Raw genomic sequence first — 71,603 nt, 5'->3', positions numbered from 1 at the left:
CCCATCGAGCGCACACAACTGGGAGGCGGTGAAGGGGATCTTCGACTCCTCCGTCATCTTCGATAGCGTCGACAACGGCCTCAACTCCAAGGAGGATTCGGCGCGCTTCAAGGTTTGGGTTTGGATGGCCCACATCGGCTCCCTCGCGCGGTGTGGCTTGCTCGACCTCGAGGAGCCGCTGGAGATGGACTCCCCTCTCCTCCACTTCCCCGAGCTTGGCATTCTTGCCGACAGGCCGGTGCGTTCGGGGCCGTTGAAGACGCTCTCCTACAACATCATCCTCCACCTCGACCGCGTCCTCGACTACTCCATCTCACCGTCTTCTAGCCCAGAGAGCCACATGTCGTACCACAAAGACGTCAGCGGCTTGCCGTCTGAGACGTCGTCCACGCCGGAGTTTCCTATTACCTGGGGCTACAGGTGGTACCTTGGGTACGAGGCCGGCACGTTTCCACCTTCTCGAGCCTCTGCACACTCTAGGATTAGCTTTCCTGATGGACGAGGGGGAGGAGGAGCTGGCGGAGCTGGGGGGCTGCCGGTGCGGGTGCGCGCGGTGGCGGCGAGGCCCGGCAAGGAAGAAGCTCTCGATGGGACCAGCAAGAGAATCAACAAAGGTACGGGCAGCAGTTCGGTGGGCCCGGGGGCTTAGATGTGGGCCACCATCAGTGGACGGAGGCTGCCTTGGGGACCGGAGGTGCAGAGGCGCGGGACTAGGAGCATCAGTTTGCGCATTTCCTGGAGCCAATGGGAGCTGCGCAACTATCTTCGGACAGCCCTACGGTGGATCCGCTTCAGCTGATGGACGCAGACATGCTGCCGAGTCAACTCGGTCCTGTGATGGGGAGCCCGAAAGGGAAAGAAGCAGCCGAACCAGGCGGCGCTGTGGATGCCATGCGGGGGAAGGGTCGCAGTTCGAGGAAGCGCAAGCGGAGAAAAGGGCTTTGGTGGAGGTCATGGGCACACATGGGAACGGTTCAGACCATTCCGATTTTGCTGACCAGTCAAAGGTGGATGGGGCGGAAGACGAGCTTTTCGGGCCGCACTCACCCAGGGAGTTGTTTGGCCAAGATGGGGTCTTGGACAACCTGGCCCAACACCCTGCTAGGCCGATAGAAAGGGACCAAGACACTGAAAAGGCCGTGGAGGATCAGGGGCTCGACCCGCTGCAGGAGTTCATCGTCTCCCACTCTGCCCTAGTTACCTCTGCGCTGCTCCCCTCCCCTCTTGAGGCGACGGTGGCAGCAAACTCCGGTAGATTCAAGCCAGGGTCCGAGACGGCGAAGAAGAGCACTAGGCTAGCTACCAAGCCAACGGCGGGCCTATCCACCATGGAGAAGATCAACTTCGTCCTCCTCAAGAAGCGCGGCGCCCCAACCATTGAAGCTCAACCGCAAGGTGCTGAACTGCAGAGGTTGGCCGACTTGTACACCAAGCCCCTGCCGCGCAACTTCCTCAAGGCGGCGACTGCCCTGGTGGAAGCCGGCTCCGCTAGCAAGGCTTTGGCGATCTTGGAAGAGGGGCAGGTGACATCTGCCTGAAGTTGGACATGTTCTAGGTGTGTGTTTTCATAGTTTCCATGTTAGTGCTTCCTTTTTTCTTCAGTTCGTGTCCTGGCTGGGTCATGGAGTTGTCGGTGCTTGTGTTGTGTTTGAGAGGGTGATACGTCTCCAACGTATCTATAATTTCTGATGTTCCATGCTTGTTTTATGACAATACCTACATGTTTTGTTCACACTTTATATCGTTTTGATGCGTTTTCCGGAACTAACCTATTGACGAGATGCCGAAGGTCCAGTTGCTGGTTTCTGTTGTTTTTGGTTCCAGAAAGGCTGTTCGGGCAATATTCTCGGAATTCGACGAAACGAAGACCCAACATCTTATTTTTCCCGGAACCTTCCAGAAAGTCAAAGGGGGACCAGAGGGGAGCCCTGGGGGGCCCACACATGTGGCCGGCGCGGCCCAGGCCCTGGCCGTGCCCCCCTATTGTGTGGCGCCTCCGTAACCCTTCCGACTCCGCCTCTTCGCCTATAAGAAGCCCCCTGACCTAAATCTTCGATACGGAAAAGCCACGGTACGAGAAACCTTCCAGAGCCGCCGCCATCGCGAAGCCAAGATCTGGGGGACAGGAGTCTCTGTTCCGGCACGCCGCCGGGACGGGGAAGTGCCCCCGGAAGGCATCTCCATCGACACCACCGCTATCTTCATCACCGCTACTGTCTCCCATGAGGAGGGAGTAGTTCTCCATCGAGGCTAAGGGCTGTACCGGTAGCTATGTGGTTAATCTCTCTCCTATGTACTTCAATACAATGATCTCATGAGCTGCCTTACATGATTGAGATTTATATGAGTTTTGTATCACTATTAGTCTATGTGCTACTCTTGTGATGTTATTAAAGTAGTCTATTCCTCCTTCACGGTGTAATGGTGACAGTGTGTGCATCGTGTAGTACTTGGCGTAGGTTATGATCATAATCTCTTGTAGGTTATGAAGTTAATTATTACTATGATAGTATTGATGTGATTTATTCCCCCTTCATAGTGTAAAGGTGACAGTGTGTATGCTATGTTAGTACTCGGTTTAAATTGCAAAGATCTATTATGCTCTAAGGTTACTTAAATATGAATGTCGATTGTTGTGGCGCTTGTTAACTTCGGCTTGAGGGAGCTCTTGTAGCCCTACACAACGAATGGTGTTCATTATCAAACAAACGTATATGTAGCACAAAGGAAGAGAACTTATTTATTTATGTGATCAATGTTGAGAGTGTCCACTAGTGAAAGTATGATCCCTAGGCCTTGTTTCCAAATACTGCAATCATTGCTTGTTTACTGTTTTACTGCATCTTTACTTCCTGCAATATTACTACCATCAACTGCACGCCAGCAAGCACTTTTCTGGCGCCGTTACTACTGCTCATATTCATTCATACCACTTGTATTTCACTATCTCTTCGCCGAACTAGTGCACCTATACATCTGACAAGTGTATTAGGTGTGTTGGGGACACAAGAGACTTCTTGTATCGTGATTGCAGGGTTGCTTGAGAGGGATATCTTTGACCTCTTCCTCCCTGAGTTCGATAAACCTTGGGTGATCCACTTAAGGGAAACTTGCTGCTGTTCTACAAACCTCTGCTCTTGGAGGCCCAACACTGTCTACAAGAATAGAAGCACCCGTAGACATCAGAGGGCTGGTCCTGTCAGCTGCTCTGCTGTTTGCAAGGTTTTTATGGATCTAGCTGTTATGGATTGGAATATTAGAGGGGCCAATAGCTTGGCCAAGAGGAGGGCAATTCAGTTGTTCTTCGCTGATAAAAGTTGCAATGTCGTGTGCCTGCAAGAGACTAAGATCGCTGTCATGACTAAGGATCTGGTCATTGAGATGCTTGAACCCAAATTTGGAGACAACTTCATTTGTCTCCCTGCTGATGGTACCAACGGAGGGGTTCTGATTGCATGTACTGATGACTTTCAGATTGCTGCTGAGCCTCTGACCGCAGCAGCGCTACACTCAATTACTGGTAATATTGTGCAGCGTTCCGACAACACAAGTTGGGCGATTACAGGGGTATATGGACCACAAGAAGAGGACTCCAAGAATGAGTTCATGCAGGAGCTCCGTATGATTCAACCTCTTGTTCAGGACAGGTGGATGGTTCTGGGAGACTTCAACCTTATCTGCACAGTAGCTGACAAGAGTAATACCAATGTCAACCTGAGGCTGATGGGACAATTCAGAGCTGTGATACAAGACCTGGAGCTCATCAAGTATCCCCTGATTGGGAGAAGATTCACTTGGTCCAACGAGCGGCAAAATACTACAATGACAATGATTGATAGGGTTTTTGTCTCCAAAGATTGGGATATAGTGTTACCCCATTTTCAGCTTGCACCGGCCTCTTCCAATGTATCTGATCATTGCCCACTCATTCTTAGCAAGATGCAGCGACGACCTTTCAAGGGGTTCAGATTTGATGCAAGCTGGCTACATTTTGAGGATTTTCTCCCTGTCGTTCAGAAAGCTTGGGAGAAGCCTGTCCACTCAAGAGATGCTATCAGAGCTTTGCACATCAAGCTTGCTAGGGTTGCCAAGGCTCTCAAGAAATGGAGCAGAGAAAAGGAGAACTGGGCAAAAGTGTCCTCGAGGCTGGCCAGTGACATTATTTTTCAGCTTGACTTGGCACAAGAGAGTCGGAACTGACCGTGGAGGAGAGGGAGTTCAGAGCCTTGCTGAAGAATAGGTTGTTGGGCATTGCGGCTATCGACAGAATCCATTGGCGAAAAAAATCTAGAATAACTTGGATCAAAGAAGGAGACGCGAACACTATGTTCTTCCACATGAGGGCAAATGATAGGAGGAGGAAAAACCACGTTCCAATTCCGAGAACTGATGATGGAGATGTCACTGATCATGAGGCAGTTGATGCAAAGGACTACAGACCGGTCAGCCTTATGCATAGTGTTGCCAAGATCCTCTACAAGCTGTTGGCCAACAGGTTAGCGCCCGAGCTGCATTAGTTAGTGTCGAGCGGACAAAGTGCCTTCATCAAAAAAAAGATCGATACAAGATAATTTCCTATATGTTAAGAATGTCGTAAAGGAGGCGCACTCGAGGAAGTCCCCTATGCTGTTCCTTAAGCTAGATATTGCTAAAGCCTCTGACTCTCTGAATTGGGGCTATGTTCTGCAAGTGTTGAAGCATATGGGTTTTGGTCAGAGATGGAGAGATATCATCGCTTTGCTCCTGGAAGCCTCCTCTTCCAGAATTTTGCTAAATGGCTACCCGGGCAATCCTTTCTTCCACCGTCGTGGGCTGAGGCAGGGAGATCCCCTCTCCCCTATGTTGTTCATCCTGGCTATGGAACCTCTGTAGAGGCTGCTCGAAAAGGCGACTGAGCATCATGTGATCTCCCCTCTGAGAGAGCTGCTAGGATGAGGGCCAGACGATGCAACTTTGTTTCTCAACCCCCGCAAAGGCTGACATCACTGCTCTTCACCACATCTTGCAGCTGTTTGGGGATGTATCCGGTCTGAGGACAAGCTCTCAGAAATGTGTAGCGTACCCCATTGCTTGCGATGGTTTGGATGTTGATGATATTCTTCAAGACTTTGGTGGAACCAAAGGGGAGCTGCCTTGTAGTTATCTTGGGCTGCCTCTAGGTCCGCGAAAACCCAGGCGTATCGATGTACATCCCTTTTTTGATAGAGCCGTCGGGAGGCTTAAAGGGTGGAAAGGGAAAATGATGACTAAAAAAGGGAGATTGAAACTTGTCAATAGTGTGGTGACGGCCACAGCCACCTACTTCCTCACTATTTTTCCAGCTGAGAAGTGGATGATAAAGAAGTTTGACAGGGTGCGCAGAAATTTCCTTTGGAACCCGGATGAAGAGGCTAGAGGTGGCAAATGTTTGGTGAATTGGAAGCGTATCTGTGCTCCAACAATGTATGGTGGTCTAGGTATAAAAGACCTGGAAGGTTTTAGTAGAGCCTTCAGATTGCCATGGGAGTGGTATAGATGGGATGCACAAGATCGACCTTGGAAGGAAACACCAACGCCCCGTGACCTTGCCGACAAGGCTCTGTTCGCAGCTGTACCTCTATTTCCATTGGGAATGGGAAAACTATGAAGTTCTGGGCAGATAACTGGTTGTTTGGTCAGGCTCCTGCTGCCTTGGCACCTTTGCTCATAAAGTTGGCGGCAAGGAAAACCTGACAGCGAAGGAGGCTTTGGCGAATGATTGATGTATAAGGGGTATGCAGAGAATCAACTCTGAGGAACACATGGATCAGTTTGTGCAGTTTTGGTCTCATATTCAGTCCTTTACACTTTCTAATGCCAGAGACACGATCTCCTGGAACTTAACCACTGATGGTTCCTACTCGGCCAGCTCTGCTTATGCCATCCAATTCTGTACCAGGGTGCCAATGCGTGAGCTCAACAAAGTTTGGTCCATCAGAGTCCAAGGAAAAGTAAAGTTCTTCTTTTGGTTTTTCTTTCAAAACAGAGTATGGACTGCTGATCGTCTTTATGCGAGAGGCTGGCCTCATGACAACAATTGCAGTCGATGTGATCAGGAGATGGAGTCGGCATCTCACCTTGCCTTCCGATGTCCTTTTGCTAGAGAGTTTTGGCTCCAGTTCCATAGCGACTTCGCGGTCATGGTGCAGAGAGCGACTGATGCCACTGATGTGTGCTCATGGTGGGATATTTCACGACAAAGTGGCACCAAAAATCAGAGAATGCATGAGCTCTCGCTTGCGATACATATTATCTGGCACATCTGGAAGGAAAGGGGCAGGAGAATTTTCCAGAACAAAGTGGCAACGGCTCCTGGAGTGGCGGCCTTGGTCCGGGCTGACATTGAATTGCTGAGTTTGGCAATGTAGCTACCTAGTTTTGCTGGAGTGTTTCTCTTTCTCTTTGATCTTGGCACCTTTGTGTCACCATTTGTAATGGTTTTCCCTCTAATATAATGCAAAAGCAGAGCGCCTGCTGTTCACGTTTAAAAAAAATACATGGTACTATGGTAGATTGGTTGTGTCACTTTCTTTTTTTTGTGTAAATTCCTTATATGCCACTTAGGACCTATTTGCACTAGTATTTACATGTAAATTACTAGTCCACCAAAATGTAAAATATGACGTAATTTTTGTGATTTTTGCGCCATTCTGACTCATACATAGCGTTTCTTATATCATTTTTCTTTTTGCTATGGGTCAATATGAACATAATTATTTGTATTCCAAACATATATTCTGAAAGAACTGTGTGCAAAATAACGTATTATGCACGTTGAGTGCCGAATATTATTTCTAGTAAATTACATGTATATACATCAATGTTGACGAAAACGCTTATCAGTGTTGACTCGGTCAGCTAGTGATTAGCGATTAATAAGCAAATTGTCCGATAAATGAGTTATCAGCTAATCGGTGACCCACCGAGTAGCGATTAATTGGCCGACTAATCGCTGAATCGGCCAAATTTTTGAACAGTGATTATACATTGTAATTGATATGTAATATTTTGAGTTTTGGTGAAATAGAAAACAGTTGAATTTCCACTTGTCATTTTTTGTTTGGAAGAAATATGAACTTATCGCGAATTGTGATAAACAGTTGACTGCCGAATAGACTCTTCCAAAAGATGGCTCATCTGGCTACAACGGCACAACCAGATAAAAGAAGAACTGGCTGATCTCACTTGAATTAAACACAAGAGATGAAGATAACGCCAACCTAATGCATGTACGTGTGTGGTTTTTTTCATTCCACTCGAAGGTCGAAGCAAACAACACCTTAATGAAAACAACAACAAAATTACCTCGAAGACGAATCGGTCAAGGAGCAATCGCAGGGCAGGGAAGAAGACGAGGACAGGGAGCACAGCGTAGTCACCGTACGCCGGGTAGGCCTCCGCCTCCCAGTCCACCAGCGGCAAAGAAGAATAGGATCTCCTCATGAAGAGCCCCACCAGGGTTGCCATTGCAGCCTTCATGAGGAGATCCCAGAACCCCAAGATGGTTGTTATATCCATAGGGTACGAGATGGAATTAAACTGAGCAATTAGTGTACACTCTTTCTTGGTGTTAAGAGAGGAGACGGAGCACGGAATTTCCAACAATGGCATAGCTCGTGGCATAGTAGGTTATAGTTTTCGCCATCCTACATTGAGGGGTAGTAATTAGGAGAGATGGTGCATTGTTTGTGAACAGCTTTCGACATCCTACATTGAGGGGTAGTAATTAGGAGAGATGGTGCATTGTTTGTGAACTCTGAAGTACCATAGCCCCACTTAATAAGTCAAACCAAAGGAGAGGGAAGAAAGAGAGCGTTAGGAAAGAAAAATAGTACTCCAGTTTAGTAGGTTTTGGTTTGGTGGATGTCTACATACATGCTTACATATAAAATACGTACCGGAGAAGCCCTACTCAAGGTTGACAGCGAAGGTGTCGAAGAGAAGCAGCAGTACCATCATCGTCAGATCTGCAACAAGACTTGGAAGAAGGGCAGATTCGGTCGTTATCTTGGCTAGCGATAATGCATTAATGCTCTTTCTTGGTGCCTTCAGCAAGGCGTGTAACTTTGCATGCTGAACATACGTGATAGACCGCCTGAAATTTCTTTAACGATTAAATACGTGATAGACAAGAACCAAGGCATCCTGCATCGCCGCATGATGGGTAGATTCCGGAGGTCCTTATCCCACCTCAAGCTTAAGGAAATCTATCTAAATGGGCGTAGATTCACGCGGTCGAACGAGTGAACGCAACCAACGCTGGAGAAATTGGACAGGATCTTTTCGACTGTGGATTGGGAAGAGCTTTTCCCTGATGCCTTCCTGTCAGCCATGTCCAGTGGTCCCTCTGATCACTGCCCTCTGGTGCTGAGCTTAGTCCCTGACCTTCACCGAGGCCGTAGATTCCAGTTTCAATCCTTCTGGCCAAAGATGGATGGCTTCCTGGATGTGGTCCGGGAAGTGTGGACGGCCCAGGCCACAATCCCCAACCCCTTCAAGACCTTGGATAACAAGCTCCGGGCCACGACCAAGCGACTTTCGAGCTGGAGTACTAAATTCATCAGAAGTGTCAAGACACAGATTTTGTTGGCATCGGAGCTAATCCTTCGCTTCGATGTTGCGATGGAATCCCGCCAGCTGTCACCTGATGAAAGAGCTCTCCGTCGTTTTCTCAAGAAGAAACTTCTCGGGCTAGCCTCTTTGGAAAGAACAATTGTGAGGCAGCGCTCTCGCATCCTATGGCTTCAGGAAGGGGATGCTTGCACTCGTTTCTTCCATCTACATGCGAGCCATAGGAGACGGAAGAACTTCATTGGACACCTGTTCGTGGATGACGTGCGAGTGGTAGAGCATGTGGATAAGGTTGAGGCCGTAGACTCCTTCTTTGACAACCTGATTGGATCGACAACGGACAGGAGTTTCTCCCTCGACCTGGAGTACCTCGGACTCCCAACCTTTAACCTCCAGCACATTGACGGAGTTTTCACCGAGGAAGAGGTGTGGACAACTCTCAAAAACATGCCTATGGACAAGTGCCCTGGCCCGGATGGCTTCTTTGCTCGCTTCTTCACGGTTTGCTGGGAGATCATTAAAGTAGACATTATGTCAGCCTTCAACTCCATGTCCCGCCTAGACTGCCGTGGCTTTGGTGTAGTTAACGATGCCCTCGTCACTCTGATCCCTAAGAAAGAAGGGGCGGAAAGGGTCCAAGACTTCAGATCCATTAGCCTTATCCATGGATTTGCCAAGCTTGTGGCTAAAGTGCTGGCCAACCGGGTAGCCCCTGTTCTTCCCCAGATGGTTGGAGTGCATCAAAGTGCCTTTGTGCGTGGAAGGTGCCTACATGATAACTTCATGATGGTCCAAGGAACGACCCGCTTCATAGTAGCTCAGTTCCTGTTGTGCTGATAAAGCTGGATATAACAAAAGCCTTCGATACGGTGGAATGGCCTTTTCTTATGGAGGTCCTGAGGAGGCTCGGATTCGGGGAAAGGATACTAGCTTGCATTTGCACCCTTTTATCCACGGCCTCAACTCGCGTCCTCCTGAACGGTTGCCCTGGATCTAGGATTGCCAACAGGCGTGGACTGAGACAAGGAGATCCTCTATCTCCCCAGCTCTTCATTCTGGTTATGGAGACCCTTCACCTGCTGATCGAGAAGGCCACGTCGATAGGACTGCTCACCCCGCTGGCAGAGTCTGGATTGCGCCACCGCACCTCCATTTATGCAGATGATGTGGTCGTATTCCCGCGCCCCATTGTGCTGGATCTCAAGGTCTTTGCCGTGATCATTCAGGACTTTGGCGATGCCTCGGGTCTCCGCACCAACATGGATAAATGCTCAGCAAATCTCATTAGATGTTCCAACACAGACGAAAAGATCATTGACCGCGAGCTCAGATGCCCGGTGGTCCCCTTTCCTCTCCGCTACCTTGGGCTCCCCCTGACGTTGAGGAAACCGACGGCAGCACAGCTCCAATATCTAGTGGATAAGGTAGCTAACAAGCTACCAAGTTGGAGGGCCTCCCTTTTGGACAGAGGTGGACGTCTGGAGCTGGTTCGAGCGACGCTCTCGGCAATCCCCATTTTCTCAATGATGTCCCTCGACATCCCAGTGAAGACACTCACAGCTATCTAGAATATTATAAGGGGGTTCCTATGGAAAGGCCGTAAGGATGTTAAAGGTGGCCACTTCTTGGTGGCGTGGGACAAAGTGTGTGCCCCAAAGAACTGGGGAGGGCTGGGCATTCCTAACCTCCAGTACATGAACATCGCCCTGAGGGCCATATGGTTATGGCTTCAACGAGTTGATGACTCGAAGCCATGGAAAGAGCTGAACATTCAAGTGCCACATGTGGTGAGCCAACTCTTTGAAGGGGCAACCTACTCGGTGTTAGGAGGGGCGTCCACGTTTTTCTGGACAGATCGGTGGCTCTCTGAGGGTCGGCTGACGGACATAGCCCCAAACCTCGTGAAGGCGATCCCAAAACGTCTTGTGCGACTGCGCAAGGTCCGAGAAGGACTGACCGGCGCCTGGTTAGATGACATTCCACCTGACCTAGATGCATCAGCGATCCGGGAACTCTTTGAAGTGGCAGATCGTTTGGAGGATGTAGCCCTTGTGGAGGGCGTAGAGGACAGCTTCAGGTGGGGCTTGCCGCGCGCTCAGGTTACCGCGCGATGTTCGGGAGGGTAGAGATGCCAGGAGCGCTCCAGATCTGGCGATCGAGGGCCCCACCAAACTGCAGGGTCTTTTTATGGCTTGCGGCCAGAAACAGATGCTGGACTGCAGACAGGCTTAGCAGGCGAGGTCTTCCCCATCTGGCCTCATGCCCTTTCTGTGATCAGAGTGATGAGACCTTGAACCACCTGCTGATGGGATGTGTGCTGGCGCGAGAGGTCTGGGCGACGTGTCTAAGCTAATTGGGGAAGCTGCACTGGATGCCACACGTGGACACAGATTTTGTTGCTTGGCTACAGGGCAAGCGTGGAGGACCTGGGGGTGACCGTGACCTCTGGACAGGTGTGACGCTTATCTGTTGGTGCCTCTGGCGACACCGAAATGACATTGTCTTCGATGGAGTCGCACCTTCCAAGTCCAGGGTGCTCTCGAGGATCTCTGATGAGGTGGAGCTGTGGAGACTAGCCGTGATCTTTAGGGGATCCCTTGTGCCTTAAGACAATGATGGCAAGTTTCAGAGATTTTGTTGGGCAGCTGGAGCTGAAGGATCTATACTTGCATGGTCAGCGGTTTACCTGGAGCAATGGACGTGAGACTCCGACCATGACAAGGATTGATAGGGCTTTGGGCTCGGTGGATTGGACCTCATGTTCCCGGATGCTTGTTTGCAGGCCTTGGCGGCGTCTTTCTCAGATCATGCGCCGCTGCATCTATCTTTGAATAATGGGCTGAGGCCCAAGAGGAGATTCAGGTTTGAGGTGTTTTGGACCAAACTTCCGGGGTTCATGGAGGCGGTGGAGGAGGCTTGGATGTGTGATCCAGCGGTTGTGGATCCATTCAAGCGGCTGGACGTCCTGTTCAGAAACGCTGCCAGGTCTCTGCAGGCGTGGGGACAACGCACGGTGGGTAACATTAAGATGCAACTTGCCATTGCCAATCTGATCATCTTGAGGTTTGACGGTGCTCAGGAGCGGAGACAGCTTGAGCCACAGGAAAGATGGCTGGTCAGTACCTTGAAGCTGTCGGTCTTGGGCCTCTCATCGCTCGAGCGAACTATGGCGAGGCAGCGTTCTAGGGTTCGTTGGCTTAAGGATGGGGATGCAAACTCTAAGCTATTCCATGCGGTGGCCAATGGGAGACGGGCAAAGAATTTTATCCCTGCAGTGCGTGTGGGGGATCAGATAGTCACTGACCAAGCCGACAAGGAAGAGGCTTTCTTTCAAGCGTATTTTCAGCTCTTGGGACGGAGTTCGGTCAGGGAGCACACTATCGATATGGATCGAGTGGGGATACCGAGAGTGGAGTTGCAAGACTTGGATGATTTGTTTACTGAGGCTGAGGTGTGGAAGGTTGTGCAGGAGTTGCCACCGGATCGTGCCCCGGGGCCGGATGGCTTCATTGGTCTGTTCTACCAAAAGGCTTGGAGTATCATTAAGCATGATGTGCTAGCTGCTGTTTTTAAGTTGGCCGTTGGTGATGGGAGAGGGTTCGACAAGCTCAATGCGTCCTTGATCACCCTCATTCCGAAAAGGTCGGATGCCATTGAGATTGGGGATTTCAGACCGATAAGCTTGGTGCGCAGCTTTGGGAAGCTGTTTTCAAAGCTGATCGCTAATAGACTGCGAGGGAAGCTGGGGTCCTTGGTGAGTGCCAACCAGTTAGCGTTTGTGCGAGGGAGATGTCTCCATGACAATTTCATCCTTGTCAGGCAGGTGGCGAGAAGGATCAATGCTAGGAAAGTGAAAGGGGTTTTTCTCAAATTGGACATTTCCAGAGCTTTTGACTCCTTGTCCTGGGCGTTTCTGTTCCAAGTGCTTCAGCGGATGGGCTTCGGTGATAGATGCATGGGCTGGATAGGGCTGCTCTTGCGCACGGCCACGGTTCGTGTTATGGTGAATGGAGTGCCAGGGAGGAAATTCAGGGTTGTTCGTGGCCTTCGGCAGGGTGATCCCACTTCGCCTCAACTCTTTGTTATAGCAATGGAGGTTCTCACCATGTGCCTTGTAGCGGTAGTTGAGGCAGGTCTTTTGGCCAACCTGCCGGGGTGTGAGCCAAAGCAAAGGATATCGATCTTTGCTGACGATGTGGCTTTGTTTTTTAAGCCCGAGGTGCAAGATTTGGTCACGGTAAGGGAAATTTTGAGGGTTTTTGGTGAAGCTTCGGGTCTCAAAGTGAATTACGCCAAGACAACGGCAGTGGTGATCAGAGGGGAGCAGGAGGATGGCTGGGTTGTGCGACGCATTCTCCGGTGTGAGATTGGGGACTTCCCCTGTAAGTACCTGGGGCTGCAACTCTCCACGGGCAACCTCAGAAGGGCGCATTGGCAGCCAATGCTCGATCAGGTTCTTGCCTCTCTTCCGGCGTGGCAAAGGGGATTGTTGGCGAGGTCTGGGCGTCTGGTTTTGATCAAGGCGGTGGTAACGGCGAGGCCGATGCATCAGCTGCTAGTTATGAACGCTCCGACCTGGCTGTTTGAGGAGATCGATAAGTGGATGCGGGCATTCTTTTGGGCTGGGAAGGATAAAGTGAATGGTGGGCAGTGTCTAGTTTCTTAGCAACAAGTCTGTAAACCTGTGGAGTATGGTGGCTTAGGCATCTTGAATTTGCGACTCCAGGGATTGGCTTTGAGAGCTCGTTGGGAGTGGCTGCGCCGTACGGATCAGGGGCGGCCATGGCAGGGCTTGCCGATGATGACGGACGTGGAGGCTGACAGGGTTTTTAACAGCTTGGTGGAGATCAAGGTTGGGGATGGAGCTAAAACCCTCTTTTGGACTGATAGATGGTGGAATGGGCGGGCGATTAGTGAAATCGCGCCGCTCGTGGTTGCATCAGTCAGTTTGGCGAAGAAAAATGGAGAACAGTGAGGGAGGCCCTGCAGGATCATGCTTGGGTGGGAGACGTTCCGACGAGCATCGGCGCGGAAGGTGTTGGCCAGTGTGTCCGAATTTGGCAAGCAGTCAATGTGATCAACTTGGATGATGCGCAAGAGGATGTGATCGCCTGGCCTTGGTCGGCGAGTGGAGTATACACTGCCAGCTCCACTTACAGAATGTTGTGTGTTGGTAGTGTGAAGTGGGAGGGAGCCACTTATGTCTGGAAGAGCAGTGCACCACTCAAGTGCAAGATTTTTGCGTGGCTTGCGTTACAGGGTAAGCTGTGGACTTCGGATAGGAGAGTACGCCATGGGCTACAGGACGTCGTCTCGACCTGCTACACCTGCCTGCAAGAGGTGGATACGGTTAGGCATGTTTTGGTGGGGTGTGTCTATGCCAGACAGGTGTGGCATCGCTGTTTTCTGCTTATGGGCATGGAGGTGCCAACGCCTAGAGAGACCGACAACTTACTGGATTGGTGGGCACTTGCCAGGAAGAGATTTAGGAGGAAGGAGAAGAAGGGCTTCGACTCTTTCATCATCCTGATTGCCTGGCGCATATGGAAACAACGAAACGCAAGGGTTTTTGATAATGTGGCCAGACAGTTCTCCGAGGTACAATTGGTGGAGCAGATCTTCGAGGAGTGGGATCTTTGGGCAAAGGCAGGTCTTGGTGGGTGTAATCTATTCGTGAGAGTAGTGCATTAGAGGTTGTGTGTCGGTGGTGTGGTGGTGTTCTGGTCACCGCTGTCCGCAGCTGGTGACCTTTCTGTAAACCTTGTTCTGCCTTCTATAAAACAAAGGTACGCAATTGCGTACTCTCGAAAAAAGACAATGTATGAGGTTATCCTACCATCCAGAGAATCATAATTGATATAATTTTGGTGCCTAAATTTATTCCTACTTGTTATGCTAACCAGTTCATCCTCAGCATTCTCATATTCTTTACACAATTTGTTTGCCCTACGGTGTTTATCCTGGCACCGATGACTCACCGGATGCCCTACATGACTCCGAGTTTCTCAATATTTGTGAAGAGACACTACTGATGGACATTAATTGCATTATGTTGGTTGGTGCCTGAAGACTCTGAATGATAGCATAACATCATACATTGATCAACCAAAAGATAATCAGAGAGGCTGCCGCAATGACACTAGGATTCATGCAATTTTGGTGCCTGAATTTTTTCCTAACTGATATGCTAACCAGTTCGTCCTCGATAATTTTATACTTCTCTACACAATCTGTTTGCCCTACAATGTTTAGGAAAAAAACCTGGCACCCGATGACTCATCACTACTATAACTAAAGGACATGGCAGGCAACATTTTCGTAAGATGATAAATGCATTCTCTCCTTTTTTTTTTGAAAGGAATACAGTAGGGGAAGCCCTATAGTGATTTTTTAAAAAACAATAAGAACCCAAATCTGCGGGGAACTTGAACCTGAGTTGTACATCCACTTCCCTAACTATAAGGAATGCATTCTTATTGCCAATCTCAACAGTAACACCTACAACAAGCAGCTTCCAAGTTTTTCCCATGAAGAAATATAACACTTTAGCAGAAGCACATCAGGGCTTTCCCAGCAGCTCACGCACCGTTTGTGCAAGCCCAGGCTCACTCTTGATGCCCTCAACCCATCTCGCATTGATCCGCACAATTTCAAGGCTCTCCTTCAGCGTCCTCTCAAATCCAGGTGTTGTCCGGGTCGCAAAGAACTTGGAAATCTCTTCTGCCTTTTCATTGGAGGAAAACTGACAAGAAACAAGTAAGTGCACATCAGCTATGGAAATAATACCTGCAAAATTGGGTAGGATGGATTGCAGAAATAGGCAGAGTTGGCCATAGAACTGAGGTTAAACGTACCAATGGGACAATGGCTCTAACAAAAACTCCGACTAGTGAGCTCGCCGAAAATGTTTTCGAGATACGCTCCCAATTTTCCTGCACACAGCCAAAATGGGACACGTGTTAGCACTGTGTTTTCAAATATTTCAGTATACTAACACATTTCCCAAGGTATCAAATGAAGCAACCCTCAAAAAATAAATGGTGGGGTGGTGCCACAAATTCACTCTACTTAAATAAGATAAATGAAATTTTTATAAAAGGATCGAGATCACAAAAGAAATTCATAAATACAGTTCACTTCTTTACTTAAAAATATGTAGCCTGATAGTTCTTGCTGACAAATACAAAAGCACCTAGGTCCTCTTTGTAATACAGAAATCTCAAATGAAGTTCGTAGGAAAACACGTCCAATGATTGGACATAATCTCAATTGAACTTTGTAGAAAGAGAAAAATCCAGTGATTAGATTTTCCATTTTCTCCAGAGTATGTACAAAATCGATGTTCCAAACATGGCCCAGAAATTATGATTTCATGCGCACATAAACAGGTTATCCGTCACAGGTAAAAAAAAATGCGTAGTTTATACTTTCTGTATATTTTCCCTGTTACCACACTTGTACAGGTGTATATGCTGGCCCTTGGCCTCATGGAAATACCAGATGCATATTTGCTAACATGGTGTCAGAGCCCTAGGGTTTATATTCGCGATGGGAAAAAAAATTGGACGGTGCAACTCGTCCTATCTCGATTGATTCATCCGTCTCCCTCTCGACTTCTCAATCGATTCATTGGTCTCTTTGTCTCTTCACTGTCGAACAAGCTCCTGCTGCAGGTTGCTTCTCCATTGATCTCGTTTTCTCTCCAGATCAGAATGTTTCCCATCTCCCAAATTAAAGGCCGTCGTTATCATAAGGCCGGTCTCTGCCTCCACCTCACATCCGCCCCTTGTCACCACCCAGCTCGTTGTTGAACAATGGACATGTTTCTGGCCCAAGAGGCACAAGCCCATGTGGGTGCTGACCTATAAAAAGAGGGAGCTGGAGGAGAGCTAACCCTAAGAGAGAAGAAACCACACCAGCCGCCAGGGACCAAAGATGAGGTGAGCTGCTGCTCCAACATGGTATCAGAGCAAGGTGACAGTGGGGCTGAAGGGAAGCCGGTTCCGGCAGGGAACAACAGTGGTTCTGCACGGTGGAGGAGACGAGGTGGTGATGCGTGCAAGGGGAAGGAGAACGACAAGCTGGAATGTGGCTCTTGATGCGTGCAGCTGCTCGTCAAGGAGTGAAGCAGGGGTGGTGGTTTCTCAAGTTGTGTGTGCCTACTGCTGGTGAAAGGAGGTTGCTGGTAAGCGTGCCCTGAAGCTATTTGTTGTTTTTGCTGGATGAAGGTGAGAGTGCAGATGGGTGAGTCCAAAGGCCTTGCGGAGGCTCTCGAGCAGCTCACACAGTTTCTCTCAAAAGGGGGTGGCTCTGAGGCCATGGTTCCTCGACAAGAAGTGGTTCAGAAGATTGACCTGTCACCCACGAACATCAAGCTAGAGGGGGTTACCAACTATTTGAGTTGGTCTCGGAGGGCAATGTTGGCTGTGGATCAGAAAGATCTTGATGGGTACTTATTGGGGACTGTCAAAGGACCAGGAGACAAGACTAGTGCTCAAAGAAACAGGAGAAAAGACTAGTGTTGAGGGAAAGAAGTGGAAAACCGTCAACTCTCTGCTTATTGGGTGGCTGTTGAACTCGGTGCCCTCCATTGGGCGTTCCGTGGAGGGGCTATCCACATGTGCTGAAATATGGAAGACCTTGTCCACCAAGTGCTGTGGTAAAGGCAATGTCATGCTCATTGCTCAGATTGATGTGAAGATTCACCATCTCCGCTAGGGGGACATGACAGTGATGGCATATGTGGCAGAGTTGCAAGCCTTATGGGCTGATCAGGATAACTGTGACACTCTCGAACTCTATGATGCAGCCTCCATCGAGTCAGGGCACAAGTGGATAGCACGCAGGAGTGTGCTTAAGTTTTTGGAAGGGTAAATAAGTGCTTTGATGGCAGAAAGGCATCTGTGCTGCACCACACCTCCTTGCCCACTCTTGACGAGGCCATTGCAGCAATGGCTCAAGAGGAGGTGCGGCTCTCTCTGGAACCAGCAGATGAGAAAGTTGTGTCAGCTCCAACGTTTACCGTGACCGAGCACAGGGAGTGGAAAGAGACTAGGGACTGTTTCATTTGAGGGGAGACTGGTCACCTGAAGTGGAACTGCCCCACTCATGGTAGAGGCATGGGATATAACAGAGGGGGAAGTATCAGGATGGCAGAGATAGATACTCATGACATCAAACTGCTAAAGGTAGAGGAGGACACACCGGAAACTTCGGTGGTCAGAGTGCACACATGGCGACTGAAGTGGACAATGGGACATCAAAGGATGCAAAAGTGGATGGTGCTGCCTATGGAAACTTTGCTGACTTGGTCTCCACGGGTGAAGGTAATGCTGAAAAGGCATCCCTTGCTACTAATGAGAATGATACAGAATGGATTCTACACTCTGGCGCATCTAAGCATGTTGCGGGTAAATTCGATGTGTTTGAGTCTTACATTAAGCATCCTCCTACTCACAAAGGCACCATTCAAACTGTTGATGGTACAAAACAACCTGTTGTTGGAGAGGGCAGAGTAAAGTGCACTTCAAACATCTCTTTGTTATCTGTTTTACACATCCCAACGTTTCCTGTTAATTTAATTTGCTCTCTCTGAGTGCTCTCATTGATGACATAGACTGTAGTGTGACTCTTAACAAGTTTGGTGTCGTGATTCAGGAGCGGGAGACGAGGCCGATGGTTGGGACTGGCACCAGGCGTAAGGGGCTCTGGTATGTGGAAAAGGGGGTGCAGCCAGAGTTGGTGTATGCTGCAACCATGGAGGACAAGGAAAAACAGGCTATGACCCATCACTGTAGGATGGGGCATATGTCTTTCAATAAGATGAGTAGAATATTTCCTGACATTACATGTGGAATAAGCAAGGGCAAGTTAACATGTGATGCTTGCGAATATGCTAAACATACAAGAGCCTCATATGTGAGTAAGGGGCTTAGGAGCATATCTCCTTTTATGCTTATTCATTCAGATGTATGGACTTCCCTAGTGGTGTCAGTGAATGGAATGAAGTACTTTGTTACCTTTATTGACTGGACTTGGGTTTATTTGATGCGCCACAAGGATGAGGTGTTTCACTGTTTTCAGAACTTCCATGCATATGTAGAGAATCAATTTCAGGTACAGGTGCAGGTGCTCAGGACTGACAATGGCACGGAGTATTTGAACACCACCTTTGGGGCCTTCTTGTCTGAACAAGGTATTCGTCATCAAACGACTTGCCCAGATACCCCTCCCCAAAACGGTGTGGTAGAGCAGAAAAACAAACACGTTTTGGAAGTAGCTCGCTCGCTGATGTACACAATGAATGTGCCCAAGTTCCTGTGGAGTGAAGCAGTCATGACATCCATTTTTTTATTAACAGGAGGATACTCGGTATTAAATTCCCATGCGAGTTGTTGTTTGGGAAAAATAAGTTTGTTGTCCCTCCGAAATTATTTGGCAGTACATGCTTTGTTCGGGATCATAGACCATCGATTGGGAAGTTAGACCCACGAGCAGTAAAATGTGTTTTTGTTGGTTATTCCTCTAGTCAGCAGGGGTATAAATGTTGGTGTCCCTCTGCGAAACGCATATTTGTAAGTATGGATGTCACCTGAGCAAACTGATCTAAGCTTGTTGTTTGCAGAACTTGACCAACTTCACTCCCTGCAAGATGGTCATGAGGGGGAGAAGGTAGTGTCTCACACTAAGGACGATTCTGTGGGTACTAAACCTGATGGTGATGTGCAGGTTCAGGTCCAACCAGTAGTGGATACAATTCCGTTTGATTCTCCCCAGGTTCCTGTTCCTGTTCATGATCGGTGGCCGCAGAATCTCCAAGTGTACACTTGACGGCAGCCACATGTGTAGGGGGAGCAGGAAGGTAGTGATGTGAGCGCATCTGACATAGGGACATCAGCCACATGTGCAGGGGAGCAACAAGGCAGTGCTAGCAGCTCATCTGACACAGTGAATCTGCCAATTGCATTACGAAAGGAGACACGTGAAACAACCATAAAGGGTGAAGTGGCAAGGAAAGCTCTTTGCGAAATGCATGCTCTACAAACTGTTTCTGATGAACATGACATTAGCAAACTTGTTTATTACGAGGCTTCGTCTCCTTCCTATAGAGCATTTGTAGCCTCTCTACAAACCGTGACAATTCCAAACGATTCAGCAAAGCAAGATCCAAAGTGGCGCGAAGCGATGATAGAAGAATTGGAAGCACTGAAGAAAAACAAGACATGGGTGCTAACCACACTGCCAGCAGGAAAAAGGCAGTAAGTTGTAAGTGGATCTATACTGTGAAGCAGAATCCTGAAGGGAAGGTAGAAAGGTATAAGGCCAGATGGGTCGCTAGAGGGTTTAGTCAAACTTATGGAATTGACTACGATGGAATTGACTAAAGCAAGAAACAGATCAACGACAGAAGCTGAATACAGAGCTTTATCTAAAGGGGCGTGTGAGATGCTTTGGGTGAAGCATCTCCTGAGCAAGTTGAAGCTTCTGAGAAAGGGGCCCTTGAGAGCTTGGTGTGACAATCAGTCAGTCATAAGTATTGCAAATAATCCAGTCCAACATGATAGGATAAAACATGTGGAAATTGATCGCTTCTTCATTAAGGAGAAACTTGATGCTGGGATCATCAGCCTTACTCATGTCAGTTATGGGAAGCAGATTGTTGATTGCTTGACAAAGGGCCTGGGAACAAGGGAATGCAACTTGGCATGTGACAAGATGAGATTGATAGATATCTACCATCAAGATGAGGGGGAGTGTTGAACATTGGACATGTTTCTGGCCCAAGAAGCCCAAGCCCATGTGGGTGCTGACCTATAAAAGGAGGGAGCTGGAGGAGAGCTAACCCTAAGAGAGAAGAAACCACACCAGCCGCCAGGGACCAAAGATGAGGTGAGCTGCTGCTCCAACACTCGTCCATTCAATGAGGTCCGTGAGGCCCACCAAAGAGGCCCACTGCTAGGTCCCCTGCTCCCTGGACGCTTGCCAGGGTCCTTCCCGGCCTCGAGAGCGCCTGCCCTGGTCACATGTCGTCTCTAGCGTTGTCCCATTGCGTGTTAATTCTAGCTGGGGCCGTTTTACGTTAGGCCGGCGCCACCTCCCCTGCGAATCCGCCTCCCAGCCCTGACCTGACCCCATGGCGCTGCTCCTTGCCACCATGACCTCACGGCGCTCAACTCTCACACGCACGGCTTGTTCTACAGGCCGCTCTGCGATTAGCTTGCTGTGTATTGCAGCCGCTCCTGCTCAGTCATGTGCTGCTGTTTGCTGTCCGCATCTGGTGTTGAGCATGCTACTTGTCATGTCTGTTGCTTGCTCTGGATCCCCTTGCTGCTTGCTTGTCATGCCTGTGGTTGCTGTTGCTGTTGCATTGTTGTGCTACCTGCTTGTCACGGTTTTGCTTCCTGCTTTGAGTACTGCTAGCGTTCGCTGGTGCTTCGAGTTCGCTTTTCGTAGAAAAAATTAAAATGGCATCGTCGTCGGGCATGGTCTCTCGATCTACATCCAGAAATTTTTTACAGTGTTCGTCTCGGACATGTGCCTTCCTTCGGTGCTTCCTCACAGTGGCCGCTCTAAGTTGACTCATCTTGAGGCTTTCGTACACAGTGGTGGACACTCTACGCCGACTCCCCTAGCGATTATGTGCGGTAGTGTCCGCTAAACATTTAGTGAATTGTGTGGGAATGCCATCGGTGTTTTTCAAAAAATTCTGGAACATTGTGGTGATCGAGTTACAAAGGAAGTACTTGTATTGAAGGGAGGTGAAATACCAGAAGGATGGAATAATACAATGGTAGTCCTCATCCCGAAAACAAGAAGGCCAAAGAATCTCAAAGAGTTAAGACCTATAAGCCTTTGTAATGTGGTTTATAAGGTGGTGTCTAAGGTAATCACCAACAGATTGAAACTCATATTACCTAACATAATTTCACACAATCAAAGTGCATTTGTACCGGGACGTATTATCTCAGACAATATTCTGCTAGCATATGAATTTACTCATTTTTTGCAGAATAAAATAAGTGGAAGCACAGGATATGCTGCACTTAAACTTGATATGAGCAAGGCGTATGATCGAATTGAGTGGAATTTCCTAGAAGGTATGTTAAACAAACTGGGTTTCAGAAGAAGTTGGATTAATCTAATTATGAAATGTGTCTCTACAGTGAAATACCAAATCAGAGTCAACAATGAATCAACTGAAGTTATAGTACCACAAAGAGGGTTGAGGCAAGGAGACCCTCTCTCCCCCTACCTTTTCCTTATATGCGCAGAAGGTTTTTCAGCAATGCTTCATCAAGCGGAACAAAAAGGAAGATTGAGAGGTATTAAAATCTGCAATAATGCTCCCAGTGTTAATCACTTACTATTTGCTGATGACTCCCTTTTACTTATTGAAGCCAATGAAGCAAATGCAAAAGAAGTCAAAAGGATCCTAGACACCTATGAGAAATGTTCGGGCCAGATGATTAATAGAGACAAGTCCTCCGTTTTATTCAGCAAAAATACAAAGGAACAGAACAAGAACAGGGTAAAGGCAATCTTAAGTATGAACAAAGAAGGACACTCAGGAAGGTACTTAGGCTTACCTGTCTATATTGGAAAATCTAAAATTAAAACATTTGCATATCTAAAAGAAAAAATCTGGAAATGCATACAAGGATGGAAGGAGAAGTTACTTTCCATAGCTGGCAAGGAAATCCTAATTAAAGCAGTAGCACAAGCAGTGCCAGTCTATGCAATGGCATGTTTTGATTTAACCAAAAGTTTTTGTGATCAATTGAGCTCCATGATATGCAGGTATTGGTGGAGCCAGGTAGAAAAAGAAAATGGCATGCATTGGGTCAGCTGGGAAAGGATGACTCTACCCAAAAATTGTGGTGGTTTGGGATTCAGAAATATACATCATTTTAACTTAGCTATGCTTGCAAGGCAAGCATGGAGACTGCTCAATAATCCGGAGGCATTATGCACAAAAGTTCTAGCAGCAAAATATTTTCCAGATGGGAAGATACTCCAAGCAAAACCAAGAAAAGGTATGTCATATACTTGGATGAGTATACTGAAAGGAGTGGACTTACTTAATAAAGGCATAGTATGGAGAGTGGGGAATGGCACAAAAATAAACATCTGGCGGGATCCTTGGATACCAAGAGGCATAACAAGGAGAGTAATATCTAGGAAAAGGAAGAATGTAATCACCAAAGTAGAGGAGCTCATAAATCCACTTACAGGCACATGGGATATACAAATGTTGAACCAAACATTTGAGGAAAGAGGATGTACAAGCTATACTCCAAATTCCAGTTTTCAACGAGTTTGAAGATTTCCCAGCATGGCATTACGACAAAAAAGGGGTATTCTCAGCAAAATCAGCATACAGAGTAGCAAGGGAAATGGAAGCTCAAGATTCTATCCACGGCAACCCAGCGTCATCTCAAAGTGATAAAGAGAACAAGGCCTTAATATGGAAGAAATTGTGGTCACTTCCCCTTCCTAGTAAAATCTTATACTTCTTATGGAGGTTAGCCACTAACACTCTTCCATTGCGTATGAATCAAAGAAGAAGAGGGATGGATGTAGACACAAGATGTCCACTATGTTTTAGATTTGATGAAGACGGAGGCCACATTTTCCTCAAATGTAAATTGGTGAAACAATTATGGAGGCAGCTTCAACTTGAAGATGTAAGGGAAGAACTAAATAAGTGCAGATATCAAATTTCAGTACTGGAAACAGAATAAGTGCAGAGATCAAATTTCAGTACTGGAAACAGTTTTCAGTTTACAGGAGGAAAAGAAGTTAACAATATGCTGTGCATTATGGCTGTGGTGGAATGAAAGGAATAAAGCAAATGCCGGAGATAAAATCAGACCTCTTCAACAAACAGTTTCTTCAGTAATGATCCACACAATGGATTATAGGAAACTGATCCAAGAGAAGCAGTCAAGCAAGAAAACAGAGCCAGGTAAATGGAAACTACCCTTGCATAATTATGTAAAAATAAATATAGATGGGGCTTTCCACAAAAATCCAGATACAGGAGGCTGGGGCTTTATCGTTAGAAACGAATGTGGCTTTCCAGTAGCAACTGGGGAAGGTCACAGTATAGGAATACAATCAGCCCTACATGCTGAAGCTTTTGCTATGCTGCAGGCAATAAAAATTACTTCTCAAATGGGATGCAACAAAGTGCAATTAGAAATGGATGCAACAGAGCTGAAGAAAGCAGTCACAACTCAGGACTATGATCTATCACAAATAGGACCCCTTTTCAAAGAAATAAAATCCCTTCTAGGCTTGGCTTATGATTCTGGCTGGGCATAAAAAACCGAGACCGAAGACCGAACCCGAAAAAACCGGGACCGAAACCGAAATAGGCTGAAAATTCGGTCTTCGGTTACTGATCGGTCTTGAGACGGAGCTAACCGAAATTTGCTCGGGCTGTTCGGTCATTGCGAGAAGGAGACCGATGCAACCGAAGTGACCGACCTTTTCATCCTCGCGCGTAGAATCAGTCCTGTGCGCAGCCCGTGGAGGCCCAGTTCTGGATTCTTTTCCTAATTCGCCTCCTCACTTCTTTTCTCCTTCACCTAGCCAACAGCCAGAGGCAAGATGACATGCCCTATCTCCACGCCGCCTCCACATCTCCAGGCCTGCTCACCGGCAGCTGCAAGCGCTGCTGCATCTCCTACCTCGGGCGCCCGCAGCCCTACAAGGCCACAATACACAGCGCCGCCGCTGCACCAACACGTCGCCAGATGCCAGTCGCCCCGCGGTCTGATAGACTGCTCTGTAGACTGTTGTAAACTATAGTTGTTTCCCCATACGAATACAACTTGCAATTTGATTTGGCTGATGGATCGAATAAGGTTGAGCTGCTGCGACACTCGATTTATTTAGCTCCTGTGTGATTCAGTTGATTTTAACTACCATGTACTGTAAGTAATAGGCATGTGTACGAATTGTAGATCACCATATTGCATTATTCATTGTCTTCTACTGGTTAGCAGATTGCTGAAACGAGTGTCCTGTGTTGATGAGGACTATTATGTCAGTTTAATTTTGGTGGTCACTTTGTATCCCAGGGTTGTGTATTTCCTATTGAGATGTACTGTCCGCACAGATAAATGAAGAGTGAATAAGATATTTCTTTGCTGCTTTTTTTTGTAGATGACAAGAATCCAAGGATGACCTGAACCAATATGTACATGAGGATGAGCTGAACCAATTTTTCATATACTTCTGCTGTTTGGTACTGCAAATGAAATACTTGTTAAGTTTTTGTGCCGTAAATGCCTGAAATGATAATCATGTTGTGTTGTCATTTCTTATATACTTTTGCTGCCATTTTCTCTTTTTGGTCTATATGGTCATGACCGAAGACCGAACCGAAAAGACCGAATACAAAAAGACCGGAAAGACCGAAGGTAATACGGGTAGCTTTTCTGGATGACCGAAATTCTAGAAGACCGAAAAGACCGGACCGAGCAAACCGAACAGACCGAACGCCCGGGCTGACTTATGATGATGTAAAATTATTAGTATGTAAAAGAACTTGTAACAATGTAGCTCATGTACTAGCAAATCAGGGTGCTATGTTAGAGGATAGCAACCAAAATGTATGGATTGCAGAACTTCCACATTTTGTAACTGAACTTTGTGCTGGCGAGTTGGCCAGTTTATCTGTTTAATGGAATATAGTAGTGTTCCTTCTCAAAAAAAAAAAAAATAGTGAGTTGTGTGAGGTCCATATGCACCCATCACATGGGTATTCTTTCCAGAGGGAGGAGCCGTTGGAAGGCGACCCGCTGGCCATCTCTTTGGGCGACTCACCACGCGTTGAAGTTTCGCCGCCGTTTGGAGGTAAGTTCTACTGTCTTGCTGACGAAGGTGGCGACTACTGGGAGAGTCCCTCTCGGTCGACGTCCGGGGCTTACCGGCGGCGATCGCCGGAGGTTGTGCATGTCCCATCTTCGAGGTATGTCAAGCGTATGCAGAATCGGGCTCTCCAGCGTCAGGTGGCGATGGAGCTTTTCCCATCCCCCGATTTGGGATCATCTGCTCCGGCAAGGAGTCTTTTTGTGTCGCGACCGTCTTTGTCGTCGCCGAAGGAGTTGAAGCTCCCTGTCCTAGCGCCGGCAGTCTTCTACCTCCATGATTTTAACGCTCGTGAATGGGTTAATGTGGTCAGGAGTAAGAATGTTCGTCTCAAGGAAGCTAATCACATCACTGGCCAAGAGCGCCAGCGATCATCGCAGAAAGCCTTGCGTCGTTCGCCGTGTGGCACCAGATCCGGATCTGAGTGTTTTCAAAATTTTGGGCCAGTTAGAAAAAAGGCCTTCTTGGGGATGCATGACCCTTTTTTCTTTCAGCAGGTTCCGTTAATTACGCCTAAGGTTTTAAGGCCTGCACATGTTAATCGAGGATTGCCAGAGCCAATCCCTCGTTCTTCTCATCTTGTTCTTTCGTCTTCTCGATCTAAGGCGGCTAGGGTTCTACCGGGCATGGCTGGAAGTGATCCACTTCCACCACGTGGAGGACCTCCTTCCTCCAATCCTTCTCTCCCAGGACGTCAGGTCGTCCCTTCCAGGAGCACGCCAAGGCGTGTCGAGGGCCGTGGTGACGCTGGAAAGATCTGATGTTGCTGGTGGTGTCGGCGGATCGCTGGGCAACGGAGTGGTTGCTAATCTGGCTCGGTCTTCGCACTTTGAGACTAGAGGTAGCTCCAACCAGGGTGGACACACTGGAGAGGTGCGGGGTCAGTGTTTTACTGGTTAGGGTTTTGGAGGTTTTGATGAAGGGTATTATGAAGGAAACAATGGCTATGGAAATGGCTACGGATCTTCAAACAGGGGAAATTTTAGGCAGCATCCATACAATAACTATCGGCAGCAATGGAACCGGGATACAACAATTTTTGTGGCGGTAGATTCAATGGGGATACAAAAATTTCCGTAGCACGGGATTTCTACAACCGGTACGGATGGTGTACTGATCGTCGCTTGACATGCTGAGGCAAAGGCGCTGCATGTTCTTCTTTTTTAGATGGTTAATTTTTGTTGAGACTCTTTGTGATCCATGATTTGTAATAAGGGAGATGGGCTTTGCCTATAATTCTGTTTCACTTTTAATAAAATCGGCCGTATGGATGCAGAGGCTGGGGATGCCCCATTTCGAAAGAAAAAAATGGTTTGTCGTCTTTGTCACTTTCTTTATGGCCTTAAGCAAGCACCTCTTGCTTGGTTGGAGCGCTTCACCACTGTGGTCACTGCTACCGACTATTTGGCAAGTGATCATGGTCCTGCGGTCTTTGTTTGCCTTTCGCCCCTTGGACTGACACTTCTTTATGTTGATGACATGATCATCAGTACATTGCCTTTATTTAAGGATGGTCTGAGTTACTAGCTCCTCATGTGTGATCCTGGTCCTCTTAGTTACTTTCCTGGGATTGAGGTTTCTTCTACCTCTGATGGCTTCTTGGTCTCCCAAAAAAAGTACATCTAGGATCTTTTTGCCCCTGCCACTCTTACTGATGAGCGTATTGTTGATATTCTGATTGAGCACAATGTCCACTTGTGAGCTTCTAGTGGCGAGCCTCTTTCTAGCCCGGCTCACTATCTTCATCTTGTTGGGTGTTTTGTCTACCTAATTGTCACTTGTCTAGATATTTCTTATCCACTTCACATTCTGAGTAAGTCTGTTTCTGTTTCAACTCAGGTTCACCCTCCTTTGTGTTCTATGATATCTTCCCGGGACTATCTCTCAATGCCTTCTCTTTCCATGCTCTAGTTTGTTACAACTTTTGGCTTATTCGAATACTACTTGGGCTAGTGAACCTTTGGATCGTTGGTCCCTTTCTACGTACCATGTTTTTCTTTGTGGTTCTCTTATTGCCTATTGCCTAGAAGACAACTAACTGCAGCGTTCGAATGTAGACGCTAAGTTGCGAGTTATGGCTCTTTTTGATATCATAGGTGATTTGGCTACAGTGGTTTCTTGAGGATTTTGGTGTTTTTGTAACTAGACCGACTCCTTTTCTCAGACATTACATGTGCCATCAGTATGGGTGTGTGTATAAGGAGTTTCATGCATGCATAAGTGCATAAGTGCATAACACAAGTACGTGTATATATACTGGCCTTTGGCCTCATGAAAATACAAGTTGCAGATTTCCTAACAGTACCTTCAACCAGGTCCATGCAATTTCACGTGCCTCTATTTGAACACCACTAATGGCAATATATGCATCCTGATTGCGGACCTGACAAACAAGAGAGAAATAAAGATCTGAGTACAACTTGCAAGTAGTTGACACAGAAATACAACAAGCTTGTAAAAACCTTACACTATAATCCTGGAAGAAAGTAATGATTTTTGCACTTACCTCATTCGTGAAAATCAAGTTCAGCGACTCAAGGACGATACCCTTATCTCGGCAAGAAGACAATATGCCTACAAACGATTAAAACAAAGTGCTTTCAGAACAACCAAAAATATCTGCTAGTTTAACATGGTTGAAGGCCAACACACCTAAGACATGTAACCTTTCTTCCCCCTCAGCTGACTCCCTGTAGACTTTTCGAAGAGCATTATAGCCTGATCTGTTTGAGCTACTAACATTCTGCATCACAGCAAGGTATGCAGCCTGCAGAACAAAGGATGTTAGAAATGGAAGCAGTAATCATAGGAGCACCATGTAAAGTAATAGCAAAAGGTAGGACCTTTCTAGTATCCGGAGGAAGAAGAGAAGTGTTGTGGTCATGTATGAATATATTAAAGCGCCTAACTCCTTCGTTAATGGTCTTACCATGTCCAAGTTGGACAAGTGCAAACAAGAGAAGTGGTCTCAGCATTACATCCAGGTGGCTCTCACCATTCTTGGGATCCCAGCCTAACTTTCTGAAAGATTAGAGTACAAGGACACTTATCATATGTCAGAAAAAAGAAAAATACAAATTTGTGCAAACATAGAGTACTAATACAAAAACAATCATATGATTGTGCATGTATTGCAACAAAGAAGATATGTTCAAGCAACAGGAGCAAGTAGAGATTTATTTTTCTTTTCCTTTTTCCAAAAAAAAAATACAATAGAGATGTTATCTTATAACATTAAGAGACTCGTTTATATATGGCATGGCTGAGCATACTCTGCAGGTGACAAAAGAATCTTGATCAAAAGTTGTTTGATGTCACCAGCCAAGCCAGGAGTAGCGTCAACTGATATTTTTGCAATACTTGTAGTTACCTGCCAGGCCAAAGAAAAAGATATAGGTGATTTATCTTCAAGAAAGATTGAACATCATGGAATCAATTGGATCTACAAGAGTTACATACTGAGTTTACGTGTGAAAGAACACTAAAATCAGCTTCCCCACGATAACAGTACAGTAAACGTAACAATGAAGCAAATGTTTGCTGGCGGGCCATGGAAAGCGCATGTGAGTCGTCAACAATGCCTGCAATGCTAATGTTATAACACCCGCCACCAAAATATTGCAAGCAAACTCAACATGCCACACATTGCGTTTACCAATGTTATCCATTAGTGAGAGCTTCTTGGTCTCCAATGCATTTTGAAGTGCAGCTGCAAGTTCGTCATCATATTTAACTCTGTAAAATCCTGTTCCATTTATATTCAACTTAGTCCAAAAGTTTCCACCCTTCTTTCGGTCACCACATTGTGAAGCAATGACCAGCTTATCACGTTTAAGTTTTAATAAGAACTTCTTCGGTGAATCATATGCACCACAGCTTGAAGTTATAGGGACAATCCACATGCCAGGGCCAGATGATCCATCTAATAAAAACTGGGCCTGCAACAAAAAAGGAATCAGCTAATTCGTAGATAGTAATACTATAACATGGATCTATCAGTCGATAAGCTCAGCTTTAGTATTTCATTTATTCTATTTTCCTTTACAAATATGAAATGGAGTTAAGGTTTCAACATCGATATAATGCAAAATTGCAATGTCAGAGAACCATCTTAATAAATAATGATCATATGCCGTGTAAACATGAATGGGGCACAGACTAGGATGTTATTATGATGCGGCCACATCTGTGGCAACTAACAAAACCTCTTTTGAAATAATCTCTTTTGACAAAACCTATGGGATTGACTATGACGAGACATTTGCACCTGTTGCTAAGATGTGTACAGCAAGAACACTTATTTCTTGTGCTGCTAACCTTGTTGGCCATTGCATCAGCTGGATGTGCATTCTTTGCATCAAGATCTTCAGAGAGAGGTTTATATAGATTGAAGAAGACTTTGTATGGTCTCAAGCAATCACAGGGGGTATGGTTTGACAGATTTCAGAGAGTCGAATGCAGTATGGGTTACAAACAGTGTAATGGGGATCATACGGTGTTCTATAGGCATTCATAGTGTCATATTACCATTCTCTACGTGGACAATATTGTTATCACGGGAGGTGATAATGTCGAGATACGTCGGCGGAAGGTGAGGTTGAGACGTTGAGCAAACAATTTGAGGTTAAGTATCTGGGCCAAGTCAAGTATTTTTTGGGCTGAGATCACAAGACCTCCTAAGGGAATAGTTATCTCTCAATGAAAATATGTATTGGATCAGCTCAACGAGACCGGTATGCTTGTGTGTGGAGCTGCTTCAACTCCTATTGAGCAAAATAATTAACTGTGTGCCCACTCAGGAGATTCAGTTGATAGAGAGAGCTACCAGCGGCTCATAGGTCGTCTCATCTATTTGTGCCACACGAGACACGACATATCCGGCACACTGAGTGTGGTCATCCGCTGCATGCGTGGCCCAAGAAGTGTGCATTCAGAGGCAACACGCCAGATTTTGTGGTATCTAAAATGGAGTCTTGGAAGAGGTTTATGGTTCAAGGCAAATTAACACTTGAATGTAGAGGGGACTAGTTGCCTTGATGATAGAAGGTCAACATCTGGCTTTTATGTCTTTCTTGGGGGAAACCTAATATCTTGGAGAAGCAAGAAGCAACCGGTGGTCTCCCGATCTACCACAGAAGCAGAATATAGAGCGATGTCTGTTTGAATCAGATAATATAGATAAAAAGCCTCCTATCAGAGTTAAAGCTACTAAGTAGAGGACCATTGAAGCTTTGATGTGATAACAAGTCACAATAAACATTGCAAATAATCCAATTTAGCATGACTGAATGAAGTGCGTGTAGATAGATTGATTTTTCATCAAAGAGATATTTGATGAGGGAACATTGAAGCTAAGCCAATTATCCTTCCACATAACAATTAATTAAATGTCTAACAAAGGGTTTAGAGGTCAGGGTTAGGGATAGATATTTATCACTGTGTGTGTTAGTGTTAGGAATATGCAACTTGTATTCCATAGGTGCCAAAGGCCACAATATATAGTACATGTACATGTGTGAAATATGCAGAGAACCCCCTAACTACTAGGGAAAATACATTATACAAATATCTCTCTAACACCCCCGTCAAACTCATGGTGGATCCACAACACCGAGTTTGGAGAGTACAAAGCTATGTTGCGCTCTAGTCTGGGCCTTCGTAAAGAAGTCCGCCAACTGCAACTCTGAAGGCACATACTGAAGCGCAATAATCTGATCCTGCACACTGGCACGGACAAAAGAAGCATCAACACCATTATGCTTGGTAAGCTCATGCTTCACAGTGTCAGGTGCAATACTGATAGCACCTGACAAGAGAGTCGTGGGCACCTCAGCAGTTAGAAGAGCCATAGCTCGCAACTCAGCCTTTGCACTCGAATAGGAAACTGCGGTCTGCTTCTTCGTCCTTCAGGCAATGGGAGAACCACCAAGAAAAACACAGTAGGCAGACAGGGATCGGCGATCCGAAGGATCACTCGCCCACGTAGCATCGGAGTAGGATAGGAGCTGTAACGAGGAAAGAAGAGGCAAAGAGAGATCGTTCCACGTAAATCGCGTAGAACACGAAGAAGGTGACTATAGTGGATCGAAGTGGGAGCAAAGACAAACTGACTCAGAATATGAACATGATAAGAAATATTTGGGCAAGTAACAACCAGATAGACGAGACTCCCGACAAGATGTCGATAACGAGTCGGATCAAAGAGAGGATCACCATCAGAGGCACAAAGAGAAATATTGAGCTCCTTAGGAGTCTCAACAGTACGGTCATCAGTAAGAGCGGCACGATCAAGAAGATTCTGAATATAACATTCTTGGGAGATAAAGAAACCATCAGAGGTGGTGGACGAAACCTCAATCACAATAAAATAACGAAGTGGACCAAGATCCGACATAAGGAACTGCTCACTGAGACGTGCCTTCACAAAGGCAATATACTCAAGGTCGTCAGCAGTGATGATCATGTCATCAACATACAGAAGAAGAGTGCGACCACGTGGAGAAGAGTGAACAAACAACGCTGGATCATGTGCACTGGGAGAGAAGCCAGCAGCAGTGACCACAGAAGCAAAGCACTCAAACCATGCACGAGGGGCTTGCTTAAGGCCATAGAGAGCGACAAAGACGGCAGACCAGGCCATCTATGACGAAATACCCAGGTGGAGGTTGCATATAAACCTCCTCACACAACTCACCATTAAGAAAGGCATTCTTAACATCAAGCTGAGACACGGACCAATGGCCAAGACCAATGGCGAGCAGAGGCCAGGGCAAGAAGAGTCCGAACAGTGGTCATGTGAGCGACAGGAGCAAAAGTCTCATCATAGTCACGACCATACTCCTGCTGAAGCCCGCGAGCAATAAGAAGAGCTATATAACGCTCAAGAGTACCATCAGAGCGGGTCTTAACCTTATAGACCCACTTACAGGTGATAGGACGAACATGGGAAGGAAGAGGAACGAGCTCCCACGTACCAGTGCACTCAAACGCAACAATTTCCTCAGCCATGGCAAAGCCGCCATTCAGGATGAACAACAGCCTTACGATAAGTCGTCGGCTCCAGGATAGCCGATACACTATAGCTAGCAGGATTATAGTAATCAGGAGAAGGACGAGGCCGAGTACGAACAGAATAAGTCGGCTGAGACGGTGCACCAGAAGTAGAGGGTCCATCACATGACTCGGTCACAACACGTGGACGACGAGTATAGTGAAAAGGAAAAGTAGGATGAGAAAGAGCAACAGGAGGAGATCCTGGTGAGGAGGGTGAAGACGAAGAAGGCGTCAAACGAGACGAAGGAGACAGAGGCGTCGGAGGAGACAGAGATGGGGCCGTCAGAGAAGATGAGGGAGAAGAAGGCATCGGAGACACTGGAGGTGACGACACAAGGGGAGAAAGAGAAGATACATGAGGAACCAGGGGAGGAGAATCAGGAAAAACAAGAAAAGAGAGATCCTCCAATAGAGGTCGAGGAGGTCGAACGCGGATAGAAAGGACGAGATTCATCAAAAGTAACATCCCGAGAAATGCGCATCCAACGAGCCACCGGATCCCAACAACGATGTCCCTTATGCTCATCACTATATCCAAGAAAAACACACCCAACAGACTGAGCGGATAGTTTGGTGTGTTCGAACATAGCAAAAGCAACCAAACAGACGAAGAAGACTGAAGGGAGAGCAATCATGGAGTCACTCGAGAGGAATGCCAGCCTGAGGCTAAATGTTAATGAGATAGGCCGAGGTAGGGATAGCCTCGGCCTAGAAATGAGGCAGAAGAGAGGAAGCGATCATCATCGCACGAGCAGTCTCAAGAAGATGACGATGCTTACGCTGAGCAACGCCATTCTGATATGCGCACTGGGACAAGAGAACTGAGCGAGAGTGCCCCTCCTCAGCAAGAACACCACGCAAATGCTTGGAGATATACTCACGAACAGAATCAGCACGAAACGCATGAATAGGTCTAGAGAACTGAGTGTGAACCATGGCAACAAAGCGCTTATAAATAGAGAGAACCTCACTACGAGAAGACAAAGTAAATCCAGGTATAACGAGAGAAATCATCTATACAAATAATATAGTATCGATGACCCCTTTTCGAGGCGAAGGGAGCTGGACCCCAAACATCTGAATGAACAAGATCAAAAGGACGAGCGTACATAGAGTCACTATGAGGATATGGTAGCTGAATCTGCTTACCAAGCCGACAACCCATACAATCCAAAGAGGCATTGCCGAAGACAGACCCCAAAACACCACGATGAACTAGAAATGAGAGACGAGAACCACATAAATGGCCAAGACGATGGTGCCAATGCTGAAAAGAGCTGGTGGATGCGACAACAGGGGCAGAAAGACTGGCGGTAGAGGCAGCGGTGTTGGATAAAGTCCCTGTACTGTTGTCTCTGTGGAGAGGCTGCTGCACATGGTCCTGTGGAGGACTGGCTGCAGCATACATGGTCCTTGTGAAGAACTGTTGTTAGGATAGGAAAGTATCTTTGACTGCCTTTAGAGGCATCAAGGACTGGCAGTTAGCAGCACCCTTGACTGCTTTTAGGGGCACCAAGGACTGGCAGTTAGACTAGCATCTTAGCATATTCGTGGCTGGCTAGCAGCTATATATCTGTATCCCCAACCCTCAGGTTGGTTATGGCATTGTGTGAGAAATAAACCAACGAAAATTGCCCCAACTCTCCTAGTGTCATCCTCTTCCTCATGAAAGTGAGGCTAGAGATACTAACAAGCGGAAGGAAGATGAAGCCAATCAAGCTCCTAGAGGCCATCAGGGTGTCGGGGGCCAGCACCAAGTACAGTGCCCGTGCAACGATCCTGGACGGAACAGGAATCAAAGTTGAGAGTGACCCTACAACGAGAGTCAACAATCTAACTACCAGAGAAGAGTTGCATGGTGAGTTGAGGAATATGAGCAACAGAAGGAACATGAAAAGCGGAACTACTAAGAGTGCCTCGACTAGCAATTGGGAGGGCTCAGCGGAATCGATGGTGCGAACAGAGCACAAAGCGGAAGAATCATATGTCATATGAAAAGATGTTCCAGTATCAAGAATCCAAGAGGATGTACCTGAATGAGAAGAAGGTGATCTCTCAATGCCAAAAAAGTCAGTCGCGAAACCAGCAAACCTGTCGGCGAAGAGTCTCAAGTAGCAAGCAGGCATCAGAGGTGCTCAATCTCACGCGCACTAAGAGACGCAACTGAAGAGGTCGAGGCTTCAGCCGAGGAAGAGCGGGTGTAATGTCCCGTGAAAGCCGCATGAAAAGTCGATGTAGAGCGGTCACAAACTCGTGCACAGGCCACGAGAGGCGTGGATGTAGAGCGGCGAGGCGACGCAGACAAAGTCGACGAAGAGCATCCACAACCACGTGGAGAAGCCACGAGAGGCGTCGATGTAGAGCAGCGAAGCGAGGCAGACAAAGGTGACGGAGAGCGGCCACAACCACATGTAGAAGCCGCGAGAGGTGTCGATGTAGAGCAGTCACCATCGTGTCTGAAAACAGACCTAGAAACCGGAGGAGGACCAAGTACCGATGAAAGGCACACAACACTGTCGAAAGATGAAAGGCGTGAGGAGACCATGCTGAAACAACGTTTCCTTTTTTTGAGTTTTTTTGGAGATCTGGATCGGGTCAGCTCTTGTCGATCAAACCAGGGAGGCCCGACCGGACAAACCACGACGGAAAACACGAGGACGACGGAATCAGGAGGATGGCAGCAACTCCAGCAACCGGCGCACGCGGCCGAACGGGACGGCCGGCCCTGGTGGCGGCCTGCAGTAGCGGGCAGAGAAGAGGACGACAGTGGCGGCCGGAGAAGACGAGGGCGACGGCGGCGGCCTAAGGAGACGAGGACGCTGGCGGTGGCCGGAGGAGAAGAGGATGGCGGCTGGCCATACGGCGGCAACCAACAACGGGAGAGAGCTTCAAGAATTGGGAGAAAAGATTTAAAAAAAAAACGATCTGTACGTGTTGCACAAGTGTCGCGTCCGGAAGAGCTAACCCTGCTCTGATACCATATTCGGAATATGCAGCTTGCACAAGTGTCGCGTCCGGAAGAGCTAACCCTGCTCTGATACCATATTCGGAATATGCAGCTTGTATTTCGCGGGAACCAAAAGCCACAATATATACTACATCCCTAACTACTGGAAAAATACAAATATCTCTCTAACAGTTAGATCCTAGCCCATGATCCATTTATATTAGTACTTGTATGTGTAGCAACAGAGAGAATAGTGAACTGACGAGAGAATAGTGAACTGACGGTTCCAAAGAAAACCGTCAGATCGACAGGTTCTTCTACGAGATTAATCGAATTTGTTCTGATACCATTCATGCTTACACTCTGTACCCCACAATATTTGATCATTTATTGGGGCTGCTGCTCAAATAAACGAATATGTAAAGGGACAGATCAATGGTCGTACGGGCAGGCACAGACGCCAATGCCTGAAAGCACTCTTTATAATATTTGAAAAAGTAGAAAAAAGATGATACATCAAGAATTTAATGTAGAGTATGGGAAGCTGAGCAGACCCCCGCCCTGGTCATTAGTAATTTCTGGATCTGCCCCTGCCCAAGGGGCACTAGAATACTTCCAATTATGTCCATCGTTGAGTACCGTATTATCAGAGGACCAATTATAACAGTCAGTTATATGTTCACCATGGCTGAGGGAGGGGGACACCAACACTGCCTTCTTCCACCAACACGCCTACCGCCGGCAAAAGAACGTAATCCATAGTCTCCAGGTTGATGGCACGGTTGTCTCGGACCATGCGGCCATGGCGGAAGCTTCTTTCACGCACTTCGAGAACCTGCTCGGCACCTCGGTGGACCGTCAGCGCTCGTTGGATCTGGATTTTCTGGGCACCCACTCAGAGGACCTCTCCGAGCTTGAGGAAGCATTCACTGGGAAGTGGTGAGGCGCCTGCCGCTCGGCAAGGCGCTGGGACCCGGCGGGTTCATGGCTGAGTTCCTACAAAGGTGTTGAGGAGTAGTCAAGGGGGATTTCATGGCGGCTTTCGACAAGCTGTTCGCAATGTGTGGGCGCGGGTTTCAGGGCCTGAACCAGGCGTTGTTGACCCTGCTGCCCAAGTGTCCGGACGCGGCGGCACTGGGTGATTACCGGCCGATCAGTCTGATCCACATCTTTGCCAAATTGGTGGCAAAAATGTTGGCAACTCGTGTGGCCCCTCGGATGGAGTCGCTGGTGGATTGTAACCAATGCGCATTCATCCGCAAGCGTTGCATCCATGGCAACTTCATGTTGGTTCAGCAGATAGCTAGATTCCTCCATCGGGGGAAGGAACCGCGGGTGATGTTCAAACTGGACATAGCACGCACCTTTGACTCCGTATCATGGGGGTTCCTCATGGAGGTCCTCCGCAAGACAAGGTTCAGCCCAAGGTTCCGTCAGCTGGTGTCCATTCTGCTGTCTACGACGAGTACCAGGGTGTTGCTCAACGGCGAGCCAGCCCCCCCCCCCCCCCCCCAATGTGGCATAGGAGGGGCCTGAGACAGGTTGATCCCTTGTCGCCATCACTGTTCATGTTAATCATGAACTCGCTTAACAGGGTGTTGGCCAAGGCTATTGAGTTGGGTATCCTGGCGCGACGGGACTTGGTGACGTTGATCTCGTTCTACGCAGACGACAGACGACGTGGTAATCTTCTGCCGCCATCCAGATGAGATGGAACTGTGCGCTGTCCGCAGCATTCTCGAGCTCTTTGGTCTGGCATCAGGGTTACACACCAACTTCGCCAAGTGCTCGGTATCCTCAATCGCCTGCTCGGAGGGTGAGGCCATTGGCGCTGTTGGGTTATGGTGTGCCAGCTAGCGCCCTTTCTGATGAAGTACCTAAGGATCCCGTTGTCCATCGGGAAGCTGGCGGCTGTGGCGTTCCAGCTGGTAAACCGGCTAGCTGACAAACTTCCAACCTGGAGAGCATCGATGCCTAGGGCTGGGCGTTTGGCGCTGATACGCTCGGTACTCACGGCGATACCGCTGCACCAGCTGATGGTGCTTAACCTCAACAAGAAGGTGCTTAACAAGGTTAACAAGATCCTGCAAAGCTTCCTGTGGGTTGGACGACCTAATGCCAATGGCAGCCACTGCCATGTCAATTGATCCAGGGTATGCTGCCCGCTACGGTTCGAAGGCCTGGGGATCCCGGACCTCGCCCGCACTGCTATCAGTCTCAGGGTACGCTGGTTGTGGAGGATGCGTACTCAACCCCTGCGACCTTGGCGCAGGCTCAGTGTGCAGTTCTTGAAGCTGGAGCAGGATGTCTTTGTGGCCTCCACCTCTATGGTGGTCGGCAATGGGGAATCCGCCCTCTTTTGGGAGGACAAATGGCTAGACGGCAAAGCCTAAGGTTTACGTGTTCATCCCTAAGCGCTCAGACGGGCGCTGGTAGAGCGCACCTGGATCCCGAACATAGTTGGCGCGCCGAGCTTTCTAGCCCTCTGGCAGTACGTGCAATTGTGGGGCAGGCTCAGGGGAATGCAGCTATCGGTGGACCAGGACAGGCTGATCTGGCGCTCGACGACGGATGCACAGTATTGTCCCGTTCCTGTTATGACGCCCTCTTCCAAGAGCAATCCTCTCAGGATCGTGTAGGCTAAACTGGAAATCCTGGGTGCCACCCAGGGTGAAGTTCTTCATATGGCTGTCCTGCCTTGACAGGTGTTGGACAAGTGAGAGGCTGGCGCGGCGTGGATTACCGCATGCGCCCAGATGCTCGATCGATCGGTCCATGGAGACTATGACGCACCTTCTCACTGGGTGCTCCTTCTCCAGGACGGTCCAGTACGAGGTCCTTTCGTGGATCCGATCCACCTCAGGCCCTCCGACGGTTGAGGGTCACTTCGCGGAGTGGTGCTCGCTGCTGGTGCGGACTGCCCCTCGCCAGTTGCGAAAGGGCACTTCGTCGATAATCATGCTTACCGCATGGCGGATATGGAAACACCGGAACGCGGCGGTCTTCGACAAAACACCCTTCGGTGACATCCTTGTTCAACGACGTAGGCCGAGGCGCGACAATGGGCGAACGCCGGAGCCCGGGATGTTCGCCAACTGCCCCCCTAGACTAGTTTTTCTTTTGGGTCGAGTTCTATGGCGTGGTGTTGTCTCTTCGGGGACTTGACATATAACCTTCTTATCTGTCAATGCATCGAAACGCAAGGCTTTTGCGTTTTCGCGAAAAAGTTATATGTTCACGAAACGGTAAGAAACAAAAACTAGGTTTGGTCAAGCTTTATCATTACTAGTGAGTGGATGAGTTTTTAAAGAAGCAACTCTAAACGGCACGACTATACCTTAACCAAATAATAAAAAGGAAATTTAAACAAAACAAATGTGTATTTGACCATTCTCTTGACGATAAATGCATGCTAAATAGGAAGGGTAGTATTTAAGATAGCTTATTACCTGATCAAGTTCCATGTTAATCCCTTTAAGTTTTGCATTAATAACAGGGTACCCTTTTTGCTTCGTCCATGTAGACATCAAATCCTTGACAGGTTCACCAGTTTCCTTTTCAAGAACAGCCCACAGGTCCTCGGTTTTAGCATTTGAGTATGCATATTTCTTTATATATGAAGCCAGTGCTTTCTGAAAGAATACAGCTTCATAACTTTAGTATATGAGGATCTAAGTAATGCAATTGATAAAGAATTGAGTTTCAGCATATTATGCAATGGGAATTTGATAGATTCATGATATGATCAACAAAAGAGTCAAATGTAGCTAAATTTTACTCCATCCATTTGTTTTTCCTGTGGGTGTGATGCATACTACAAACTACATAAGATGACCGCCACATCTCACATATGACCTCAAACAATAAAAGTTGTCTCTGTATGCTCATTTACCAAAATGACCACCTTTACTCATGTGACCAGTGAAGTATATATGGCCCCTATATGGTGTTTGCATGTAAACAAGTACAGGACAATTTAGGAAGGAATGGCTACTTTCCTCTAGAACATGCCTTTCAAAAACAACAGTATCCCTACAAACTGTTTACAAAAACATTATATACCAACTAGAACTAGTACGACTCAAGACTCAAGAGCATACAAACATTTAATATATTGGATAAGCCATGGAGACATCTAGTGTTCTCGTTAGATGAATAGCGGAAATTCCATCAGCATCAAGTATCAATTTTATCCACGAAAAACAAAAGAAACAGCTTGAGACTGATCCAGTCTGCTGTTAAGCAACATGACGAAGAAAAGAATTCTCATAGAGTTTCACGCAGAGGCAGTATTAGACCTGAAAACGATCTGCGCCAAGGTAACTTTGTAGCATGCGAATAAGAGAAGCACCCTTGTCATAGGTAATAGCATCAAAAATCTGATTAACTTCACTGGCATGGTGTATTTCAACCTGATCATCCATGAAAACGAAAGTCAAAAGTGTGAAATGCATCACAAGTCAGCATGAGAAGTCAAAATGTTAACACCACAAGCTGAATATGAGTTGATGCATCGACTGAAATTAATCTTCAAAGTAATATGTCAGACTAGATTTAAGCATCAATCTCAATATCAAAAATTGCTAGGTGCAAAGGTGGGTAGATATGCACCCTTTGCATGTACAGCTATGAGATTCGTGTGGTCAAACACACCAGCCTGTATGGGTATGGCTAAGCCATGTAAATCTGATACAGATGAAGCCTGGTGATCAGGGGGATACGTGAGCACCCCTTCTCTGCTCGACACGTGTCTAACGACGTTAGCACTGTACACGCATCGACGCGGTCCAGCGCGTCGAGTGGAAGGGCGGAGAGACGCGGGGAAGGTGCACGGCGACGCGCGGCCAGGGAGACACTGGCGCGACCTCGGATGCGCAAGGTGGAGGCCGGCGAGGTAGTGGCCGTTAGTGAGTAGCAGAATCCAACGGTGGTGGACCAAATCCAACGGTGATAACCGGGTGCTCACGTATCCCCCTGATCACCAAATCCACTCTTAAAGCTGATATAATCTCCACATTAGTTCACATGGAACACATTAACTTTTGACAGACCTTAAGTCAGTGCTCTGTCAGAAGTTGTAAGGGGGAGTAGCAGAAAAAGGTGAAACCAGAGACTAGAAAAAAGGAAAGGAAGTATGCGTGAAAAAATGGCACTAGAATCCGAGGGGGGCAGGGATGCCAGGATCTCCCACATAAATCTATCCTAATAACTAGCATGTGTACATCTAATATACTGTCGATGCGGTGCCCTTCGCCGTGTGGGGTCCATCCATCGTGACTTTAGTTCATACCAGTAAGCATGCCGGTAAGTGCACAACACCCTCACTAACAGTCAAAGCTACTCAAAGATTTCTTTGGATAACACGCATCTTAGAGGTAGGACGAACGGTCCAGGCTCGTAGGCTAGCTTCCCTCCTTTGTAGAAAATCCACACCCTTTCAATACACTTTACGAGTTAAGCATGATAATCTGTCCATAACAAAAAAAAAAGTATGCAACGTCGTCACAATATAGTGCATGACATCTACTGTGTTTGAGGAAGTAGTACACAACTTATCCAACCACCAGACCAGGCTATGTCACAGAGTAAACAATGAAATTACCTCAATAGGATGAGACTCCTCTAATGAATCCAATTTGAGAGCATTGGTTGTGCTATCGAGAAACTGAGTCCAGATATCCCATTGCGGGAAAAAGGAATCTACTGCTAGATGGCTCACCTGTGAAAAGAGAAAGCCTATTCATTGAGCATATGTTGGTAACCTGGTATTTAATTGTCAGACTTTGAGTAATTTAATTGCTTTACCCATGTAGCAAATCCCTCATTTAACCACAAGTGAGTCCACCATTCCATGGTTACAAGATTGCCGAACCATTGATGAGCCAATTCATGTGCCACAGTAATTGCAACCTAAAATAATACATGCTGATAAACGAATGGATATTTACACATCAAAGGTTTAATTATAAAAAAAGCATTATAATTATAGATGATCACAGGATAGGGTAGTTTTATTGTGAAAACGATTTATGTATGTAACAGCGCATAGTTAAGTAGTTAACAGCAAATGATAAGCATATATAATTGAATAAGTTTCTCAGCTATGATAGTTACATCCTGTTTGCTGGAGGCTGATGAAGACTTGTCATCAAAAAGCAAAGCCACGTCCCGGAAAGTGACTAATCCATAGTTCTCCATGGCTCCAGCAGCAAAATCAGGGATAGCAACCATGTCCAACTTGGGAAGTGGATAAGGAGTGCCAAAGTAACTGAGTAATGGACGAAATAAACTTTCTCTTAATGATACTGTTTCAGAAACAACCATGGCTTGGCAGACTATTTCATCAACACAAATCATGTCTCTTCATTAGAGTGTGGAAGCAAGTCTAGATTGCGGTCTTACTCTTTATAGAGATCCAACGATTTCACTCCAACATCTAGTGCAAACTTCCCTTGACTACTCTTACCAATTTGAGTGTACACACGAATTCTCGTGCCTGAATAAAATTAAACAAACAAATGATATGAAAGGACTCATTCAACTATTTGAATGGATAATGTCAGAGTAGTGAGAGAAACAGAGATGATACCTTGTGATGTCACACCCTCTACATACTCAAACAAACCAACAACTATGGCCACTAAATAAGTAGACATAAGTGGCGATTCCTGGTAACGGACAGTCTTGATAGGACCAGCAACTAACGTGTTAGCTATAGGCATATTGGATAGTGCTACCAGCTCAGATGGAACTTCAAGTGTTAGCTTAAACTTAGCCTGGAGAAAAGAAATAGCAATACAAAGTGTTAGATAACATATATCTTCCCTTACGGATGGTCTATGCGCACATATTTGGGAGGAATATAAAGTCATGTGTTGACCAAGCAGAATATGATTGACATATGTACACAAGCAGACCAAAAATGTCACTTATAACAGTACCAAAATAGTAGATCAAAAAGTTAGGTGGCAAAAATCTAATCACTGAACACTCCATCTTGCTATCATAGTTACCTTGAATGCAGGCTCGTCCCAGCAGGGGAAGCACCGCCGTGCATCTACAGGCTCAAACTGCGTCACCGCCATGTTTCTTGCCTTCCCCTTATACTGGTACTGGCTGCAATCAAATGGAATCACAAAAACGTAAATAGCAGGAAAGAAATTCATACCAATGATGTGCACAAATTGCTCGATTAGATCTTCAGTTAGAAAAAAAAAATCATAATAGTAGAACACCTTCATATTGAACTCCACAACCTGCTAATTATTTCTGAAATTCGTGACAAATGCATTTTCTCAGTAAATTTGTCAAAACATTCCAATAAAGAAGTCGGGCATACCTTCTGTAGAAGCCCCTCATCTCGTCGTTGAGAGTTCCGTTAAAGTCCATCTTCAGCACGCCCTCGCCTAGAGGCAGCGGCTTGGCAAACCCGAGCACCACTACATCGTCCTCCTTGAAAAAGACAACCTCCGTGGGCGCCAGAGCCTGAGAGAATTGGGCGCGGTGGCACCAGGCAAGCATGATGAAATTGCTTGTGGCGCGAGGGATTAACAGGGCAAAGCTTTATGTTTCTTATTACCTGGAACCGGATGGAGGCACGGTCGACCGAGAGGTCGGCGGCGTTGAGCACGAGGAAGCGGGTGGACGCGGAGACGGCGACGGCGATGGCCACCGAGCCGGAGAAGGTGAAGGCGACGAGGTCGGGGCGGAGGTGGAGCTCGTAGCGGCGCGGTGCGGCGAAGCGCGGCAGCCGCGCCTGGCCGCGGAACTGGCCCGCCGAGCCGCCAGCCGGCACCGGGGCGGAAGACGCCTTGAGATTCGTGCCCTGCGTGCGTGCATCGCGCTTGTGTTTAGCGGAGGGAAGAGAAACGATGGGCGAGCAAACAAACTTTTGACGTGTTTGTTTACACATTTTTGGACCCATTTAAATTGTTTATCAAATTTTGAGTTGCTAACCCCACATGTCATGTGGTTATTTAGGATCTACTCCCTCCCTTTCAATAATATAAAATGTTTTAGCTTTTTGTTAGGTATCTAGTTTACTTTTAGTGTCATCCATTCCAGCCCCGCATATACCCTTGCATCCATCGCCTATGGGATCGCTGTCCCGGCCACCCGCGGCCACCTTGCCACACCACCTCCTCAAATCTCGGCATTCTTTGTTTACCAATGTTCTCGCCATCCCCTCTAATCCCCTTTCCCAACACCCCTTTTTTCTCAATAGTTGGCGAGCCCTGCCCTCACACCCCTAAGTTCATTGCTCTCTCGCGGCTCACTCAATCTGAGATTATGTCTTCTCCGTCATTTGCTCCCAGAGTTCACGGTGGCGTTGTTGTCTCGTTTGGTAGGGTCGCGGTAGTGTTTGCAGAGGTGAGACGGAGGGAGTTGGATCAATATGAGAGAAAGGAGGGGAAATAAGAAATCTCTCTCAATGGGGAATGGAACCATTCATCGTGGGAAGACCGAAGAGATAAGGTTGATCATAGTGGGGAGTAACATGGACGCGAATTTTTGACAAATGGGCGCTATGCATCTCATAAATTCCAAAGTTCGTGGTAATTTTAAATATTGAAAAAGAATTCTGAATATCCTGGAAACAGATTAAGATTAAGTATTATACTCGTATAAAAATGTTTGGGCTCGAAATGATTCTCGTGGTATCCTAGGGAAAAAAAAGACAAATTTATGACGAATATAGCGTGAATAGTATATGGACATAGGGCTTGTTCGATTTTTTCATTTTTTGCCCATAATGCTATGGGAATCATTTCGAGCCCAAATATTTTGTAAAAGTACAATACTTGATCATCTTTGATTCCCAAAAAAAAACAGATTTTGTCCTTTATTCAATTATTATTTATTTTTAGAACATTGCATGCATGTATTTTTCGGAGTAACATAGACTAGTAACATGCATAATTCTACCTCTCAAGTGGGTAACATAGAAATGATTACCTATTACTTTGTCGACTTATTCTTCCTTGTGATGCGTTGTCTGATTGTAGCATTTGTTACCACAACCCTCTTTATTCATTTAATGGTGTCAAGTCATTAAAATGGCAAGTTGATACTGCATGTACTGTGTTATTATAAGTGAGGCAGTCAGTATTGTGGCACAAATAGATGGATAGGAATTTCTTGTGGTTCTGAAAAACACGGAGTTCCTTGTATACTAGTTGGTTTATTAATTTGAGTTCATTGTCGTTGCTCTAGAAATGCGGTATATAGGATCGACGCCTTGTACCTGGTGTTCCCTCGTCTCGTTCAAGGGGCTGGTTTGGGATCCTTTGATTTTTTTTTTTTGCTTTGGTTTTTTCACCTTTTCGTCGTTTTGGTTTTATTTTTTAGTCTGGTTCATTGTACTAGTTCGTTTATTAATTCGAGTTCATTGTTGTTACTCTAGAAATGTGGTGTATAGGATCGACGCCTTGTACCCGGTGTTCCCTCGTCTTGTTCATGGGGCTGCCTTGGGATCGTTTGATGGGTTTTTCCTTCATTTTTTTTCACTTTTTTGTCGTTTCTGGTTTATTTTTTAGTCTGGTTTCTCTCAACTTCGGTTTCCTCCAGTTTTATCTATTGCTGGTTTTTGTTGGCTTTTTAGTTCTGTTTTCTGTGCGGCTTTTCTGTTAGAATATTCAAAGTTTTTAAATTTCGAAAAGATGTTTAGATTTCAAGAAAGTTCATATTTGAAAATGTTGGAATTTTGATTTTTTCAGACTTTTGAATTTTGTATAGATATTGAATATGTTTGGAATTTTGAATTTAAAGGAAGTTATTGTTGTTTGGATTTAATTTTGTTCAGATTTTGAATTTCGTTCAGCTTTTCGAAAAAAATTAGATATTGAATTTGGTCGGAGTTTGAATTTAACGGATGCGGCGAGCAAGATAAGATTCCCCGGACGCGGCTTTGATTATTGTTCGACCTTTTATCTTTTTTTTAGATTTTGAATTTGTTTATACTTTGATATTGTTCAAAAATTTGACATGAATCGCGAAACCAGCAGTAGTACAGTTTTGTAGAAAAAAATTACGGAAACCAGCCAGCGAAGAGATAAGTAACCTAATGGGCTGGCCCATGTTGAGATGGCTTCAGGGGCGCGCACAAACGGCGCCGCCTCGAGCGGAAAAACCTATTTCCCGCGCAGCTGCGGGCGGATTAACGCCCGCACGAGCGGGCCGCGGCCAATCTGGTGTGGCCTTTTCTTTTTTGTTTTTCTTCGGTTCTTTCTAGTTTGGTCAGTTTTCTGCTGGTTTTCTTTTTTCTTTCTTTTTATGTTGTTTTTTCCTTTTTTGGTTTTATTTTTTATTTTTCCTTTTCCTACTTTTTCCCTGTTTTTAAACATATTTTTAAAATTCAAGCAAAATTCAAATTTGAGTAAATTTCAAATTGAAGCAAATTTTAAGTTGGAGCAATTTCCAAATTCGAGCACTTTTAAAATTCTAGAAAATTTCAAATTCGAGCAATTTTCAAATTTGAGCAAATTAGAAATTTGTACATTTTTGTAATCCAACCTTTTTTAGATATGATTTTTTCAAAATCTGAAAAGTTTCAAATCTGGAAAGTATTATAAAGTTGAAATTAATAGGAAAAACTGCATATAACCTCTATGGGCGAGTGGGGCGACCCAATAAGAGCGATCTAGGAGGAGTCGCTGCGTGTGTGCATTAATCACGCACGCATGTGAGCAGGGTATAGGCGCGCCCGCCTCCAGCGGATCGCCTAAAATAAATTCCACTAAATAACACTGCAACCTAAAAAAAGTCTACCAAACAGGTGGGCATTCGGCCCGGACTAGTGAAGTTGGGCTTCTACGGTAGCCTATCTCACTTGCAGCCTAATAGAAGAAGGGTGTCCAAGGCACCCACCCATGCACATGGTGAAATTCTGGATTCGAGGATCTTACGACCTAATTTATTTGATTAATGGATCAACAACCAAACCACCCATTTTATGAAAAAGAAGGAGCGTGGTCTTTCTTATTCAAATTCAAAGCGCTTCGTAATTTTCAACCAGTTCTGTGCTTCAATATAATTTTCCGGAGTAAGCCCTATAGCTTGTTTCCAATACTCAACAACTTGATCAAACCAAGCTTCCGTAATTTCCGAATCACCCTGTAGAATGGCCTGTTCTCCACGGTCGGAGCATCCGCGGTGCACGGAACTAGAAGCGCTCGTGTGCAAAGATGCGATTGCTCTAGCAAAGGATGTCAAAGCGCATTGAGCTAGAACGTCATCAAGAGTCTGGAGGAGGGAACAATGGGTAGCTATGCCCATATTGCTTGGGAGATCGCCGAGGCACGAAATGATTTCTCCTAGCTCTCAGTTTGCTACGAGGGACGAGAAACAAAGAAAGAAGTTCATAAATTGGCTATGAGTGTTGTTTACGATGGTCAAGGTCGCAATCGCAACGTTTAGTTTTTAAATCTGCCTGACTGATACCGTATCCTTACGACAATTGATGTTTAATGAGGGCGATGGTTCTTAAGAAGAAAAAAATGCACTGATGCACATTGGTGTTACCGCCCGACCGAAAACAAAAGGTTGAGGTCAATGTCTTGTAGGTAGCGCTAGCCTAGCCCTAGCTGTAGCAGAGAAGTATTACTCTATCACATCGTATCGTCGACTCCGTCGTGCATAGCAAGTTGACAATAGAGTAGTATAGATGGATATATTATCTCGTGGGGGATACATTCTCGAAAAAGAAGAAAATAAATCTCGTGGGGGATACCTCGCCGTGGGAAGCCATCTTCCCGCCGCCATCGCCGGCGGCTGCGTGCATGGCCACGGTCGCAACGACGGCGAGGAGCACCACCGCCACCGGCAGCGCGGTGACGCCGGCGCCGGATCGAGCCATGTACGTGTGCCGCACACGCGAGCTCCTGTGTGTCCCTACCCGCCACTCGCTAGTGAGTGTGGGAGCCTTTCTTCGTACAGACGGAGCGAGTGAGTGTCGTGGAGTTGAGGCGGGGTATATTTGTAGCGGAGGAGCGGAGGACTGTCAGGTTGGTGCCTGAAGACTCTGAATAATAGCATAACCCCATATAGGTTTGGCCGTTTGACAATGAGATACATCAAAGAGACTGGTGCAAACCTGCAATGTCACCAAAACTCAAGCTGACTGCCCATAGCTTATAACATGATGCGCATAACTTTTCATGCAAGTTAAACTTTGCAAAGTTTATTCAATAACGTAAAAATAATACAAACATTTACGACACCAAATGCATATAATATGAAAATATATTCATAACAATTCTAATATTATTAATTTGATATTATATATATTCATATTTTTATCAATATACATGGTTAACTTTTATGAAATTTGACGTTAACCAATTTTTATATGCAACATATTTTGGGCAGCAGGAGTAGGCCGCTCACGCGCACCTTTGCCAGGAAAAATTCCGGTGGTGGTGGGCCCAGCAATTTTATCCTTTCCTGTTGGATACTTCAAAGAATTGCCACGTGTCATCCGATTGAAAAACGGACGCTGCTGTCGTCACCTTAAATCCATATAAAAAATCTCAAAGAAATTTAATATCAATTCCTTGGGACAGATTACCCCAGACCCTAGATGGTCGCGTTGTCGAATAGCTAGGCAATGCTTTCAGGCGATATCGTCGAGGCATGATTCTGTTTTCAGCTTGGGGTGTAAATGATCAGATGCTTAAACTGCCCAAGGCCATTGTGGAGCTGAACACGCCATAAACTATTTGAAGCTTCCTCTGACTGACTAGGAGGCTGACTGTGTGTCACATCATCAGTTGCTTAAAACATGAGATACTGCAGACAATCAGAGATAATATCCTATGTTCCAAAATTACCAAAAGTGAACCGCCGGCAACAAAGTAGCTCAGCTAGGCGCCTATCTAAATTTGGCCGTAGCAGAATTGAGTAGGCACAGTACCGACGTGTGTCGGGTCTGGTTGACAGCGATTGTAAGAACCTGGACACTTTGCAGCTAAGTGCAAAAACCCCATTATAAAGAAAAAGAGTCAAGCCATTTCGATGCTTCAGTTTCTTCCTAATTTCTTCTCATATTCTTTGTACAATCTGTTTGCCCTAGAATGTTTTGGCTAAAAACTAGCACCAGATGACTAGCTACTGCAATCAAAGAGCATGGCAGGCAACATTTTCTGCAGATGATAAGGCAGGAATGCATTCTTATTGCCAACCCCAACAGTAACACCTGCAAGCAGCTCCTAAGTTTTCGCAGGAAGTTGCATGATCAGAAATATAACACTCTAGCAGCCAGCAGCAGCAGCAGTGCATCAGGGCTTTCCCAGCAGTTCTCGTACCGTCTGCGCAAGCCCGGGCTCGCTCTTGATGCCCTCAACCCATCTCGCACTGATCCGCATGTTTTCAAGGCTCTGCTTCAGCGTCCTCTCGAATCCCGGCGTCGTGCGGGTCGCAAAGAACTTGGAAACCTCAGCTGCCTTCTCATTGGAGGCGAACTGGCAAGAAATAAGGAAGTGCGCATTAGCTATGGCCTCATGGAAATAATACCTTCAAAATTGGGGAGTATGGACTGCAGACATAGGCAGACATAGTAATAATAGAGCTGTGTTAGATGTACCAATGTGACAATGCCTTTAAAAATATCCCCCACGAGTGAGCTCACTGAAACTGTCTTCAAGATACGCTCCCAGTTTTCCTGCAGACCGACAAATAAGGACACACATTAGCACTGCGTTTTCAGATATGTCAGTACAACTAACATGGACAGTCAATCATTTCCCAAGGTGTCAGATGAAGGAATCACAAAAAATAGATGGTGGGATGGTGCCTCAAGTTGACTCTACTTTAAAAAGATATAGATAGAAAATATGTAAGAAGAGATCGGGATCAATAAAAAAATTCACAAATACAGTTTACTTGTTTACTTATAAAATATGCTACTTGAATAGTTCTTGTTGACAAATAAAAAGCACCCTGGGTCCTCTATGTAATGCAGACATCTCAAATGAAGTTGGTAGGAAAACACATCCAATGGTTTTATGGTTTGATATAATCTCAAATGAAGTTTGTCGAAAGAGAACATCCAGTGACTAGATATTCCATTTGGTTCAGAATTCATACAAAGACCCGATGTTCCAAACAGGGCCCAAAAATCATGAATTTACGTGCAGATGAACGGGTTATCTGTCACTGTTAAAAGAGATTGTACCTTCAACCAGTTCCAAGCAATTTCACGTGCCTCTATTTGAAGACCTCGAACTACAAGGTATGCATCCTGACTGCGGACCTGACAAGAGAGAGAGGCATAGAGATCTGAGTACAACTTGCAAGTAGATAACACATAAGTACAAGCTCATATAGACCTTATACACTATAATCATGGAAAAAAAAGTTTTCAAATTTACCTCATTAGTAAAAATCAAATTCAGTGATTCAAGGACAATGCCTTTATCCCGGCAAGAAGATAATATGCCTATAAACAATAAGAAAGTGCTTTCAGAACAACCAAAAACATGAGCAAAGCTCTGTTAATTTAAAATGGTCAAAGGCTACACACCTAAGACACGTAACCTTTCTTCCCCTTCAGCCGACTCCTTGTAGAGTTTTCGAAGAGCATCATAACCTGATCTATTTGAGCTACTAACATTCTGCATCACAGCGAGGTATGCAACCTGCAGAACAACGGAAGTAAGAAATGGAAGCAGTAACCGTAGGAGCAACATGTGAAGTAATAGCAAAAGGTAGGACCTTTCTAGTATCCGGAGGAAGAAGAGAAGTGTTGCGGTCACGTATGAAGATGTTAAAGCGCCTATCTCCTTCGTTAATGGTCTTACCATGTCCAAGTTGGACAAGTGCAAGCAAGAGCATTGGTCTGAGCATTACATCCAGGTGGCTCTCACCATTCTTAGGATCCCAGCCTAACTTTCTGAAAGATTAGAGCACTTGTCATATAGTCAAGAAAGAGAAACATAAAAATTTGTGCAAATATACAGTAATAAGACAAAAAAAAATCAAATGTTTTTTGCATGCATTGGCCACAGAGAAAGGCATGTTCAACAGCTTGAACAAGTAGAGATTTGTTTTTTATATTTTCTTCTCCTTTTTGAGAAACAAAAGAGATGATATTTTATGGACGTAACACGGTAAGAAACTCATAAGAAATTATATATGACATGGTTGAGCATACTCTGCAGGTGACAAAAGAATCTTGATCAGAAGTTGCTTGATATCACCAGCCAAGCCAGGAGTAGCATCCACCGATATTTTAGAAATACTTGCAGTTACCTGCCAAACCAAAGAAAAAGATATAGGTGATATATCTCCAAAAAAATTGAACATGATGGAGTCAACTAGACTACAAGATTTACATACAGAGTTTATGTGTGAAAGAACACTATAATCAGCTTCCCCACGATAACAGTAGAGCAAACGTAGCAATGATGCCAATGTCTGCTGGCGGGCCATAGAAAGCGCATGTGAGTCGTCAATGATGCCTGCAATGTTAATGTTATAATACCCGCCACCAAAATATTTCAAGCAAACTCAATATGCGACATGTTGCGTTTACCAATTCTATCCATTAGCGAGAGCTTCTTGGTCTCCAACGCATTTTGAAGTGCAGCTCCAAGTTCATCATCATATTTAACTCTGTAAAATCCTGTTCCATTTACATTCAACTTAGTCCAAAAATTTCCACCCTTCTTTCGGTCACCACATTGTGAAGCAATGACCAGCTTATCACGTTTAAGTTTCAATAAGAACTTTTTCTGTGTATCATATGCACCACACCCTGAAGTTACAGGGACAATCCACATGCCAGGGCCAGAGGATCCATCCAACAAAAACTGGGCCTGCAACAAAAAGAAATCAGTTAATTCATAGAGAGAAATACTATATGACAGGGATCTATCAGTCGATAAGGTCAACTTGTTAGTATTTTCCTTACTCTCCTTTCCTTTACAAATATAAATTTCAATTATGTTTTTATATCGCTATGAGTAATGACCATATGCTGTGTAAACATGAATTACGAACAGGCTAGGATAATTTTATGATGCATACAAAACCTCTGTTTGCTTTGGTCTACTGGCTAGGGTGATCTATTGCCTCGTCAGTGGAAGTGGCTAGGCTAATAATTCATTCGCACATCAATACATAAACTAATTGGAAAAGTTAAATGTAAAGGATCAATATAATATATATAAGGAAAGGAAGCCAGTCTGACCTAATACACATTAATTACTTGAGAGGACAAACTGTAAAAAAAATCAAACTGTTTGTTTGAATTGTTCAAAGATAAAACTCTGTTCAAAAAAATGTTTGAAAGTAATTTTACAGAAAATTAAATATATACAAATATATAGCAACTTATCCCTATAAAATATGGTACTCCCTCCGGACCAATTTAATTGGCGTAGCTATTAATTTTGGCTGGAGTGATAGTATATTATTACGGGGAAACATACTCCATAATTTAAAATTTGATGATTAATAATATTCGTATAATGATTAATTTTATATGTGTCCTAATAACTGCTGTTTGAAGTTCAAATCTGACACTTCCATTTCAAGCTGCATAAAATTCAACATAATGTAAATTGTTTTAAAATTCAAACTAGCATGGATTTATTCTGAAACTACACAAAATTCTGACCTAGACCTTAAATCTTTTTGAAACCATCTGATTTAATCACTGGGATGAGATGAGATTATGGGAAGTAATGTGCATTCAAACAAGTCTCTCCTTGAGCTGGTAGGGGATTAATTATAGGTTTTCTTACTAGCATCTTTGTTTTAGGACCCAAACTAGCTTTTAAATCTTCATCAATCAAAGAACTCAGATATAAACCTCTTCTTATATTTAATGTAGTAAGATAGAGCACCCTAAAAGAGTTCCAACTTCAGATATTGTTCTTGATACTGTTCAAGTTCTAGTTCGGTTCTTCTACAGGACTGACGGAATTTGTTCTTGGTACTGTTCATGCTCACGCTGTACCCCACAATATTTGTTCAGACACTGGAGCTTCTGCATAAATAAATGAATATGTCGAGGAACGGATTAATGGCCGTACGGGCATGCGCGGACTACAACCCGGGGTTCTGCCAGGGGCCAAGGCCCAAAATCCCTCTTTATAAAAAAACGGAATACATCAAGAATGTAATGTAGAGTAAAGGGGGATGGAAAGACCAAGCCCTGCGCATGAATAATTCTGGACCCACCCCTGCATAGGGGCACTAGAATATGTCCAGTTTCGCCCATCATTCAGTACAGTATTCTAGAGAAGTAATTATAAAGTCAGTTATATGTTAACAAATAAGCATAAAAACTGGGTATGGTGGTCAAGCTTTATCATAACCAGTGAGAAGATGGTTTTTTAAGGCAATTCCTATCAGCACAGCTATATCTGAACAAAATAATAACAAGAACATTAAAACAAAACGAAACATGTTACTTGGGTATTTCATGTGACGATAAATTTATGATAAATACAAAGAGTGGTATTTAAAATAACATATTACCTGCTCAAGCTCCAAGTCATTCCCTTTAAGTTTTGCATTAATAACAGGGTACCCTTTTTGCTTTGTCCACGAAGTCATCAGATCCTTGACAGGTTCACCAGTTTCCTTTTCAAAAACAGCCCACAGGTCCTCCGTTTTAGCATTTGAGTATGCATATTTCTTTATATATGAGGCCAGTGCTTTCTGAAAAGATACAGTACCATAACTTCAGTATATCTGAAATACACTAGGAGAACTTCGGGGAGTCAAATAGTAACAAGGGAGAACTAGATAGCAAGGAGAATTCAGCAATTCGTTTCATTAACTAATGCAATTAACGAACATTTGAGTTTCAACATATGCAGTGTGCAATTTGATAGATACATGATATGATCAACAAAAGAGTCAAAGATAGCTACATTTCACTCCATTCATTTGTGAACTGAAGTAATGTTTATCTTGTGAGTGATGTATACTACAACAATAGGTAAGATGACCGCCACATCTCTAATATGACCTCTAACAATAAAAGTTGTCTCTATACACCCTTACTCATGTGACCAGTGAAGAATTAATTGTCCTATATGACGTTTGCACGTAAACAAGGACATGACAATTTTGGAAGGAATGGCTATTTTGCTCTTATAACATGTCTTTGAAAAACAACAGTCTCTCACTAAAACACTGCTTACAAAAGCAAATGTACCAACTAATACGGTTCAAGAGCATACAAACTTTTAATATACTGGACAAGACAGGGAGTCAACTAGTGTTCCCATTAGATAAATAGGGGGAAATGACATCAAATTATCACCATTTCCTCGAAGAACAGAAGAAACAGCTTGAGACTGATTCTGTGCAGTTTTAAGCAACGTGACAAAGAAAAGAATTCTCATAGAGTTTCACACGGAGGCAGTATTAGACCTGAAAACGATCTGCACCAAGGTAACTGTGTAGCATGCGAATAACAGAAGCACCCTTTTCATAGCTAATAGCATCAAAAATCTGATCGACTTCACTGGCATGGTGTATTTCAACCTGAGCATCCAGGAAAACGAATAGTCAAAAGTGTGAAATGAATCACACGTCAGCATGAGAAGTCAAAATAACGCCACAAGCTGAATATACGTTGATGCATCTACTGACATTAATCTTCGAAGTAAGATGTCAGACTAAAAAGATTTAAGCACAATTTCAATATTCCAGACATTTACAAGTCAAGCATGATAATGTGTCAATAATAATAAAAAGTATGCAGCATCGTTACTTAAAGTCACCATTGTCAAAATTTACGGTTTAAAATATACTATTGTTGTTCTACGACGATACAGTGCATCACATCTATTGTGTTGAAGGAAGTAATGCACAACTTATCCAACCACCGGACCAGACTATGTCAGGGAGTAAACAATGAGATTACCTCAATAGGATGAGACTCCTCTAATGAATCCAGTCTGAGAGCAGTGGTTGTGCTATCGAGAAACTGTGTCCAGATATTCCATTGCGGAAAAAATGAATCTACTGCTAGATGGCTCACCTGTGAAAACGGAAAGACTATTCATTCAGTATACGTTGATAACCTGATATTTCATTCTCAACTTTTGTGTCACTGAATTCATTTACCCATGTAGCAAATCCCTCATTTAACCACAGGTGAGTCCACCATTCCATGGTTACAAGATTGCCAAACCATTGATGAGCCAATTCATGTGCCACAGTAATCGCAACCTATAAAAATACATGCTGACATAAATAAAAGAAAGGATATTTACACATAAAAAGGTTTACAAAAAAATCATTATCAACTATAATGAATTATAGATGATCATAAGTTTTTTTATGAAACCGATTTATGCATGGTAACAACACGTGGTTAAGAAGTGAAGTGCAAATGATGAAGATGTATAATTATATAAGTTTCTGAGATATGATACAGACGTTCTGTTTGCTGGAAGCTGATGAAGACTTGTCATCAAAAAGCAAAGCTACTTCCCGATAAGTGACCAATCCGTAGTTCTCCATGGCTCCAGCGGCAAAATCGGGGATAGCAACCATATCCATCTTAGGGAGTGGAAAAGGAGTGCCAAAGTAACTGAACAATTGAGAAAATGAACTTTTTGTTAATGACAGTGTTTCAGCAAGAACAACGGTTTGACAGACTATTTCATTAACCAAAGTGTGGAAGCAAGGCTAGATTGTGATCTTACTCTTTATAGAGATTTAACGACTTCACTCCAACATCTAGTGCAAACTTCCCTTGACGACTCTTACCAACTTGAGTGTACACACGAACTCTCGTGCCTGAATAAAATTAAACATACAAATAAAATGAAAAGGGGTAGAAAAATGACTCCTGCAACTATTTGAATGGACAATGTCAAAGTAATGAGAGAAACGGAGCTGGTACCCTTTACTGTCACACCCTCTACATATTCAAACAAACCAACTACTATGGCCACTAAGTAAGTTGACATAAGTGGCGATTCCTGATAACGGATAGTCTTGATAGGACCAGCAACTGTCGTGTTAGCAACTGGCATGTTGGACAGTGCTGTCAGCTCAGATGGAACTTCAAGTGTTAGCTTAAACTTAGCCTGGAAAACAGAAATAGCAATACAAGAAATGTTAGAAAATGCATCTGTCCTTACAGATTGTCTATGTGCACATATGTGGGAGGAACATAAAGTCATGTGTTGATCAATAAGAATATGCTTCGCAGATGTACACAAACTCGACTTATGAGCAGACTAATGTCACTTAACAGTACCAAAATAGTAGATGAAACAAGTCGGGTGGCAAAAATCTGATCCCTCAACTCTCTGTCCTGCTATCATATTACCTTGAATGCAGGCTCGTCCCAGCAGGGGAAGCACCGCCGCGCATCTACAGACTCAAACTGTGTCACCGCCATGTTTCTTTCCTTCCCCTTATACTGATACTTGCTGCAATCAAATGGAATCACAGAAGCATAAATGGCAGGAAAGAAATCCATACCAATGATGTGCACAAACTGCTCAATTAGATCCTTTACTCAGAAAGGAATCATTTTTTTGAAAGAGGGCAAAGCTTGCCCTGTTCATTAATTAAGGAGTTCAGATTTGTTACGAAACCGAGCAAAAGAATCGTCTCTCACGGCATTAGTGAACCCAAGTGTTTGGCACCCGCCGTGCTCCAAAGAATCGCCTCACTCTTAATTTTAGAAACAACAATAGTCGGCTTACTAAACTCCCCAACCACATATTACCAGTGAGCAGCTGATCGGTACATAATGACAAATAACAGTTCAGTTCTCCCTTGTTGTCTATATCACCATGATTTGCTAGTATATATCACAATTTTGGGGTTTGTTAAGCCTGATGTAAGGTGGACATACTAACAACGTTAAATTTCAGAAAAAAGTCAGGCATACCTCCTGTAGAAGCCTCTCATCTGGTCGTTCAGAGTTCCAGTGAAATCCATCTTGAGCACGCCCTCTCCGAAAGGCAGGGTCTTGGCAAACCCGAGCACCAATACACCGTCCTCTTTGAAGAAGACCACCTCCGTGGGTGCCAGAGCCTGCGAGAATTGGGCGCCATGCCACCAGGCGAGGATGATGAAATAAATTGTCTGTGGCGCGAGGGATTAACGGGGAAAAGCTTCGAGAGAGCTCTTGTTATTCTTACCTGGAAGCGGATGGAGGTGCTGTTGATGGAGAGGTCGGCGGCATTGAGCACGAGGAAGCGGGTGGACGCGGAGACGGCGACGGTGATGGCCACCGAGCCGGAGAAGGTGCAGGCCACGAGGTCGGGGCGGAGGCGGAGCTCGTAGTGGCGCGGTGCGGCGAAGCGAGGCAGCCGCGCCTGGCCGCGGAACTGGCCCGCCGAGCCGCCCGCCGGCGCCGGGGCGGGCGGGCCGGGAGATACCCTGGGATTCGTGCCCTGCGTGCGTGCATCGCGTGAGGGGAGAGAGATGATGTCATGATGAGGTGAGCAAACAAACGACGAAGTTTGTCTGTTCGTCTTTAATTTACACATTTCTAGAGCTATTTTAATTGTTTATTACCAACTTCTTAGTTAGTACTAAGCACATACTAATACTCTGTGTTATACGTTCCAAAATTATCGATTGTTCTAGCGTCCTAAGTCAAACTAGTTTAAATTTTGACTGAATTTTTAGAAAATATATCAACCTCTAGAACATAAAGTAATACTTATTAATTTAATCTAATATAGTTATGTAAAAAATGTGTCAATATCCAAAAGTCTAAATATATAGTGCGGAAATATGTTGTGTCATTACTATAATAAAATTAAGTTTGTGCTTTAGATGTTGATGGTACTTTCCTTAAAAAATGGATAAATTAAATATTTTATTGATTTTAATCAAACTTGATAAAGTTTGAATTTAACTGTAGCTAGAAGGCAAAGCAAATAAGAGATAGAGTAGTAAAGTGGAAGTGGGGCTCGGTAGGGTGGAGCAATACTATACTCATACCTGTATAGTCAGTGTATACTAGTTTCTACCCATACCCACACATGGGTATAAAATTTTGCCCATACACATACCAAACGGGTATCTGTACCAATTAGATACTTGGCCGGTAGGTCCAATAGTACACAAGTTATTCAAAATTTTATATTTATCAGTAGCAAATATGGTTAAAAAAATTAATTATCCCAACTAAACAATTATCAATGCAGAAATCACAATCTCATATTCTAACTCACCCGTGTCAACAAGGGTAGACGTGTCACATGACAAATTATAACAACAAATGGATAGGCTATATAGGTATACTAAGGGCACGTACAATGCGGTGATGTCAGTCTTTCCTTAGAGATACACGTCAGATTTTTCTTAGTTGGAGGAGAGAGAATAAAAAAGAGAAGGTTGTCTTTCCTTAGATAAGGAATCATCTCTTAGAAAATAAGGGAAGACTATTTTCTATTGTATCACATATGTCTTCCCTTAGCAACAATTTTTCTACCAAAATTTAATTATTCGTATTAATTGCTAGAGATGGTTGTAATAGATAATGCATTGTATGATTTATATCTAATACCTTCTCTAACTGATACGGCGGGGTAAGGGAATACATGACTTCTCTATTATTATACATGCCCTAATGCGTACGAGTTATCTCTGTGTTTTACCCATAACTTAAGGCGTAAGATATGAGTGGTACCCATAGGCATAGAAATATGTATCCATATACTGGCCAAGTGCCGTGGATAAAATTGCCTTCCAAGCATCTTGAGCGGACCGAACGGACCGTCATTTCCATTCGACCGAAAACAAAAGAGTGCTTAGGTGAGAGTCTTGTAGCAGTAGGACTGTAAACTCTATCGCATCGTCGCGTAACACATGCAGCGGCGGCGGACCGCAGTGTGCCAATCGACCAATAAAATGCAAATACGATCTCGTGGGGATACCTCGCCGTGGGACGCCATCTTCCGGCCTCCTCCGCCGCCGCCGGCTGCGTGGACGGCCACGGTCGCGAAGACGGCGAGCAGCGCCACCGCCACCGCGCCGGCGCGGGGCGGAGCCATGGAGGATCGACGCGACGGGAGCAGCGGTCGCCCAGCCGCGCGCGCGCTCCTGTGCTGACAGAGCAGTGAGCGAGAGAGAGAAAGAAAGAGAGAGAGCGACGGGGGAGAGGCAGGGCGGCGCAGCCCAGTTGGTGGCGGGCAGTATATGTAGCGAGCGGAGCGGAGCGGAGCGACTGTGGCTGGTTTGACTGAGCCGATAGAGGCACGTCAGGTGGCGACGCCGGGAAGATAGCGCTGTTTGGATCGTGTGAACCGCCCGCGCTCGTGGGTTCCGGCTTCCGGGCAGGCGGATCCAGACGTCGACGGATGCGCACAGCCGGTCGAGTCACCACTCACCACCCATCTTTTGCTTGAGATCTCTCTTTAATTATCTGGGTCCTGGACGCTGCTCTTTGGCGCCGCATGCATGCGTGACTGCTACCTACGCCCACCCATTCTCATCCTTGACCGACGGCGGGCGAGATCGGCCGGCGTCGGGTCGGGTGGCAGCCTCGTAATGGTCCATCTTTTCAACATTAATAGTAGCACCCACCTGTGTCACTGTTCGAATTAATTTTGATGCTCTCATCTGATCTATCTATCTGTGGGAATCATTTTCTGAGATCTTTCGACATATTGGTACCTTACCAATTATTGATGGCCTGCACCTTATTGAATGGACATATATATATTACTACTACTTTTTTTTTTGCGAAAATCCCACCGATCTATTAATAATCATCAACAGTGCTACAAAGATGCCTAAAAGTAATAAATTACTTGATCATGGTACATTAATAATTATCACAAACCGTATCTTAGTATACTACTAGTACAGTATGTATTGTGATCATTCATTTGTAGATTTGCTAAATGCTTAATTAATATGTGAACCATTCTTAATTTAGAAATATGATTAATATGTGAACCATTCTTAATTTAGAAATATGAGACAATATTAAACATAGAACATCTAGAGATAACTCTTATATCGACACCGCATTGATTTAAATAACTGATCTAAAATCAATTGCCCTAGGAACTACTATCGAGGATATCACTATTGTTGGTCGGTTGCTCCTCGTGCGCTGGGTTATAGGTTGGAGGAGAACTCTAGGGTTACCTATTCTATAGATAACTAAGTTTTTTTTTTATCATTGACTAGACAAAATGAGTCTTGAGTTGGGATGTCTCTAACCCAAAAGGACAAAGAGGGAGGACATGGCCCGTTTTGTGCCCGGGCCTAACCCAAAGAAACACTTTTTTTATCTAAAATGGGTGTCCCCGCTGAAGATGTCGATAGGCGTCACCATAGATCGCTGTGTTACTAAAAATAGGCCGCACACATTATATATTTTCTACAATTTATCCGCGATGCTCAATCATTAATGTAGTTTAATTCTACTACTAATAGTTACTAGAATTAGTTATTAATGACCCAAAATTTCCGGAGTTGATTGAATTTTTGTCAAAAAGTTTATGGAGTTAGTATCTTTGTGTAAAAGTACATGACAAAGTTATTTTTATGCTGAGTAAACTTAGTGGAATTTAATCCTAATGTATCAAAAAAAACCTGCAATGACCTTCTATATAGAACATGTTCTCCAAATGGTTGCTGGATTGAATAAAGTTTTGTCTAGTTATGGACATTGTTTTTATTTTGAAATAGTCAAGAGTTGCTGGAATATTGTTGCAATGCTGACATAGTGTACAACATGTTCTTTATTGGGTGCTAGGACCACAAAGGAGAAGATCTTTTTTGCTAAACCATCTATTGAATTTTGTTACGAGATGGCTACAATTAATGGCAAAAATATTGGTAAAGAAGTATGGAAAGAGACATATGATTCTCTAGCAACATATAGATGACTAGTAATGTGGGTGACGAAGCCACCACCGAGATGACGTTATAACCATATAAATGTAGATGTGGATATTCCTTATTGTCCGAATGGGGGAAGCCTCGAGATTTATGTTGATTGGTGCATATAGCTAAAATATGGATATTCCCAACACACCACATTGATCTTAAACAAAAAATTAGAATATAGCATGTCATCGTTGGTTTTGCTCCCATGAATCCTAGGTTGGCCAATTGGCAATTGAGTAAGAACTTGTTGAATGCATGTGGGTTGCTACGGTCTCTCGAAATTTCTACTCTCATCACACATGTAAATATGATGCAGGTTCAATGCCGTTGAAAAAATGTGAATGAAGACAACTTTAATTAACAATTCAAACACGATGCAGGTTTAGTGCTATTGAAAAAATGTGAACGAAAATACAACTTTATTTAACAATCCAATGATAACACCAACCAGATGTTGAGAAGGAGTATATAGTTTTGGTTACTCAAGACAATGACATGATGTTTTACTAACTATTTCACATTACCTTTATTGTTTAATTTCTTCCTTGTTCCTAAGTGAAGTAGCAATTTGTATGAGTAACTATAAGCAAAATATTTTAGTTGTCCCTCTACTGTGTAAACCTACAAATTTCAAGGATTCAAGAAAATTTAACAAACAAAAAAATGATTTAGATAGATCCCAATTTTGCGATGAATTTCTATATTTTATATCATCTTGATTTTGGGAAAATTTTAGAAAATGAGACAGCTTACTTTGGGAACTTTCATATCCACTTTTTAGTTGTTTTTTATTTTTTCATGATTATTTTCGCTTGTTCTTGTATCCACTTATTTCACATAAATAGTTGAAGACTGCCCAACAAATTTGTACCTAGATATATTGATCAAGACATTGATAATTCACGATACATGCATTTCATAGCCCTATTGTGACAATTATATCCTTATGTTTACTTCCTCTAAGTGGCTACCATCCCTCGATTTTAAGTTTATTTCCTCTCCGCACATTTAAAATATTTACTATGGTGCATGCACATTGTGATAAAATACATAACATCAAGATATCTAAAAGGATAAGAAAGGCACATATTAAGAACTTTTAAATATTAAATAGTAACAAACTATGGCGAACATAATGACATGGCAATTTTTTACTTAATTTTAATAATGTACTAATGTGATAGTTAATCGAATTAGTATTTGCACAATTAAATTAGATATCTGCTCTTGCATTTCTGTACCAACGTTTGGGCTTATGTTGCTATCTGTACCATGAGACTAGGATCCTTGAAGGACTTCCTGGCACAGGCTGCTTTTACCTATTCACTTTTCCCATACAAGCTTGCTAGATGAACCGATTATGGACTATCAAAATCGTCATTGATATATAATTACTAATACTCACATTCCTATAGTTTTAGTGTGTAGATTATTTTAGTGTGCAAAATAATTGTTTTATGATTGCCCAAAAAGGATGTATCTAGACATATTTTAGTGTGCAGATTATTTTTATGGTAAAATATTACTCCTATTCGTATAGTAAAATATATTTTTTAACTGGCAGGCAACACTTAAAGCAGTGAAATAGAAAAATACCGTTAGTGTTCACATTAATGAAATGAGCATCTTGGATAACGGAACAATTCTGCACTCGATATGTATTCAAATAAACACCAATTCATGAAGCTTTTGTAGCAGATGGTTTGGATTTTAAGTTTTCAAAATGTAAAAACCCAATTCTTTAAAATCATATGAAGATTTAAGGTTTTCATTTTAGTAATATGACCACCATTCACCTTTTTACAGAATGAACAAAATAATTATCAGGTTAAGGCAAGATAATTAATATATTGGACTATCTGTGTTACAATATTGTCTCAAATGCATTTTACTCTAGAGAAATATCACCAAAGAATAGCGATTTTTTTTGTTATCCATTTAGTACATGAAGATACTTTATTTTTCTGGAAGTATGATTCAAATATTGTTCCTAGGGAACCAATCAATATAAGAACCACTACTTCTAATCACAGATATCGTGAACTGGGGTATCAATTTTTTCACAAATTGAAACAACGAGCTCCCCACCTCTCTACATAAAACAAATAAACATAATAAATACAAAAAACAATGTTAGTGAAATTCTTAATAGAAGTAGGCGTCACAAGTAGGAGGCGGAACATTTTAATAAAGAGATATTTGCGATGCTTAATTGGGTACTGTTCAATCCAAGCAAATTGAACCTTGAAGCTATCTGATAAAAATATAACAGTCATACCACAACATTCAATGGGCTAGGCCTAACATTGTAACCTTCACATATGCACGCAGTGAAGCAACAACCAACGGGATCTTAAATTTCAAATATTTTATAAGTTAGCACATTGTTAGGATGAAAGGGAGTCATATATCTTGATATTAGTTGTGAGATTTATCTCACGAGAGCTTTCGTGTATCAACATGTAGTACTAAAATGGCAAATGGTCGTGTAGAACCATAACAGTAAGACATACACAATCAATCAAACATATTATTTTTGGAAATTTTGAAACCAACATGTCAACTCTTCATTAGAGCATACTGCATTCTCTAAGATGTACATCTCAAGTAGATAAATGGAGTTGCCGAAAGACTCTAAAAGTCATCTGATCTGCAATATAGGTAATACATATCAGCTATGACCTGAAGTTGTGACCTGCCAGTATGAGAAATAAATTTGTTAAGTAGCTGCTCTCGATGAAGTAACTATCCATTTGGCGGAATCATACATTTAGAATTTCCATAAATTGAATCGTAGACTCATCACACCCATGGTATCAAAACTTGAGATTCCGTAAATGTATACAAAAGGTTTTAGAGGTTGATTATAAGAACATGCTTGGCATCAGGTAAACCACATAGTAGCACACATGCTTGTTAACATTGTATAAATCAATATGTACCACACAACATTGACTAAACTTCAAGGTTTATTTAAAAGATGATTTTTTTCTTACAATTGTTGTTGCTTAGCCTGATATTGACAGTACTGTTTGGTTTACACATGAACCTTGATCTTCCTCTTTTCAATTAACATTTGTTTATTTAAATTAATAGTACATTATTATGGGTGATATGACCTGTGTGTGTATTATGCTATGTTTGGTAATGGCACGGTGATGTCTACGCACGCTTCTATTCCTGTAGACAGTGTTGGGCCTCCAAGAGCAGAGGTTTGTAGAACAGCAGCAAGTTTTCCTTAAGTGAATCACCCAAGGTTTATCGAACTCAGGGAGGTAGAGGTCAAAGATATCCCTCTCAAGCAACCCTGCAATTAAGATACAAGAAGTCTCTTGTGTCCCCAACACACCTAATACACTTGTCAGATGTATAGGTGCACTAGTTCGGCGAAGAGATAGTGAAATACAAGTAATATGGATGATTATAAGTAGTAATTGCAGTCTGAAATAAAAATGGCAGCAAGCGAACATGTAGCAGAACTTGTTGGAAACGGTGTTTCAATGCTTAGAAACAAGGCCTAGGGATCATATTTTCACTAGTGGACACTCTCAACAATGATCACATAATTGAATAAATAAATGCTACTCTCAATCACTCTCTTCTTGGATAACAAACACCATTCATTGTGTAGGGTTGCAAAAGCACACCTCAAGCCGGAGTAAACAAGCTCCACAACGTCATAAAGGAATCACACACAATGCGCACACTGTCACCATCACACCGTGGAGAGTGACTCCGGAGTTCATATTAAAGTAACCTCTAGAGTGCATAATAGACAAGAGTAACATCCACATATTCAACTAGATTACAAAGCTCATGATCACATAAAGATCACACCATGGGAGAGAGAGATGAACCACATAGCTACCGGTAGAGCCCTCAGCCTCTGGGGAGAACTACTCCCTCCTCATCATGGGAGACAGCAACGGCGATGAAGATGGCGATGGAGTCGATGGAGATGGCTCCGGGGGCAATTCCCCGTCCCGGCAGGGTGCCGAAACAGAGACTTCTGTCCCCCGAATTAGGGTTTTTGGTGGCGGCGGAGCTACGGAACTCTTCTGGAGAAATCATCCGTCCCTTTAGGGTTTTCAGGGCATGAGCTTAATATAGGCGAAAAGGCGGCGCGAGGGGGTGCCCGAGGGGCCCACCCCATAGGGTGGCGCCGCCCCCCTCCTGGCCACGCCAGTGGATGGGGAGGAGGCCGTGGGCCTCCTCTGGCCTGGCCCTTCTGGCTCCGTGGATCTTCTGGCGAAATAGAATTTCTGTAATTTTTCTGGATTTTTTCGAGCACTTTGGTTTTTGGGCCTTTTCTGCAATAAACACACATAATAAACAGAAACTGGCACTGTGGCATCTTGTTAATAGGTTAGTCCCAGAAAATGCATAAAAACATTATAAAGTGTGAATAAAACATGTAGGTATTGTCATAAAACTAGCATGGAACATAAGAAATTACAGATACGTTGGAGACGTATCAAGCATCCCCAAGCTTAGTTCCTACTCGCCCTCGAGTAGGTAAACGATAAAAAAAATAATTTCTCAAGTGACATGCTACCAACATAATCTTGATCAAAACTATTGTAAAGCATATGAGATGAATGAAGTGACTCAAAGCAATGGTCTATAGTTTGCTAACAAAAATCTAAACAACTGAATCATATAGTAAAAACTTTTCATGAATAGTACTTTCAAGACAAGCATCAAAAAGTCTTGCATAAGAGTTAACTCATAAAGCAATAGATTCTTAATAAAAGGTTTTGAAGCAACACAAAGGAAGATTTAAGTTTCAGCAATTGCTTTCAACTTTTAACATGTATATCTCATGGATAATTGTCAACACAAAGTAATATGATGAGTGCAATAAGCAAGCACATAAGAAATGATGCACACAAAGTTGACACAAGTGTTTTCTTCTAAGATAGAAAGAAGTAGGTAAACTTACTCAACATAAGTAAAGATAGCCCCTTCGCAGTGGAAAGCAGGGATTAAATCATGTGCTAGAGCTTTTTTAGTTTTTGAAATCATAAAGAGAGCATAAAAAAATAAAGTTTTGAGAGGTGTTTGTTGTTGTCCACGAATGGTAGTGGGCACTCTAACCCCCTTGTCAAACAGACTTTCAAAGAGCGGCTCCCATGAAGGACGTTATCTCTACCAGCAAGGTAGATCATCCCTCTTCTCTTTTGTTTACACATGTATTTTAGTTTTATTTATAGATGACACTCCTCCCAACCTTTTGCTTTCACAAGTCATGGCTAACAGAATCCTCGGGTGCCTTCCAACATTTCACATACCATGGAGGAGTGTCTATTGCAAAATTAAGTTGCTTACTGATAAATCAGGGCAAAACATGTGAAGAGAATTATTAATGAAAGTTAATTAATTGGGGCTGGGCACCTCGTTGCCAGCTCTTTTTACAAAATTATTGGATAAACGGATGTATATGCCACTAGTCCATTGGTGAAAGTCTTCCCAACAAAATTGAAAGATAAAACACCACATACTTCCTCATGAGCTATAGAACATTGACACAAATAAGGAGTAATAAAGTTTTGAATTGTTTAAAGGTAGCACATGAAGTATTTACTTTGAATGGCAGAAAAATACCACATAGTAGGTAGTTATGGTGGACACAAATGGCATAGGTTTTGGCTCAAGGTTTTGGATGCATGATAACCCACAAGTATAGGGGATCGCAACAGTCTTCGCGGGAAGTAAAACCCAATTTATTGATTCGACACAAGGGGAGACAAAGAATACTTGAAAGCCTTAACAGCGGAGTTGTCAATTCAGCTGCACCTAGAAACAGACTTGCTCGCAAGAGTTTATCAGTAGTAACAGTTTTATAGCAGTAGCAGTAGTGAAATAACAGCAGCAGAGTAACAAAGACAGCAGTAGTGATTATAGTAAACAGCAGGATTAAAATACTGTAGGCACAGGGATGGATGACGGGCGTTGCATGGATGAGAGAAACTCATGTAACAATCAAAGCAGGGCTTTTGCAGATAATAATAATATGGTGTCCAAGTACTAAACAATCCATAGGCATGTGTTCCGTATATAGTCGTACGTGCTCGCAATGAGAAACTTTCACAACATCTTTTGTCCTACCAGCCGGTGGCAGCCGGGCCTCTAGGGAATCTACTGGATATTAAGGTACTCCTTTTAATAAAGTACCGGAGCAAAGCATTAACACTCCGTGAACACATGTGATCCTCACATTACCGCCTTCCCCTCCGGTTGTCCCGATTTCTGTCACTTCGGGGCCTCGGGTTCCGGACAACGACATGTGTATACAACTTGCAGGTAAGATCATAAAATAATGAATATCATCATGAAACAATAACATGTTCAGATCTGAGATCATGGCACTCGGGCCCTAGTGACAAGCATTAAGCATAACAAGTTGCAACAATATCATCAAAGTACCAATTACGGACACTAGGCACCATGCCCTAACATTCTTATGCTATTACATGACCAATCTCATCCAATCCCTACCATCCCCTTCAGCCTACAGCGGGGGATTTACTCACACATGGATGGGGGAAACATGGATGGTCGATGGAGAGGCGTCGGTGGTGATGATGGCGATGATCTCCTCCAATTCCCCGTCCCGGCGGAGTGCCAGAACGGAGTTTCTGGTCCCGATACGGAGTTTCGCGATGTGGCGGCGTACTGGAGGGTTTCTGGCGACTTCGACTTCCTTTTTCGCGTTTTTAGATCGAAACCCTTAAGTAGTCCAAAGGAGGGCGTCGGAGGCCAGCCGAGGGGGCCACACAGTAGGGCGGCACGCCCCCCTCCTGGGCCGCGCCAGCCTAGTGTGTGGGTCCCTCGGGCCTCCACCTGGCTTGCCCTTCTAGCTCCGTAATTCTTCTGGAAAAATAAGACGTTCGACATAAATTCCGGGGATTTTCCTGAAAGTTGGATTTCTGCACAAAAACGAGACACCAGAGCAATTCTGCTGAAAACAGCGTTAGTCCGTGTTAGTTGTATCCAAAATACACAAATTAGAGGCAAAACAATAGCAAAAGTGTTCGGGAAAGTAGATACGTTTTGGACGTATCAACTCCCCCCAAGCTTAGCTTATTGCTTGTCCTCAAGCAATTCAGTTAACAACTGAGTGCGATAAAAGAACTTTCACGAACACATTTGCTCATATGATGTAAATATTCTCATGATATGGCTAACACTTAGGAAGTTCGTAATAAGATACATGCAAACAAGATCATCTAATAGCTATGTCAATCATGGAAAGGTACCAACAAATTAATAACAAGCATCATGAATCATGTCTATCAGCAGGATTGCAATGTTCATAAAAGGATATTATAAATTGGTATCTCGCTTGCTCGTATTTGATCAGCAAAACATAAATGCTTAGGCACCTCTGAGGTTCATAGAAAGACTAGAAATAGAGATTGTCAAAAATAAAAGCATCAAAGTTATACCACAGTCAATCATATTTTGGGACAAGCATATTATACTAAGAATGACAGTTGTGCTCTCAAGAAAGTGCTCAAAGAAAGGATGGTGACACAACATGAAAGTAAAAGATTGACCCTTCGCAGAGGGAAGCAGGGATTAACATGCGCTAGAGCTTTTCATTTTTTAAAGCAGGAGTAAAATTATTTTGAGAGGTGTTTGTTGTTGTCAACGAATGGTAATGGGTACACCAACTACCTCGCCAACCAGACTTTCAAGAGCGGCTCCCATGAAGGACGTTATTTCTACCAGCAAGGTAGATCATCCCTCTTCTCTTTTGTTTACACATGTACTTTAGTTTTTATTATGAGTGACACTCCCCCCAACCTTTGCTTACATAAGCCATGGATAACCGAATCCTCGGGTGCCTTCCATCAATCTCATTCCATGGAGGAGTGTCTATTTGCAAAATTAAGTTGCTTACTAATGAATCAGAGCAAAACATGTGAAGAGAATTATTAATGAAGTTATTAATTGGGGCTGGGCACCCCGTTGCCAGCTCTTATTATGAAAGTCCGTCAAAAGTAAATGACAAGGTTGAAAGATAAACACCACATACTTCCTCATGAGCTATAAAACATTAACACAAATTGAGAAGCATTTTGAAGGTTTAAAGGTAGCGCATGAGAATTTACTTAGAATGGTTTGAAATGCCATGCATAGGTATTTATGGTGGACACTTTGGAACAAATTGGTTTTCAGGGGTTTGGAAGCACGAGCAGCGTTCCCGCTCAGTACAAGTGAAGGCTAGCAATAGACTAGGGAGCGACAAATCAAGAGAGCAGTCACTGTCATAATCATGCTTGCGGCAAAATAAATTAACGGAGGCATAGAAGTGATACAAGAACTCTGAGGCAAAGTAAATCATCGAGGCTTAATTGACTTTTGTTCAGTCATATGCATGCGTGAGCATGTGCCAAGTTGATTCAAATGAATTATTCAGAGGAGGATACTACAATGTCATACCTATTTATGAATAAAACAATGCAAGCAAATATCTATGACATGCTACTCATGTTAATAAATTGGAGCTAAACATGAGAGATCATGAACTACTAGACTTTCTTAAATGACATATACCTCACATGAACCAACGAAGCATGCTCACATGGATGAGTATATGTACAAAAATGAAAACAAATAGAGTTCATACCAGCCTCTCACCACAGTTGAATTGTCGTAGATCGTCATTATTGCCTTTCACTTGTGTAGCTTGAATAATATGAAATGAAAACCACGCTCCAGCCACCGAAGACCATTGAACTCAAAATGAAATTTACAAAACCAAAGAAGAACAGCAAATATTTTTGGTGTTTTCGAATTTGAAACAAGAACAAAAGGAAACGAGCAAACAAAGCAAAATCTTTTTGGATTTTCTTATAGCAAACCAACGATAGCAAATAAGCAAAATAAATGCAAGAAACCAAAATAAGCAAATGGTGAAGACAAACAACAGAAATATTTTTGGTCTTTTTGTGTTTTAGGAAAGAAACAAAGCAAAAACAAGAAAATGAAAACTAGAAAAGTCACATAAACACAAAGCAGCAGGAATTCGTCAAACTTGACAGCAGTACAGTAATCGATTTTTAAGAAATTCTTCCGCTGCTCAGCTCGAAAAGTGTTCAACTAATGAAAGTTAGATAATAACCTGGGGGACATGCACAAAAATTGGCTTCGCAAAATAACGTTCTGGCTGTTTTTGAGAATTTTTTTGGTAACAGTCCAGAATCTGTTTTCGGGCAGCACTTCCCCAAATATCATCTCCCTCTTATTAGAAAACCACTTAAAGAAACTAAACAAGTATATACAAGTATCCAGCAACCATAGTATGCAAAGAATGAGTGATTCCGGTATACCTCCCCCCAAGCTTAGGCTTTTGACTCTTCTTGATCACATTATATCCCCCTTCTCTCTTGACCTTTGAAAACTTCTGCCACACCAAACTTCTCATAAATTTCATTAGAGGGGTTAGTACTCAAAAACTTTAATCCACTTTAGTCCTGTAGTGACACATTGCAAGAACTCAATAAAACATTATCTACAGCTCTCCACGTCTAGAAAGCCTTGCTTAAAGTCCACAAGAGACAATGCAAAAAAAAAAAACAGAGACAGAATCTGCCAAAACAGGACAGCCAGTAAAGACAAATTTTTTCGAGGTACTTCCGTTGCTCAAATAAGAAAACTCAAAACTAATGAAAGTTGCGTACATATCTGAGGATCACACGTGAATTTTTTCAGAATTTTTAGATTCTCCTACAGAGAGAAAAACTCAAACTCGTGACAGATAAAAATCTGTTTTTGCGCAGAAATCCAAATCTAGCATCAACTTTCTATTAGAGACTTTTCTTGGCACAATAATACAAATAAAGTAAAGATACAAAGGTATTGCTATATCAAATAGAATAAGTGGAGGAAAGAAAGAAATGTTGTTTACCTCCTCTATGCATATAAAAGGTATTTGTTAACAAGGTTGATCAAGTCTTGCCACCAAATAAATTTTACATAGCATAAGAAGAAATAAACCTCAAATCAATCATGTTACCTTGAATTGTATTGATATGGATCCAATCATAAGATTTTGATATCCTTCTTTAGGCTCATATATAGGACAATCAATAGTTCCCACTTTGATAGTTCTCACATTAGAAATGGTATTAACTCCACATACTTTATCAATCCCTCTTGGGAAAATAAACGGTATGCTCCTTGTCATCAACATTGAAAGTAACCTTTCCTTTATTGCAATCAATAACAGCCCCTGCGGTGTTAAGAAAAGGTTTCCCAATATAATAGACATATTATCATCTTCAGGCATTTCCAACACAAGAAAATCAGTTAATATCAAGCAGTTATTAGTAACTTGAACTGGAACATCCTCACATATACCAAAAGGAATAGCAGTAGATTTATCAGCCATTTGCAAAGATATATCAGTAGGTATCAACTTATCTAAATAAAGTCTCTTATAAAGAGAAAAAGGCATAACACTCACACCCGCTCCCAAATCACATAGAGCAGTTCTAACATAATTATTCTTAATAGAACAAGGAATAGTAGGTATACCTGGGTCGCCCAACTTCTTCGGAACTTTGCCATTGAAAGAGTAATTAGCAAGCATAGTGGAAATCTCCTCATTAGGGATTTTCCTTTTATTAGTGACAATATCTTTCATATACTTTGAATAAGGAGGCAATTTAATAGCATCAGTCAAAGGGATTTGCAAGAATAAAGGTTTCATCCAATCGCAAAATTTATTATAGTGTTCTTCTTCCTTTGATTTTAGTTTCTTAGCAGGAAAAGGCATTTGCTTTTGAACCCAAGGTTCCCTTTCATTACCATGTTTCTTAGCAATAAAATCTTCTTTAGTATACTTTTTATTTTTAGCATGCTTTTCAGGTTCATCTTCAACTTCTTCTTTATCAGAAGCATTATCATTATCATTATCATGTTCATTACCACTTTCAGTTTCAGCATCAGAAATAGAAATACTATTAGGATCATTAACAGGTTCAGAGGATTCTACAACATTTTTATGTTTCTTCTTCTTTTTCTTAGAAGGAGCACTAGTTTCAATTCGTTGAGAATCGTGTTCAACTTTTTTGGGATGCCCTTCAGGATATAGAGGATCCTGGGTAGAGACACCGCCTCTAGTTGTCACTTCATAAGCATGTTTCTCTTTAGAATTATTTTTTAACAAGTCATTTTGCACTTTAGTGAGTTGATCAATTTGAGTTTGAACCATTTGAAAATGTTTAACAAGCATCTTAACATCATTGGAGGTTCTCTCCACAATATCATGCAAATTGCTAATAGCTTG

The 71,603-nt window shown here is 43.9% G+C and overlaps 3 protein-coding genes and 1 pseudogene across 4 annotated transcripts; 2 read left to right on the top strand and 2 right to left on the bottom strand.

Annotated features, from left to right (window-relative positions):
• Positions 1-3,243: 3,243 nt before the first annotated feature.
• On the top strand, positions 3,244-4,200 carry LOC139831677 (uncharacterized). The gene has a single exon (XM_071820992.1). It carries the CDS (start codon positions 3,244-3,246, stop codon positions 4,198-4,200), a length of 957 nt encoding a protein of 318 aa, XP_071677093.1.
• Positions 4,201-14,984: 10,784 nt separating this feature from the next.
• Positions 14,985-47,400, bottom strand: LOC127300813 (aminopeptidase M1-C). 2 transcript variants are annotated; one of them, XM_051330986.2, is made up of 20 exons: positions 47,196-47,400; positions 43,047-43,292; positions 42,807-42,952; positions 42,481-42,583; positions 42,057-42,243; positions 41,870-41,963; positions 41,582-41,735; positions 41,273-41,377; positions 41,070-41,186; positions 39,766-39,879; positions 38,917-39,099; positions 29,123-29,405; positions 28,927-29,048; positions 28,740-28,837; positions 28,311-28,488; positions 28,120-28,234; positions 27,974-28,041; positions 27,773-27,850; positions 15,444-15,521; positions 14,985-15,331 (listed from the first exon to the last, which is right to left on the bottom strand). In XM_051330986.2, exons 1-20 carry the CDS (start codon positions 47,319-47,321, stop codon positions 15,149-15,151), a joined length of 2,778 nt encoding a protein of 925 aa, XP_051186946.1. In that variant the 5' UTR covers positions 47,322-47,400; the 3' UTR covers positions 14,985-15,148. The 2 variants fall into 2 exon arrangements, with proteins under 2 accessions (XP_051186946.1, XP_071676298.1); XM_071820197.1 differs by lacking the exons at positions 38,917-39,099; positions 39,766-39,879; positions 41,070-41,186; ... (6 more) ...; positions 43,047-43,292; positions 47,196-47,400 and adding an exon at positions 29,785-30,847.
• LOC139831173 (uncharacterized) lies at positions 16,592-19,419 on the top strand (annotated as a pseudogene).
• A 1,032-nt stretch (positions 47,401-48,432) lies between the features above and the next one.
• On the bottom strand, positions 48,433-58,571 carry LOC127300812 (aminopeptidase M1-C). Its single transcript, XM_051330985.2, has 20 exons — positions 58,339-58,571; positions 56,590-56,844; positions 56,337-56,482; positions 55,767-55,869; positions 55,335-55,521; positions 55,135-55,228; positions 54,866-55,019; positions 54,551-54,655; positions 54,348-54,464; positions 53,852-53,965; positions 52,949-53,131; positions 50,997-51,279; positions 50,801-50,922; positions 50,616-50,713; positions 50,177-50,354; positions 49,986-50,100; positions 49,834-49,901; positions 49,638-49,715; positions 49,047-49,124; positions 48,433-48,924 (listed from the first exon to the last, which is right to left on the bottom strand). The coding sequence occupies exons 1-20, from the start codon at positions 58,453-58,455 to the stop codon at positions 48,742-48,744; spliced, it is 2,778 nt and encodes a 925-aa protein (XP_051186945.1). The 5' UTR covers positions 58,456-58,571; the 3' UTR covers positions 48,433-48,741.
• Between the last annotated feature and the right edge of the window lie 13,032 nt (positions 58,572-71,603).

This window comes from Lolium perenne, chromosome 5 (genome assembly GCF_019359855.2).
Source record: "Lolium perenne isolate Kyuss_39 chromosome 5, Kyuss_2.0, whole genome shotgun sequence".
NCBI lineage: Eukaryota > Viridiplantae > Streptophyta > Magnoliopsida > Poales > Poaceae > Lolium > Lolium perenne.
The sequence above is the reverse complement of the archived record's forward strand: the minus strand, read 5'-3'. Positions and strand labels throughout refer to the sequence as shown.

What these genes read in the sequence shown, in the direction of transcription:
- LOC139831677 (XM_071820992.1), top strand. Translation starts at nt 3,244, where the DNA reads ATGGATTGGAATATTAGAGGGGCCAATAGCTTGGCCAAGAGGAGGGCA.
- LOC127300813 (XM_051330986.2), bottom strand. Translation starts at nt 47,321, where the DNA reads ATGGCTCGATCCGGCGCCGGCGTCACCGCGCTGCCGGTGGCGGTGGTG. An exon ending in AGGAGTCTCATCCTATTGAG is followed by an intron (nt 39,880 to 41,069) that starts GTAATTTCATTG and finishes ATGGATGATCAG; the next exon opens with GTTGAAATACACCATGCCAG. An exon ending in ATTCTTTTGTCACCTGCAGA is followed by an intron (nt 28,489 to 28,739) that starts GTATGCTCAGCC and finishes CTAATCTTTCAG; the next exon opens with AAAGTTAGGCTGGGATCCCA.
- LOC127300812 (XM_051330985.2), bottom strand. Translation starts at nt 58,455, where the DNA reads ATGGCTCCGCCCCGCGCCGGCGCGGTGGCGGTGGCGCTGCTCGCCGTC. An exon ending in GCACCTCCATCCGCTTCCAG is followed by an intron (nt 56,483 to 56,589) that starts GTAAGAATAACA and finishes CAATTCTCGCAG; the next exon opens with GCTCTGGCACCCACGGAGGT. An exon ending in AGAAAGGTTACGTGTCTTAG is followed by an intron (nt 49,902 to 49,985) that starts GTGTGTAGCCTT and finishes TATTGTTTATAG; the next exon opens with GCATATTATCTTCTTGCCGG.